Source organism: Mustela putorius, unplaced genomic scaffold (genome assembly GCF_011764305.1).
Source record: "Mustela putorius furo isolate JIRA1106 unplaced genomic scaffold, ASM1176430v1.1 tig00000580_pilon_pilon_pilon, whole genome shotgun sequence".
In the NCBI taxonomy this organism is placed as follows: Eukaryota; Metazoa; Chordata; class Mammalia; order Carnivora; family Mustelidae; genus Mustela; species Mustela putorius.
This window is the reverse complement of record NW_025421423.1, coordinates 6,750,346-6,822,434: the sequence shown is the minus strand read 5'-3', so window position 1 is coordinate 6,822,434 and position 72,089 is coordinate 6,750,346. Positions and strand designations below refer to the sequence as shown.

General features: G+C 38.5%; 1 long non-coding RNA gene across 1 annotated transcript; it reads right to left on the bottom strand.

The window, feature by feature from the left end:
- Positions 1 to 40,748: 40,748 nt before the first annotated feature.
- LOC101676169 lies at positions 40,749 to 69,484 on the bottom strand. Its single transcript, XR_006607221.1, has 3 exons — positions 69,364 to 69,484; positions 52,101 to 52,242; positions 40,749 to 41,585 (listed from the first exon to the last, which is right to left on the bottom strand). It is a non-coding gene; the product is annotated as an uncharacterized LOC101676169 (long non-coding RNA).
- Positions 69,485 to 72,089: the final 2,605 nt, after the last annotated feature.

Genomic DNA, 72,089 nt, shown 5'->3' with positions numbered 1-72,089 from the left:
ATTGTAGAATATAAGTTAAAATAGATGCTTCATTGAGCCAGAAATATATTGTGAATGTTATAATAAAACCTTACTCTCATATAAAAAGATGGGATTTTCCTGCCAACTTGTGCCTTTCAGAAGCATGTTGACACAGTCTTTTCCAACATTTCCTTTTTATCCAGATATAAGTTCTGCAGGGAATATCATCTATTGCAAAAGGAACAAAATTAAGTCCTGCTAGTAGTCTTACGGTTGAAGACAGAAAGCAAAATGGCCAGTGGAAGAGGTAATCCCCCCTGACTCACATGCAAAAAATGAGAGACGGAACTTTTGCAAAGGTACTCCTAGGAAGGTAGACAATGGACATTATGCCATAAAAAAGGAAGGTCCATTCCAACCAAACAAGATCAAAGCCATATTATTAACTAACCTTTCTAAAAATTTTCATGGAGTGTAGAGATAAAGACTAGAGAATAAAAGCTATTTTCATTAGAGTAAACTACTGATAAGATAAAATGCTTTATCTAGGTCAATACCTTTTGGGAAAATAAAATTTTCATTTTCCTTTTTAAAATGATTTTGGGTATCTTTACTGAAATAAAGAGATTTCCTACTGTTCTAATTAGGTTCTCATGTACCTCCCCAGAGATTATTCTGACATATAAAGAAGTAGAGTACATGAAAGTTTTACCTATCTTTTTAGAAATAATTGCCATAAATCTGAATTTCTTTTTTTTTTCTTTTTTTTTTTTTACTAACATATAATGTATTATTAGCCCCAGGGGTACAGGTCTGTGAATCATCAGGCTTACACACTTCACAGCACTCACCATAGCCCATACCCTCCACAGTGTCCATAACCCCACCACACACTCCCTATCCCCCTCCCCTTGGCAACCTCAGTTTGTCTTGTGAGATTAAAAGTCTTATGGTTTGTCTCCCTCCCAATCCCATCTTGTTTCATTTTTTCCGTCCCTATTCCCCAAACCCCTCCACTTTACCTCTCAAATTCCTCATACAGGGAGATCATATGATAATTGTCTTTCTCTGATTGACATATTTCACTCAGCATAATACCCTCTAGTTCCAAATGGCAAGATTTCATTTCTTTTGATGTCTGCATACCGGCATAGTATTCCATTGTGTGTGTGTGTGTGTGTGTGTGTGTGTGTATACCACATCTTTATCTATTCATCTGTTGATGGACATTTAGCATTTAGCTTCCTTCCATAGTTTGGCTATTGGGACATTGCTGTTATAAACATTTGGGTGCATGTGCCCCTTTGGATCACCACATTTGTATTTTTAGGGTAAATACCCAGTAGTGTGATTGCTGGGTCGTAGGGTAGCTCTATTCTCAACTTCCTGAGGAATCGCCATGCTGTTTTCCAGAGTGGCTCACCAGCTTGCATTCCCACCAACAGTGTAGAAGAGTTCCCCTTTCTCTGCATCCTCACAAGCATCTGTCATTTCCTGACTTGTTCATTATAGCCATTCTGACTGGTGTGAGGTGGTATCTCATTGTGGTTTTCATTTGTATTTCCCTGATGCTAAGTGATATGGAGCACTTTTTCATGTGTCTGTTGGCCATCTGGATGTTTTCTTTGCAGAAATGTCTGTTCATGTCCTCTGCCCATTTCTTTATTGGATTATTTGTTCTTTGGGTGTTGAGCTTGATAAGTTCTTTATAGATTTGATAGGTTCTTTACAGATTTTGGATACAAGCCCTTTATCTGATATGTCATTTGTAAATAACTTCTCCCATTCTGTCAGTTGTCTTTTGGTTTTGTTGACTGTTCTCTTTGCTGTGCAAAAGCTTTTGATCTTGATGAAGTCCCAATAGTTCATTTGGCCCTTGCTTCCCTTGTCTTTGGCAATGTTTCTAGGAAGAAGTTGCTGCGGCTGGGGTCGAGATTGCTGCCTGTGTTCTCCTCAAGGATTTTGATGTATTTACATTGAGGTCTTTCATTTATTTTGAGTCTATGTTTGTGTCTGGTGTAAGGAAATGGTCCAGTTTCATTCTTCTGCATGTGACTGTCCAATTTTCCCAACACCATTTTTTGAAGAGACTTTTTTCCATTGGACATTCTTTCCTGCTTTGTCAAAAATTAGTTAATCATAAAGTTAAGGGTCTATTTGTGAGCTCTCTATTCTGTTCCATTGATCTATGTGTCTGTTTTTGTGCCAGTATCATACTGTTTTGATGATGACAGCTTTGTAATAGAGCTTTAAGTCTGGAATTGTGATGCTACCAACTCTGACTTTCTTTTTCCTCTGGCTATTCGAGGTCTTTTCTGGTTCCATATAAATTTTAGGATTATTTGTTCCATTTCTTTGAGAAAATTGATGGTATGTTGATAGGGATTGCATTAAATGTGTAGATTGATTTAGGTTATATAGACATTTTCACAATATTTGTTCTTCTAATCCATGACCATAGAACATTTTTCCATTTCTTTGTGTCTTCCTCAATTTCTTTCACGAGTACATTATACATTGTACTTTTATGAGTACAGATTCTTTGCCTCCTGGTTAGATTTACTCCTAGGAGTCTTATGGTTTTGGGTGCAATTGTAAGTGGGATCCACTACTTAATTTCTCTTTCTTTTGTCTTATTGTTGGTGTATAGAGATGCAACTGATTTCTGTGCTTTGATTTTATGTCCTGACACTTTAGTGAATTCCTGTATGAGTTCTAGCAATTTTGGAGTAGAGTCATCTGGGTTTTCCACATAAAGTATCATATCATCTGCAAAGAGTGAGAATTTGACTTCTTCTTGGCTGATTCAGATGCTTTTATTTCTTTTTGTTCTCTGATTGCTGAGGCTAGGACTTTGTGTACTATGTTGAATAGCAGTGGTGATAGAGGACAGCCCTGCCATGTTCCTGGCCTTAAGGGAAAAGCTATCAGTTTATCTCTTTTGAGAATTATATTCACTGTGGGGTTTTCATTGATGGCTTTGATGATATTGAGGTATGTATTCTCTATCCCTACACTTTGAAGATTTTTGATCAAGAAAGGATGCTGAACTTTGTCAAATGCTTTTTCAGCATCTATTGAGGGTATCATAGGGTTCTTGCTCTTTCTTTTATTAATGTATTGTATCACATTGATTGATTTGCAGATGTTGAACCAACCCTACAGCCCAGGAATAGATCCCACTTGGTCATGATGAGAAATCCTTTTAATGTACTGTTGGATCCTATTGGCTAGTGTTTTGGTGAGAATTTTCCCATCAGTGTTCATCAAGAATATTGGTCTGTAATTCTCTTTTTTGGTGGGGTCTTTGTCTGGTTTTGAGATCAAGGTAATGCTGGACGCATGAGTTTGGAAGTTGTCCTTCCGTTTCTATTTTTTGGAACAGTTTCAGGAGAATAGAAACTAATTCTTCTTTAAATGCTCAGTAGAATTCCGCTGGGAAGCCGTCTGGCCCTGGGCTCTTGTTTTTTGAGACATTTTTGATGACTACTTCAATTTCCTTACTGGCTGTGGGTCTTTCAGGTTTTCTATTTCTTCCTGGTTCAATTTTGGTAGTTCATATATCTCTAGGAATGCATCCATTTCTTCCAGATTGTCAAATTTGCTGGCATATAGTTGCTCATAATGTGTGCTTATAATTGTTTGTATTTCTTTGGTGTTGGTTGTGATCCCTCCTCTTTCATTCATGATTTTATTTTTTGGGGTCCTTTCTCCTTTCTTTTTGATAAATCTGGCCAGGAGTTTATCAATCTTATTAATTCTTTCAAAGAACCATCTCCTAGTTTTGGTGATCTGTTCTAGTGTTCTTTTGGTTTCTATTTCATTGATTTCTGCTCTGATCTTTATGATTTCTCTTCTCCTGCTAGGTGTAGGCTTTCTTTGCTGTTCTTTCTACAGCTCCTTTAGGTGTAGGGTTAGGTTGTGTACTTGAGACCATTCTTGTTTCTTGAGAAAGGCTTGTATTGCTATATATTTTACGCTCAGGACTGCCTTTACTGTGTCCCACAGATTTTGAACAGTTGTGTTTTCATTATCATTTGTTTCCATGAATTTTTTCAATTCTTCTTTAATTTCCTGGTTGACCCATTCATTCTTTAGGAGGATGCTCTTTCGCCTCCATGTATTTGGGTTCTTTCCAAATTTCCTCCTGTGATTGAGTTCTAGCTTCAGAGCATTGTGGTCTGAAAATACGCAGGGAATGATCCCAGCCTTTTGGTACTGGTTGAGACCTGATTTGTGACCCAGGATGTGATCTATTATGTAGAATGTTCGATGTGCACTAAAGAAGAATGTGTATTCTGTTGCTTTGGGATGGAATGTTCTGAATATATCTGATGTCCATCTGGTCCAGTATGTCATTTAAGGCCTTTATTTCCTTGTTGATCTTTTGCTTGGATGATCTGTCCATTTCAGTGAGGGGCGTGTAAAGTCCCTTACTATTATTGTATTATTGTCGATGTGTTTCTTTGATTTTGTTATTAACCAATTTTGTTATTAATTGATAGTTGGCTGCTCCCATGTTAGGGGCATAGGTACTTAAAATTGTTAGATCTTCTTGTTGGACAGACACTTTGAGTATGACATAGTGTCTTTCCTCATCTCTTATTATAGTCTTTGGCTTAAAATCTAATTGATCTGATGTAAGGATTGCTACCTCAGCTTTCTTTTGATGTCCGTTAGTATGGTAAATTGTTTTCCACTCTCTCACTTTCAATCTGGAGGTGTCTTTAGGTTTAAAATTAGTTTCTTGGGTGCCTGGGTGGCTCAGTGGGTTAAAGCCTCTTCCTTTGGCTCAGTTCATGATCCCAGGGTCCTGGGATGGAGCCCCACATCGGGCTCTCTGCTCAGCAGGAAGCCTGCTTCTTCCTCTCTCTCTCTGCCTGCCTCTCAGCCTACTTGTGATCTCTGTCTGTCAAATAAATTAATAAAATCTTTTAAATAAATAAATAAAATGAGTTTCTTGTAGACATCATATTGATGGGTTTGGTTTCTTTATCCACTCTGATATCTGTGTATTTTGATTGGGACATTTAGCCCATTTACATTCAAGGTAACTATTGAAAGATATGAATTTAGTGACATCATATTGTCTCTAAGGTGACTGTTACCATATATTGTCTCTGTTCCTTTTTAGTCTACTACTTTTAGGCTCTCTCTTTGCTTAGAGGATTCTTTTCAATATTTCCTATAGTGCTGTCTTGGTGTTTACAAATTCTTTTAGTTTTTGTTTGTCCTAGAAGATTTTTATCTCTCCTTCTATTTTCAATGATAGCCTAGCTGGATATGGTATTCTTGGCTGCATGTTTTTCTCATTTAGTGCTCTGAATATATCATGCCAGTTATTTCTGGTCTGTGAGGTCTCTGTGAATAAGTCTGCTGCCAATCTAATAGTTTTACCATTGTATTTTACAGACTTCTTTTCCTGGACTGCTTTCAGGATTTTCTCTTTGTCACTAAGACTTGTAAGCTTTACTATAAGATTATGGGGTGTGGACCTCTTCTTATTGATTTTGAGGGGGTTCTCTCCTCTGGGATTTTGTTGCTTATTCCTTTTGCCATATGAGGGAAGTTCTCTACAATGATTTACTCCAATATACCTTCTCCGCCTCTCTCTCTTCCTTCTTCTGTAATCCTAATTATTCTAATACTGTTTCATCTTATGGTATCACTTATCTCTCAATATTCTCCCTTTGTGGTCCAGTAGTTGTTTGTCTCTCTTTTGCTCAGCTTCTTTATTCTCTGTCATTTGGTCTTCTCTATCACTAATTCTCTCTTCTGCCTTATTTGTCCTAGTATTAAGAGCCTCCTTTTTTGATTGCACCTCATTAATAGCTTTTTTTTTCATTTCAGCTTGACTAGATTTTAGTTCTTTTATTTCTCCAGACAGGGTTTCTCTAATATCCTCCATGCCTTTTTTGAGCTCAGCTAGCACCTTGTCATTTTATCCAGATAAAAATATATGAATAAGAGAATAAAATACTAAAAGGGTGGGAAGGACCCCAGAAAAAATATGCATTAACCAAATCAGAAGAGACCCCAAATTGGGGGGAGAAGGTAAGGGGTAAAAAGAAGTTCTAATTTAAAAAAATTTTTAATCTAAATAATTAAAATTAACTAATTAATTTAAATAATCAAAATAATTAAATTTTTATTTTGAATTAAAATAATTTAAATAATAATTACATTAAATAATTAAAATAATTTTTGATTTAAAATTTTTAAAATTATATATATATACAATAACAATAATAAGGGTAAACATGATGAGATGATGGAATATGACTGTAAAGATGATAATTTTTAAAAAATTCTAACAAAGGAGTGGATAAGGTAAGTTGGTTGGGAAAAGAAAGTGGAGAGAATTTACTCAGGCTGGAGACTAGAACAAAGCCCTGTGCTAGATTTAGGGTGTACTTTGATCTATTAGAAGTTGTATCCCAAAATTATTTAGAAGAAATAACCCCATATGTATACAAAAAATAAAGTTAGATACAATGAAGGGTAAAATATGACTATAATAAAGGTTTAAAAAGACTTTTTTTAAGAAAGGTATGTTAAGATAAACTAGTTTAAAAAAACGTTAAAAGAGGAAAGAGTAAAAGTTAAAAAAATAGAATAAGGAAAAAAATGAAATTAAAAAAATTAACTTTGCAAGACTGAAGAATCAAGGGGAGAAAGCCATGAATTCCATGCTTTGCTTTCCCCTCCTCTGGAATTCCATTCTTCTCCTTGATCAGTGAGCTTGTTCTTGGCTGGATGTTCTTGATGATCTTCTGGGGAAGGGGCCTATTGTAGTGATTCTCAAGTGTCTTTGCCTGAGGCAAAATTGCACCACCCTTGCCAGGGTCCAGGCTAAGTAATCTATTTGGGTTCGCTCTAGGGAGCTTTTGTTCCCTAAATGCTTTCTGTAGAGCTCTGGAGGACGGGAATGAAAATGACAGCCTCCCAATCTACTGCCCAGAGGATCCAAGAGCTCAGGGACTCACACCTCAGTGTTACATCAGAGAAAAGTGTTCAATCACTACCAGGTCCCTGGTTCTGGCCACACTCTGAGCTATCCCAGCCTGTGACTGAGCATTTCTGTCACTGGCACACAGCCCCATTTGGAGTCTCCAAATCCAGCAGATCCTGCTGCTCTGCTCTTCTGGTGGATGAAGGTTGGTCTCCCCAGATCTGCCACTTGTGGGGTCCCTGCTCAAAGAGCAGTGGTTTGACTGTGCTGCAGATCAGTTTAAGGTAACCCCAAGCTGGGAGTTCACTCCTTGGTTCTGTCTCTGTAGTTGGCTTCCCTGCTCCAATACCTGCAAACTCTGCTATACTCAGACACCCCCGATCCTTCTGTGACCCCGTAGGACCTGAGACCATACTGTCCCCATGAGGCCTCCACTTTTGCTTAGCCTCTGGAGTGATGTCTCTCAGTGGAGCGACTTTTAAAAGTTCTGATTTGGGGGACACCCGTGTGGCTCAGTGGGTTAAAGCCTCTTCCTTTAGATCAGGTCATGATCCTAAGGTTCCTGGGATTGAGCCCCACTTCCTCTCTCTCTCTCTCTCTCTCTCTCTCTGCCTGCCTCTCTGCCTACTTGTGATGTCTGTCAAATAAATAAATAAAATCCTTAAAAAAAAAATAAAATAAAAGTTCCGATTTTGTGTTCCATTGCTCTGCTGCTTGCCAGGAGCTGCCCCTCCCTCCTCGCAGTCTATCTTCCTGTCACTTCGGATTCACTTGTCCACAAGTCCTACCTTTCAGAAAGTGGTCAATTTCCTGTTTCTAGAATTGCTGCTCTTCTTCTCTTCAATCTCCTGTTGGATTTGTAGGTGTTCAGAATGGTTTGATAACTATCTAACTGAACTCCTGCGACCTGATGTCATCTCAGTCTTAAATCTGAATTTCTATCAGGGAACTAAAACTATATATAAATTACTCTGACCTATCTTTCATATATAAGTAATGAGTTATCTACTAGTTAATTTCTTTCTAATTGAATGATCTTTCAAATTCTTCTCACTCTTAAAGTTAGAAGTTCTAAATCTATGTTATTTCAAGTAGAATACAATATAGAATATATTATCACTTTTATCTAGGAAGGCTTGTATTAGCTAATCAAACTGAATGAAACTCTCTGCCAGATTTATACCATATTGACTTTAATATATATATATATATTTATATATATATATATAAGAAAGTCCTCATCTGTATACATATAGTGTCTTCTCAACTTGAAAAATAACTCTGGATGATAATTTTTGTACTAAATGATGAATCAATAGAGATACTTTTTAATTTCCCCATTTACCTTCTTTGGGATATTAACTCTTTAGATGTTTGGTAGAATTCACCTATGAAGCCATCTGCTCCTAGACTTCTGTTTGTTGGGAGTTTTTTTGATTACTGCATGTTTCATTGCTGGTTATCAGTCTGTTTGAATTTTCTATTTCTTCTTTGTTTGGTTTTGGGAGATTATACGTTTCTAGAAATTTATCCCTTCCTTCCAGGTTGTCTAATTTGTTGGCAAATAATCTTTTTTAATATTCTCTTATAATTCTTCACATTTCTATGGTGTTGTTTATTATTTCTCTTTTCTCACTTTTGATTTTATTTGAGTCCTCTTTTTTTTCCCTCAAGGAATCTGGCTAAGGGTTTATCACTTTTGTTGATCTTTTTAGAGGGGCTTGGGTGGCTCAGTCAGTTAAGTATCCAACTCTTGATTTTGGCTCAGGTCATGAGATCAAGCCCCCACCAGGCTCCCCACTCAGCAGGAAGTCTTCTTGAGATTCTCTCTGTCTTCCTCTGGTCCTCCCCCTGCTCTCATATGCTTGCTCTTTCTCTCTCTCTCTCTCTTTCTCTCTCGCCTAAATAAATAAATAAATCTTTAAAAAAGATTGTTGATCTTTTCAGTGAACCAGCTCCTGGATTCATTGATCTATTCTACTGTTTTTTTTGTTTTTTGGTTTTTGGTGTTTTGTTTGTTTGTTTGTTTTTTGTTTTTTTTAGTTTCTATTTCATTTATTTCTGCTCTAATCTTTAAAATTTCCTTCTTTCACTGATTTGGGGTTTTGTTTTGTTTTTATTTTTCAAGCTTCTTTAGGTATAAGGTTAGGTTGTTTATTTGGGATTTTTCTTGCTTCTTGAAGTAGGTCAGTATTGCTGTAAATGTCTCTCTTAGAACAGATTTTGTTGCATCCCAAAGATTTTGGACTAGATGTGTCTTCATTTTGACTTGTCTCCATGTATTTTTTGATTTCCAATTTTATTTCTTGGTTAACCCATTAATTGTTTAATTGGATTAGTTGGATTGTTTAGTTGGATGTTATTTAACCTCCATGTATTTGTGCTCATTCTGGATTTTTTTCTCATGGTTGATTTCTAGTTTCACACTGTTGTGATCAAAAAAGATGCACGGTATGACTTCAGTCTTTTTGCACTTGTTGAAACTTGTTTTGTGACCTAAGATGTGATCTATTCTGAAGAATGTTCTGTGTACTCTTGGAAAGAATGAATATCTGCTGTGTTTTGCATATGCACTGCTGTTGTGACTAAGCTGTGTTTGCACTCAGTCCAGTTGTCTGCAATGGCTATCTACCTGTTGTGGGCAGAGGTTGGTCCCTGCTAGTGGGCCAGTCTGGGACCACCTTGGGCTTGAGTTGAGTCAGACCAATTGTTTCCCAGAGATGCAGTAGCACCAAAGTGCAGGGTACTTTCCCTGTGTTGTCCCTGGAGAAGCATTCATTGGTGAGCAAGGCTTGCAGTCAGACAAGGTGACTAGACCCAGCAGTGTGTGTGGTTGCCTTCCCTTCTCCCTAGAGCAGGAATCACTCAGAGTGTTCTGGCCCCTGCCAAGATGGTTTTACTGCTATGCCTGTGGCATCACTTTGGATATGCTCAGGCCAAGGGTCTATTAGAGGAGGTGAGTCCTCAAGAGAACATAGTGGGGAGCACTGGTCTGCTGTGGGAAGGGAGCTGCAGGCACCCAGGAAAACTCCTTTTCAGGCTGAGATGCAGGGTGCATTTCTGCAGGAGAACACAAGGGCAAGGTGTGTGGTGCCAGCAAGGTCTACATCAGTCCTCTGCTGAAGGAGACCTGCAGCTGGCAAGGAAAACTCCTACTGAAAGGGGCATTTTTAGAGAAGAATGTAGGCTCAGGCATGCAGCTATAGCAATGTTTGCACAGGCCTGTTGTAGGAGGAGACTTGACACCAAGGCCATGATGGAAAGAGCAATCTGAAGAAGTGCAAGGAGGTGAGGCACGCTGTTACCAAGTTAGCTGGTAAGTGTGGGTGCAGCACTGCTTCCCACATGTGGCCATGTGTACATTCTGGGGGTAGATGGTGTCCAGTAGCTCCTTTGTTCCTGGAGAAGTCTCCCAATGACCCCTGCCCCTTGAACACATGCTCTAAGATTAGTCAACAAATCTCCCTTCCACATATCCTAAGTGTTTTTCAAATTGCCATTTTTATGCTGTATCTTCAAGGGGCTCTTTGTTCTGTGTCTTTAAGGGCCAGTTTCCTATCATTGTCTCAGCTCTCCCAGAGCCAAAAATCCTGATTTTTAAAGTTCCTGATGTTAAGCCCCACTGATTGTTGGGCTTCTCTGGTTTGAAAGGCAAGTGTTATGGGCAATCGTCTTACCCAAGCAGGATCCCCTTGCCTAGGGTGCCTGGCTTGATGATCTGTTCCTCTCCTTTCTCTATACTCACTGTGTCCCTCCCTTCCTTGGACTGCCCCTCAGGTCTCTTTGTCTTTCAACCCCATCTCTGCCCTTCCTACCCTCTTTAGTGTGCCTCTCTCTCTACATTTAGCTGTGGAGAGTTTGTTCTGGCAGTCCTCGGGTCATTTTCTGGTTTACTTACACTGATGTACGTGCTGTCTAGTTATATCCTTGAAAAGAGGTGAGTTTAGGATCCTCTTACTCTGCATCTTCCCACTTGCTCACCATCTTAGGGTATTAATCCCAGAGATTATATTCAGTTTCTTTTTTCTTTTTTTTTTTTTTTTCAAATTTAAAGTCTTTTTTTTTTAATATCATTTTTTATTTTTTATAAACATATATTTTTATCCCCAGGGGTACAGGTCTGTGAATCACCAGGTTTACACATTTCACAGCACTCACCAAAGCACATACCCTCCCCAATGTCCATAATACCACCCCCTTCTCCCAAACCCCCTCCCCCCAGCAACCCTCAGTTTGTTTTGTGAGATTAAGAGTCACTTATGGTTTGTCTCCCTCCCAATCCCATCTTCTTTCATTTATTCTTCTCGTACCCACTTAAGCCCCCATGTTGCAACACCACTTCCTCATATCAGGGAGATCATATGATAGTTGTCTTTCTCCGCCTGACTTATTTCGCTAAGCATGATATGCTCTAGTTCCATCCATGTTGTCGCAAATGGCAAGATTTCATTTCTTTTGATGGCTGCATAGTATTCCATTGTGTATATATACCACATCTTCTTGATCCATTCATCTGTTGATGGACATCTAGGTTCTTTCCATAGTTTGGCTATTGTGGACATTGCTGCTATAAACATTCGAGTACACGTGCCCCTTTGGATCACTACGTTTGTATCTTTAGGGTAAATACCCAATAGTGCAATTGCTGGGTCATAGGGCAGTTCTATTTTCAACATTTTGAGGAACCTCCATGCTGTTTTCCAGAGAGGTTGCACCAGCTTGCATTCCCACCAACAGTGTAGGAGGGTTCCCCTTTCTCCGCATCCTCGCCAGCATCTGTCATTTCCTGACTTGTTGATTTTAGCCATTCTGACTGGTGTGAGGTGATATCGCATTGTGGTTTTGATTTGTATTTCCCTGATGCCAAGTGATATGGAGCACTTTTTCATGTGTCTGTTGGCCATCTGGATGTCTTCTTTGCAGAAATGTCTGTTCATGTCCTCTGCCCATTTCTTGATTGGGTTATTTGTTCTTTGGGTGTTGAGTCAGTTTCTTAAATTAAATAAATTTGAGTCACTAACTCCAGTTTCAAAAATACGTGTCCAAAAATATGCCAAAATAATTTTAATATTTATGAAGGAGTGTTTGCCAGGAGGTACAATATGTTTTTTATAATATATACTATTTTCATTAAAATATCCTGTGGGCTCCAACACAATTTCCTTTCCTTTTAAGATCTGTGGGTCCCAGCCGTTGTGCAATACCTTTTCTGGGGTACTTGGATCTGAGAAATCAACATGGAGAAGTCAAATCAGGCAATAAATTCATTTTGCAGGTCTAGGAAACCCATGGGTGACAGTTTAATGTTTACCTAAATTACTGTTATAAGGAGATATCAGAGGCTGAATGTGGTTCTTTGTGGGAAAGGAGATGGCTAAAAATAGTATGTCAGGAAAAATAGCTGATCTTTTGAGTCAGGAAAGTTGAAAGAATCAGGGTGTGGCTAGGAGGTAGTTTCCACAAAAATGGCAAGTAACAAAGGCAGTAATCTTTGGTCAGAAGAAGCAGATGTACTCTGAAGCTAATGCAGTCTCAGGACTCTTCTTTGTACAAATACCATCAAAAGCCCGGACAAGGCCCCAGCATTGTATTCACACACTCCTCTTTATGCCATAAAGACAACCATATCACTGGACAAACAGGTGACAGAACTACTTTCAGGCATCAGACTACCAATAGGATTGTAATCCTTGAGAGAGAAGGAAAGCTCTAAGGGTGAGTTCCCCCTTTTGCCCTGGCTTCCTATCAGAGAGCATTGTCCCTTCCTGAAGCAGGGAGTTGAAGCAAGCATTAAAAAGCAAGCATTAAAAAGCAAGCATGGTCTTGTTGAGCCTTGGCAAATTGACTGAAATTTGCTGAGCAGGATATCAGAAGGGCAGGAGCTAGAAGCAGGAGATATGGCATCCCCCTGGGCTTTTGGAGGGGACTGGGCTGCACATGGGCTGAACAAAATTCTTCAAGTCCTAACAGAAAGGAGTGACTCTGGAGTCAAAAACTGAACTGAGAGGTCGCATGTTTTACAGTGCTGGGAAATGTTGAGTTCTCACCCAGAGTGGACAGACCTTGCTAAGCCTCAAGGTCATTCAGTGGAGACCCAAAAAAGTTGCACATAAGAGCCATGTTATAGGACAAAGAATTACTCAAGAAGAGCAAAGGAAGTGATAATGTCAGAGCCTAATCCATATGAATATTAAATTTAAAAGCTTCAAAGTGAAGAAGCAGTGTATCTCTGTAGGTTGGCAACTCACAGAGGCAGAGATTCCTGGGACATCTGTCATCATTTAGTATCGGGAAAGTCAGGGTTCGCCCACCAGCAGAATAGGGTTTAGGACAGGGCTCTAGCCCTGAGAACAGCCTGAGAGAGAGCATGCGCTAGCATTCAGGACATGAGGAATATGACATCAAAACAGAATCCCAACCATGACAATAGGACCCAGGTAAGAGAACTTAGGTACATATCAGGATCAGACCAACAGCAAGTGGGACACTTTTAGAGAGAGAATTATTTTATACTTACTGTGTCCAAGCTGGGTTAGCTAGATTGGAAGCTAAGAGGTCCCAAACACGAGGCTCTAAATGGTGGGAGAAGATGAGGAGATCCTGTAATCGATGAAGGGAGGAAGCTTGGTGACCATAAGTCTAGGTTTGGAGAAGACAACAATGGCCATACCTGGACAGGAGAGACCTAAGTGGCACAAAGGAAGAAGAAATGCATGGTAAGCCCAGGGGGCCAGAGGCTGTGAGATCCTCTGATCAAAGAGGACAGGCTAGAACTAGGAAGGCAGCTTGCATCCAATGCAAAATTGCCTTGGGGGAACCATCCTGAGTGTTCTTTCTGCTGTTTTGAATGCACAGTCTGCTTCCTAATTAGGATCATGTGTCACTCACAGACCAGGATAACAGTGACCATCAGATGCCTCTAAAATTACCAACAAGTGTGAATGTGAAAGAATAGAGTTGCATTCCCGAGATGACATTGACACTCACCAGACTGACATTGTTAATACAGATCAAAGATCTAATTAACAAAGGGAATATTTTTGCCACACAGAGCCGTCTAAAGCTGACTGCATCTGAACACCTTGGCAGTACTAGGAAATCAATCATTTAGAATCTGCTCTGGATCCTTCAGGCCTGACACAGCCTTGCCAGTGATAATTGCAAGAGACTGACTGGGCTGAACAAAAAAGGAAAGAATAAGCCAACCTCAGTGACTGGGAGTTCTGGAATGCCAGCCTCACTGGTTGTTGTTGGTGGCAGCAGAGGGTTTTCGTGTCAACTTCTGCAAAACCTATGCAGAAATAAAAAGCAGAAAACGGACAAAACTGCTGTAAAGGAATAGGTTTCTTATGGTCAATTATAGAGGAAATGATTGTGTATGTAAAAACACAAGTAGATGACCTTTCTGAGATCATCGTCAAGATGGTTAGCTACAAAAATGCATGCAGAGGTCAATACCCTTCTAATGTTAATGCTTTTGTTTCTACCAACCTCCCTCACTCACTGCCCAGTCTAGAATTTTATACCCAGGTTTTTGTTATTACATTTCAATAACCTATATTATTAATCTGCTCTTTAAAGTTTGTTTTGAAGTTTACATTTGATTATGATTGTAATCATTATAATTACTTGCATTATTTGTTTAATTGATTTAACTACTCAGTGCCAGATCTCCTATAATATAACTTCACCAGTCTCAGTGACTATTCATTATGATTCTTCCTTTTGCCGGTTCAAGAATATCTCTGAGTGACACCATCCAGGAGGGAATTTGTGTGCTACATCTCCTGATTTGTGCATATTACATGACATCTTCTTGCTACCACTGCACAAAAAAGGCAATATCGCTGCATGTGGCATCTTTAGTCATAATGTTGTCATTGTCTCCCTCACCACTTTAAATACTGCTGCTAGCATTGCCATCTAGCAGTGGAGACATCCTAGACCACTTCAATTTTTTCAGCACCAATAATCTGCATTTTCATACTTGGATGGGTTCGTAAGATTTTTTTTTCTTTATCCTTTGAAATTCAGATATTTCAGCAGGACGCACCTAAATTCTGGCTTCATTTCATTAATGCTGCCTGCATCTCAGTGAGACTCTTCATTCTGCAAACTCAGTACTTTCTTCAGTTTAGGAAAGTTTTTTACAGTCACAACTTTGATGACTGAGTTTTTACCATTGGCTCTGATAGCTCTTTCATTTATCTGTTATGTTGGTTCTCCTGAAGCTTTCATGTGTTGTCTTTGCTGTCATCATCTTCATATCTTAATTCTTTCCCTCTGTATCCTGGAGCAGTTTTCTCAAATGTGCGTCTCACATCGCTGATTTCCTTTTCTGCGGTGTCAGTTTTTATCTTTATTATATCCGACGCATCTTGAGCTTCTCATATGGCCATTTTTGTATCACACTAATATTTCATTACCTTGTCTGGCTCTGGTCTTATCTCAGCCTTTTGCCTTATTTCCTCTTTGTTCTTTTTGTTTCATAGTGCTCATGCTTGGGATTATTGAAACTATGGAACAACAGCTTTAAAATGTACCTTCGTGTATTACAGTGTGTTATTGTCATATTGGCACTGGCATCTTAAATGTTCTTTTCCTTCTATGCCACAAAATCTGTTCATAGACCTCATGTCAGTATACAGTATTTTCCTATATACGCATCTTTGAAATCAGACATAATATTTGCCCACAATGGGGGAGAGGGCAGGGATTCTTCATGATCTCCTACTATCCATCTGTATCCTCTTAAAATCTCCATTGCAGGTGTTCATCTGGAAACTTCTGCTGATCAGCACATCTCCTTGGCATTGTTCCCAGCACTTAACAATCCCTCATCGAGTGTCTTTGCTGGAAGAAGCAGGGGGTGGCTATCATTCCTGTACCTGGTTAGCCAAAGGTGTAGGTGGACACATTTTGTTTCACAATCAGTGGGGGGAGGGGAGGGAGGATCCAGAGCTAACATAGAGCAATTTGCCCATGGTTGCCCTTTCTAATGAAAAACATTTTTTACACCTTTTTTTGCCCCAACCAGTGTTCAATTACTAGGAATTTTAGACCCTCAATGAATGTAAAAAGAGAAGCTCACTGGAAAGATCAATATAATAATAAGGTAAACTGGCCCCAGCTATGTCTGACATTTGGTCGACTAAGATCTTATGTCTTTGTGATAAATGTATTCAGTGAGGAGAATGGAAATCTCTCTTGCTTTTCCTGTCTGCCTTCAATGGTGCCCTAGATCTCCATGATGCCAACATAACTGGAAATCATTCCTGGGATCTGGCAGAGAATTGCTACATATTCCTAACTCTGCATGTTTTTATGAATGCCTGCATTTCTAAGGATATAGCAATATTTCATTGGAATTTATGATTATATTTCATCAAGGTTGATCTGTAAGTATTTGTTGTTAATCAAAAACTGTAAGCCACTGACAATGAGACATGCTTGGGGTTCCTGGCTGGCTTAGTTGGTTAAGCGTCCAACTCTTGCTTTCAGCTCAGGTTATGATTTCAGGGTTTGTGAGATCAGGTCCTGTGTTGGACTCCCTGTTCAGGGGAAGTCCGCTTGAGATTCTCTTTCTCTCCCTGTGCCCTTCCCCCCACCACTCATGCGCATGTGCGCTCTATAAATACATAAATAAATAAATAAGGCACGCTCAAGACTCCTTCCTTCCTTTGTTACGTTCTTTCTCCTTCTTGCTCCATCCTGCACATGTGGGAAAGGATCTGACTGACTGATCAGGGGCACCTGGGTGGCTCAGTCAGTTAAGCGACTGCCTTTGGCTCAGCACCAAGTCGTGATCCTAGGGTCCTGGGATTGAGTCCCATATCGGGTTCCTGCTCAGAGGGGAGCCTGCTTCTCTCTTTCCCTCTGCTACTCCCCCGGCTTGTGCTCTCTCACTCTCTCTCTGTGTCAAATAAAAAAATCTTTTTTTTTAAAGAAGGAAGAATCTGACTGATCAGATTCAAAGGGAATGATCAGACCACCATTGCTAGTAGAAATAACTAGATATTAAAAGGTCTGAGGCACAGTTAAATCCCCTTTCTCTCACTGCTGAGAAAGCAAGGTTCCCTAGCGTCTGCCTTTCCTGAACCCATCCTGTCACCTTTCTCTTTCTCCTGTCCTCTCTCCAACTAGTGGGAGGGTAGTAAGATCCAAAATGCTTTGGACTAGGGAGAGGTATTATAAGCAGGAAGCTGAGAAGTCAGGCCCTAGCCCAGTTTTCCACATTAGTAGATTTGGGACACAAACCCAACTGATAGTGAAGTAGCAGTTCCTTATGTCTTTATTGCTTTTTAGAACTATACAAAGAGGAGAAGCAGTGATTTGAAGCAGGATAGAGATGTTCCTTGGCTTTTGGCCTAATTTTATCAAATATATCTTACTCCATTACAAATTCACTGGAGAGGAAGCAAATAGTCATTTGTCAGTTGCTTAACCTGGCTTGTATTTGTACTAATTTAACTCATATTTGAAATATTGAAAGGAAGTTTATAATACAAAATGTGATCAAGAGGGGCGCCTGGGTGGCTCAGTGGGTTAAGCCTCTGTCTTCGGCTCAGGTCATGATCTCAGGGTCCTGGGATCGAGTCCCACATCGGGCTCTCTGCTCAGTGGAGAGCCTGCTTCCCCCTCTCTCTCTGCCTGCCTCTCTGCCTACTCATGATTTCTCTCTCTGTGTGTCACACAAATAAATAAAATCTTTAAAAAAATGTGATCAAGATAACTTCTATAAGGAGCACACTATGGAAGGCAACCAAAAACAAGCAAACAAACAAAAGAAGCTTGTATTAATTAGTTTTTCATTGCTTGAGTCTTCAAAAAAACTAATTTTTTATTGACCAAGTGGTACTAAATCCTTCAAATCCCATCTCTGTCCTCTACTAGTATAGTAACAGTTTTGTCTTAGCTCTTCAAATTTATATATATTTATATAAGCTCTTCAAATATATAAGCTCTTCAAATTTTATATATATGCATTTTTTATCTTTCCTCACAAGATTTTTTGAGAATATTTTAAATTGAAGTATAATCAACATACAATGTTACATTGGTTTCAGGTATAGAATATAGTGATTCAACATTTTTATACATTATAACTCAGAGCTTATCATGATAAGCGTACTCTTAATCCCTTCTATCTATTTCACCAATTTCCCTCCACCCACATCCTTCCCTCTGGCAACCACCAGTTTGTTCTCTATAGGTAAGAATTTGGATTTTTGTTTCTCTCTTTTTTTCTTTATTTATTTCTTCAGTTTCTTAAATTCCACATATGAGTGAAATATGATATTTGTTTTCCTCTGACTCACTTAGTTCACTTAGCATTATATCCTCTAGATCTACCCATGTTGTCACAGATGGCAAGATCTCATTCTTTTTCATGGTTGGACAATATTCATTGTATAGATACACCACACCATCTTTTTCCATTCATCTATTGATGGATACCTGGGTAGCTTCCATATCTTGGCTACTGTAAATAACACTGAAATAAACATGAGAGTGCATATTTCTTTCAAATTACTGTTTTGTGTTCTTTGGATAAATATCCATAGTAGAAGTCCTGGATAATATGCTAATTCTATTTTTAATTTTTTGAGGAACTTCCATACTATTTCCCATGGTAGCAGCACCGGTTTGCATTCCCACCAACAGTGAAAAAGGGTTCCATTATTTCCACATCCTCACCAACACTTGCTATTTCTTGACTTTTTGATTCTAGCCATTCTAACAGGTGTGAGGTAATATCTCATTGTGGTTTTCATTCACATTTCCCTGATTATTAGTGATGTTGAGCATCTTTTCTCATGTCTGTTGGCCATTTCTATGTCTTCTTTGGAAAAATATCTATTCAGGTCCTCTGCCTGGAATCTGCTAATGGGATTCTGCGGGGATTTGGGTGTTGAGTTGTATAAGTTCTTTATGTATTTTGGATACTAACACTTTATGGATATATCATTTACAAATATCTTCTCCCATTCAGTAGGTTGCTTTTTTTTTGGTTTTGTTGACAGTTTCCTTCACTGTGCAGTAGCGTTTTATTTTGTTGTAGTCCCAATAGTTTATTTCTGCTTTTGTTTCCTTTGCCTGAGAAAACATACCTAGAAAATTGTTTCTACAGCCAAAGTCAAAGAAATTACTACCTATTTTTTCTTCTAGGAGTTTTATGGCTTCAGGTCTTACATTTAGGTCTTTAATCTGTTTTTATTTTTGTGTATGGTGTGAGAAAGTGGTCCAGTTTTATTCTTTTGCATGTAGCTGTCCAGTTTTCCCAACATTTTGTTGTAAAAACTCTTTTCCCCATTGTATATTCTTGCCTCCTTTGTCATAGATTCATTGGCCATATAAAAGTGGGCTTATTTCTGGGCTCTCTATTCTGTTCCATTGATTTATGTGTCTATTTTTATGCTGGTAACATACTGTGCTTATTTATTTATTTATTTATTTATTTATTTATTTATTTGACAGACAGAGATCACAAGTAGGCAGAGAGGCAGGCAGAGAGAGAGAGAGAGGAAGAAGCAAGCTCCCCGCTGAGCAGAGAGCCTGATGCGGGACTTGATCCCAGGACCCTGAGATCATGACCTGAGCCGAAGGCAGAGGCTTAACCCACTGAGCCACCCAGGGGCCCCAACATACTGTTTTAATTAATATAGCTTTGTACTATATTTTGACATTTGGGGCTGTGATACCTCCAGCTTTGTTCTTCTTTCTCAACATTTCTTTGCACGTTTGGAATCCTTTGTGGTTATATAAATTTTATTGTTCCAGTTCTGTGAACTCAGATGATCATTTTTAATAGGTATAGCCCTTCCTACTCAAAGTTCCAATTATATCAGTTATATATATGATATACAATTACATATAAGAATAGCATAATCATAATTATATCTAATATTATATGCACAAACACACCACCAGTTATATTAAAAGATATTAACAGAGTTATATGCAGTGCTTATATATATAGTTTCAGGTGTGTCTAATACATACAAACATTAAAAATTCCTAATCAATTTCAGTTTGCTGTCATCAAATTCCTTTACTTACACTAATTCAAAAAATATTTTCTGTCTGACTCTTAGACACTTAGAGTATAAACAAGAATAATAAGACAGAAACAATTCCTATCACATGACCATTGATTTAATTCCTTTTTCTTAATAGGCAAGCAAAGCTTCAGTTACACTTGCTTGTTTGTCTAACCTTACAATAATTTAGAATTCTTCCACATGGACAGAATTTAAAAGGACCACAAAGCTTATCTCAGCTTGATGTCAGGTGGATTATCAGCTCCTATTTCTGCAGCACTGGAGCCCTCTTCTTTGTTACTCAGGGGTTGTGATAGGTTCATATCTGGAAAGCACAGGCCACACCTAAATTACCTTAGATGATCACTATGGCGTTCTTCCTTCCTTGCTAGTTTTTCCTGACTCCCAGAGTCCTTTCTTAGTGCCAGCTGGATTTGTCCAAGTGTCCTTCAGCTTCCCATTCTGCACTTCAATTTATCCCTTATTGTTGCCTTACTATTTCTGCCACAGTAGAATTGAGGCATGCTTTCATTTCATATAGTGGGTCTGCATTTAACTGGCTAGAATTTGTGGGTTAGCAAAGTTGTCAAGCTGTCACAATTATACTTCATCACCCTTAAGGCTCCCATCGGTTAAAATATTGTGTTAGTTATAGGTGTCGAAATGTTCAGTAAGTTTTTGTTCCTTTTGACTTTCTGTAATCATTTCCTACAGTGATTTAGGGTGAAGTTAGCCTAGGGTAGGTATTTGTAGCAATAAAGCACTGTCTTCTGGAAGATTTGCTGGTTCCTTACCTGTTTATTCCTGTTCTCACATTGAGTACTGAAATGTAATCACCCTTTATCAGAACACTTGTTCCCCCATTTATGATGAGCTAGTCTTTTACAGGGTATGACAGAGCCTATGTGAAAATTCCTTGTAGGCAGAGTTTTAGACAACTACAATCTTAAAAGATTTTCCAAACAGAGTTCCAAGAAAACCCGTTGGTTTTGGCTGTAATGTTTGTACTTTTGAACTCTGCAGTGTTTGTACAGTTATAGTAAGTGACATATAGTGATATCTGTCTTTTCCGTGAAGGGTAGAACATGCTAGACTGATTCAAGAATCATATTTTAGGGTTTACATGTATTACATTCTATGCTTTTCCCTTATACCTGAAACCTAGTCACCAGGAACTGCCAATATTCCAGACTAAGAGAAAATGAGTATGTTATTAGAGAGATCAAGGTAAAATCTGTGATCAGATAGATGTCCTGGGAGATATTCGCCAATAACAAATTGTGGATGTGTGCTCTCTTATGCCTACTTCTTTGGGATGTGTGTTGCCTTTTTGCTTCTTCAAAAAGAAGGTAGTCAACTCTAGACTGTCCAATATGCCTGTTTTCACCCAACACCTAACTTTATCACCTCCTTCTCATATATTCTGTGATTAAAGACTTGACCCTATCTCAACCTTATCCTAACAGTTTTAAAAGGTAGCTCCCAAATTTGCAGGACTATGAAACTGGATCTAGTAAAATCCTTTTAATGAATGAGAGAAATAAGATCCATATCTCAGCCAACCATCAATTTTTTCTGAAAAAAATATTACTTTTCAAAGAAAAGGAAATTTAGTCAAACATTGAATATTCACTGTACTTGCACAAATAGAAGATAAAATTACAAAGGCTCAAGTTTCCAATAAAGAGCAAAAGGATCCCCCAGCCCAATGAAGTTTGCAATATGTGGTGTAAGTTCCAAAATTAAGGCTCAATAGTATATGCTACCTAGACATCTGGTAAAATCAAAAGGGCCAGGAATGGTCTAACTGCAAAGTCCCTTCCCAACTCTGTTCCCTGAGATAAGGTTCCCTAGCCAAACAGTTCCTCTTGTCAAAGGGACCAACACAGTTCCTGGTCACCCCTGAGTAGGGAGTTTTAGTTTCCTGCTGACCTGCAGAATGATTCAAACAGGCCAGTCACATCCTCCCAAAGGAACCAAGGAGTATCTCGCCCTCTTACTACTACAAAGCCTATTTCCCCTGTGTGGTTTGTATGGCTTTCAGTGTCCTCCTCCCCAGAACACAGGTATTTGTGATTAGTAAACTACTGTCAAACTCATTTCTCCAGCCTCAAGTGCCATGTGTTTGGCTAGTCCATTACCTTAGAATAGGAATCTTTCCCTCACCAACAAAGTAAATAGAAGGCAATTAAAACATATCAAGAAAGGAGCTTCTTGAAAATGTTTACCATTCTCACGTATGTGACTTTTGTTCTGTTATTTTTTTCCCCCTCAGACTAGAGTTCTTGGGAGGATGTAGTTTCTTATGAAATCCTCACAGTTGGATGTGGCTGAGTGGTGGGCTGGATCAGCACCCATGAACTCAGGGCTCCTCTCAGTTTGTTTCTCTCCAGTTCACCAATATCCAGAGCTGCTGATCTCTGTTTTCTTCCCTAAAATCTTTAAACAAAACACATAGAAAATATTATCATGGTTTTAATCAGCAACCAAGTCCAAGTCAAGGATTTCTGGGAAGGTAGGGCCAGAGGATGCAGATCTCTGAGTACACCGATGAAAGAAATTTGTTCCTGGCAGGTGTTTTCCAAAGTTCCTAAGCCAGAATTAAAGTACCTTCAAATGATAACTTGAATGGGCATCTGTTCCATCTGTTTCTTTATGGGGGATAAATTAAAGGGTGGTGTGGCAGGGTGCAAGTTGTCTCCAGCAGCCAGTCTTTAGCCATCACCTTGATTATGGGATAGAAATATAGCCTCTCAGTTTACAAACTAAATTTTCCAGGTTCCCTTGCTTTTCACAGTGAGTCTTCAAGGAAGTCTTTGTTAAAAACAAAACAAAACAAAACAAAAAAATCCTACCTTTCTTCCCTCCATTTTCCTATATTTCTGCTGGCTGGAATATGGCATGATGACTGGAGCTTGAGCAGCTCTTTTGAGCCATGAGACAGAATGCCAAGTATAACAGAGCACCAAAAGAAAAGAGAAGGTACATAGACTCCTGAAGACTATTAAGCCACCATATCAACCCTGAACTGCTTTCATAGGAAAGAAAAATAAACTTCTCTCTTGTTTAAGCTACCTGTTATATGCAACTGAACTTAGTGCTAACTGATACAGGTGGTAGAGCTAGGACTGCTTTTCAGCCAGTTTATATGAGTATAGCCATGTTAAGTATTAAGTCAAGAAATTCTTTTATTTGGGTTACGGGGACAAACTTCACCTAAAAATGTTGCTCAGCAACAGCAGGGGCAGGAAATTGAACCTGTGAATCTTGCTAGTCCAAACACGGACAACCCCTGGTGGGTTGTTGAGTGAACAAAGCTGATAGAAGTAAGAGTGCAATGTCATGGTCTTAGGCCCACCTGCTGTTTTGGAGGAGCCCAGAACTTACAGGAGCAAGATGGCAGAGCAGATGGCCAGAACAGGAGCACCAGTGACAACATTATCATGAGTGGTTGAAATTCAGGCTCTCTGCACATACAGGTAGAATAGTCAGCTACCCTCAAAATGCTCAAAGTACAAGTACTAGGAATGTATTCACTATTCATTTAATGAAGAAGTCACTGAAATCATGTATACACTTTCCAAAATCAAATCTTGACTCAGACAGCAACATTTAATCAGTAAAAGCCATGACAGATAAAAAGATCATGCTGTTAACTTCTAAACAAATCAACACCTGATTTGTAAATTATTAAATTGGATGAGTGATTTATGTAAACAGTTGTATGGTTTGGTACATATGCATATATATTTAACTTGAAGAATAAAAGGAATTTTAGATATATTTTCACTTATACATTAATTCATATTACCATGACAGTTGTTGCATATTTTGAATACCATCCCTGATCATTCTCAGCTAGAAGCAAGTCTTACTAAATTAGAGTTTTACATGAAGAGATGCTTTTCTTCTTTTCACACTCTAGACATCCAATTCCTGATGCCATTGAAGACCTATCTAGTGATGATTTGTCTATGTGTAAAAATAGCTGAGGGATATATTACATTTGGACTTCATTTAAAAAAAAAAAAAACACTTATGATGAAATGACATCATTAAGTAAGAACAATAAAACACCTGCAATAAAAAAAGAGCTATAAAGATATCACAATAAACATAAACTAGAAAACACTGTGATCTAACATTAACTCACAATCCATCTCTAGTAGGAACTGGTAAAACCATCAGCTAGGTGTTGGTAATGGAAATGTGTCTCTTCTACTTTATCTTCTGTCTTGATTTCACCATAATCATTTTCCAGTTTTCTTTTTCCATGTTTTAAACTCTAACAATTTTAGAGATTGTTCAACTTGTTGTATCCAGAACTTTAATAAAAATTGCAGAGAATTCTATCTCCTCTAAGTTGCTCTTTCCTCATACTTAATTCAAATATAGAGTACCAACTGTATTTGTTAAGATTTTTCTTTCTCTCAGTTATGATATTCAGAATTGTTATCCCCAGTTACTAAAAACAGTGGTTTTCAAAACAAATCTTTTGGCCCAATGCATCAGAATCAATTTGAAACTTTGTTAAATATTCGGATGTCCAGACCATGCTCCCATAAAATATTCTAGGTGAGCCTAAGAAATTGTACTTGAACAAGATCTCCAGCCCTAAAATCAGAATTACAGCCATATTTAAGAAACTGATATTCAGAGAAAGGCTGCCCTTGCTACTTGGTGAGACTGAAGGACTGCCCTGATTGTTTTCCGTCTCCAATCAAGTTCTTTAGGATCTTCCCCTTACTACAACTATTGGGTCTGGAATGGGAAAGGGTTTTAAACCTCAGTCTGAATTTTGTTAAGTAGATGTACTTTCCAGATTCAAACACAGTATGAACTCAATGTGGAAAAGTCTCCCTAAGAGGCAGAAACTTGTATTGTATATTTCTTCCTCAGAAACAACATCCCATACCTCCTGTGGTTGCAATCACCTCGGGGCTCACTGCATATTGCACATTTTCAGGTAACCAAGTTAGATAACTCTGGAAGAGAACAGTGAAGAATTATTAGGAAAACTGTAGAATAACCAAATGAAAACAGAAAGAATCGTGACCAAGCATTGAAGAGGGAAGCAATCAGACAAAGCAAAATGAAACATTTTGAATTCCAGTCAGATGTGAGCAGACAGGAATCTGAAGTCAGAGGAGCCAATGAGTCAGGAATCCAACAGGTCCTACAAACTGAGACTCCTAAAACAGAAGTCTGAAGTCAGCAGAGAACAGGAAACAGTTAAGTCCATGGTTTTAGGCAAGGCTGGAGAGATCAATAGAATCTTAAAGGTCATGGCAGGTTCAGAAACCAACAGCTTCAAGAATTTGAAGCCGTGGCATTCATGAGTAGAAACACTAAAGAAGCTCTGAGCCCAAGGCAGTGAGTGGTTTTCTTTGTTCACGTTGTTCTCTACCTCCTGTTGTAGGCACGTGCCCGAGACCACAGGTGTGTAATCACTGACAGGATGATTAGAGATTGAAAGGTACACTGTGTACCTGACTGAAGTAAGGACAGAAGTGTGACAATTACTGGAAGCTCTTCAACATTAAAAGTGCCCAGCAGGCAATTCATTCCTCTGGGTTTATTAATCCCTCCCTTATACCTCACAATGTACAAAGGCAAGCTCTGGTCCCTGCCTGCTATATGTTTACAAAGTATAAAAGACCTTGGAAAATCTTGAGTCTCTCAAGCAACTTAATTCTTCATTAGCTTTCCAAAAGGCCTGTTCAGGAGGTCGGACTCAGTTCTGTTCTAGAAATTAAAATATTCTAACTAGTGAAAGATTTTTAGCATCCACGTGAATAAGAAAATGGAAGATGTTAGTGGGAAGCATGGAGTGCTCAGCCTTCACCATAATGTGGGATAAAATAATAAATAAACTGTGACCTGAATAAGTCATTTAACATCTTTAAACATCAGTGTCCTCCATTATAAAATCTAAAGGATAACATTTGCCTAGAATACTTCGTGAGATTGTGATGTAGTCAAAATAAGTTAACATATAACAAAGCATTTGAGAAGAAAAATCACTATAATATCATTATTAATTATATTTATTATATCTCTTTGGCCAGTATTTTAATTAGATATATTTACGTGAGTATGTTATTACAAGTAATCACATCTTAATAACACTCAGAGAACAAAAACATTCATAAAATGGACCCAAAAGCCCAACAGTTACATATTTTTTTTAAAAAGATTACAGTAAGAAAATCCCACACCAGAGAAGGAGAAAATATAATCAGAATTTAACACTGTTTCTTATTGTCATATGTATTTCCCTCTTCCTTTTAATTACACAAAAACATCAGACAAAATTATAAGTAGTGTTAATGAGGTGCCAGTGGATATTTACAACCAAATAGTTGGTCAGTTCTGCTTTTGACAAGCAAATTCCCAAGAAATATATGGACATAGAAGCAGTAGAGCATCTCAAGGAAACATACCATCTCTGGCTAGCTTTCTTTTCTGCACTCCAACAGAGGACTCTATTGGACTACTGTAATCATGAGAAGAACCTCTAGTCTTTCTACCCAAATGATTCTGAGAGACTTGGAACAAAGTAGAGTAGAAAGTCTTTGCTTATTTCTATAAGCAATTGTCAAGTGCAAGTTTCTATACTCTTACCTTCTTGCCTCCTTACCCCTCCAATGCAAGTAAAGACCAATAAGTAGCTTATGAACTAATGAAAATTAAAAGAGGAGCTAAAGAACTTATGACAGTGCCTAGAATATAGCTGGCATAGTCTTCATACCCCAACATGCTCTTAGTGCTTTCACGACAGAAATGTAGCTCACATGTGGGAAATGAAAAATTATACTGAAAAATGACAGCCGAAAGTACTTCATTCTTAGCCCTCTAAAAACTACTTGCTGGACATTTTGCCCTGTAAAGTATCTCAGAATAGCTGTTGGTGATATAGTAAACAAATTTATGCCCAATTAATAATACTTTACATCAAATTCTTACTGTTGAAATGATAGGTGTGAGTTCTGTATCCTGATGGGACCCTGACTCATAGAAATATAGATGGTATTTAAGCCATGAGGCAAAATGACATCACCAAATAGTGAATATAGATAAAGAAGGCAAGAGTTCAAAGAAGTGAGCTTTGGAGCGCTCCAGCTAATTTAGAGTTTCAGAGCATAAGAAGAAAACAGCAAGAAAGGACAGAAAAGAATTAGCAACTAGTGAGTTAGAAGAAAAGTTACATGATATGATACTCTAGAAGACAAGTAAAAATGGTCTTTCAAGGAAGAGGGTCATCGGTTACCTTTTACGGGTAGAGGAAAATGCTGATTGGTATGTGTTTTAAAGATATCAGAAATGGTTATCTTGATGTCAGGTAAAGTTGAATTCAAGGGAGAATGCATAAATTATAAAACTAGGGTACTTTGGGGGTGCCTGGCTGGCTCAGTTGAAAGAGCACATGCTCTCAAATTTGGGGTCATATGTTTGAGACCCAAATTGAGTGTAGAGATCAATGAAAACAATAAACTTTAAAAAAATAAGGTGTTTTCCAATTATAAGATCCACAATTTATATTGAAAGAGCAACAGTTACTAACATATGCACCAAATAACATTTATAAAGCAAAAATCACAAAAGATACAAAGATCAATAGATCAGTATTCAAAATAATGGGTTTCCATTTTTTCTCTTAGCTTATGACAGATCAAATGGACAAGTACACACTTATTAAAAACTATCAAAAGTGAAAAATGTGTGTAATTGATATAAATATAAAATTCTATACTTTGAATATAAGTAATAGACCTTCTTTAAGTGTTAATGCAACAGTCACAAAAACTGATTATAGAGACAACCACTAAGCAAACTTTAATAAATTCCAAAATTTAGGAGAAATACAGGCAACATTCCCTGATCATAACAAAACCAAGAACAAAAATTCCTCCAATGGGGGTGTTACACTAGTGTTTCTCATCCATATTTCTAGTATCTCTACTTTTGTCATTCCAGAACACAGTAGGATCATGTTCCCCTACACCCCTGAATTTAGATATGGTGATGTGACTTGAATTAGCCAATAAAAGGTGAGCAGGCATTTTTAAGGTGCTGTTCTCCATTCCTCTCCAACCTATGCTGCAGTGACTGGCAACATTTCAGATGGTTCTGGGTAAGCATTGACTGAGCACAGTCTTCAGGTGGCCAAGCAGTAAAATATAATAAAATAATCTTCAGTTGACCCTAATGAACATGAAGTTAGTGTTAACCTATCCTATATCGACTGATACAAACACTTGACTAAAAAAATACTAATTAAAATTATAGAACATCTATAAAAAAGATAATAAAAACATTATATCAAAGCCTATAAAATGTACTTTTTTAAAAGCTATGATTTAAGTAAACATTAAAATATATAAGAACGGCCTTCCTTCTAGAACACTGACATTAATATGACCCACTTTTAAAACTTGCAGTCTCTCTTCCTCCCTCTTCCAAAATTCACAATTCCAGGAAAAGAAACCCAATTGGCCCAGCTTGAGTGAGTTATATAACAAAAAGTGAGGATTCAACAGCACAGCCATGGCCTCTCAGGCTTTTGATGCCCTCCATTGTGTTTTGAGGCTATTTCCAGATGGGAAAAATTATTTTATTACATTTTACTGCTTGGCCACCTGCTGCCTACAATGACTCAACTCTGTAGATCCTGAACTTTGTTTTATTTTTGTTTTAAGATTTTATTTACATATTTGACACAAGGAGAGAGAGTACAAGCAGGGGGAGCTGCAGGCAGAGGGAGAGGGAGAAGCACTAAGCAAAGAGCCCATGTGAGGCTCAATCCCAGACCTGAGCAGAAGACAGACGTTTAACCAACTGAGCCAGCCAGGTGCCCCAGATCCTGGACTTTGTAAAAAATGACACCAAGATATGGTTTCTAGTTGGAAGATTACTACATGATGTTCTACTATCTCTAACTGAGGAAGTACTTGGCATTAGTGATACATGTCCAGTGCACAGTACTATCACTTGAATAAGGAAGTTAATAATATACATTGAAAACTATATGTTTTCAGGGCACCTGGGTGGCTCAGTGGGTTAAAGCCTCTGCCTTCAGCTCAGGTCATGATCCCAGGGTCCTGGGATCAAGCCCCGTATCGGGCTCTCTGCTCCGAAGGGAGCCTGCTTCCTCCTTTCTCTCTGCCTGCCTCTCTGCCTACTTGTAATCTCTGCCTGTCAAATAAATAAAATATTTTTAAAAAAAAGAAAACTATATGTTTTCTATCAGAATTGTCATGAATTCTGAACCAAGAATCTAGAAATGTATAAAGTTTTATAATGATGCTGATGTGTTGTATATATACCATACAAAGAGAAATAGTGTTTATGGAGAAAAATATGAGGAGAAGTGACATATATTTCTTTGAATTAATCAGTTGAGGTATTTTGGTCCAACTTCTTTTGGCATGGTTGTTTGTATGTCCTGACTTCTAGAGCCACCACAAATGTCTGGTGCAGGTTTCCTTGTCCACTCCATCCAAACAGAGGATTTTCATCCAACTTGACTCTTGCCTTTGAGGGGACAAAAGCCAATTTAATTGAGTAAGACCCACTCTCTAAGCAGCTTCCAGAAGCAGAATTATGTACTCCATGAGGAGTCATGGACATCACTAAAGCCTCTTCAATGGCAAGAACAAGGGAAAAAAAGAACATCCAGATGGCTATCCTGGAAGTCTTTTCTCTCTTCTGGATCTACCCAGGGATGGATTCTGATCAGCTGAATGCTACTGGAGTCTTTTCAAGGCATTAAATGTAATTAGCTGTTAATTGTTATCGTTAAAGGACTCTGCTGAGTGGCTATCAGGGCACCATCTGGACAGCTCATCACATTCACTGGGGAAACCCTGAAATCTCCATCCAAAAATGTCTGTGTCACTTGAAGACATTTACAATACCTGTCAAAAACCTTTGTACCCAGTGGGAAACTTGTTCACAGATGGTTGATATTAAAGGCAGAAATGCTCTTTTGTGGGTCAAAATTTCACTTTATTTGCTCTTTAAAGCAGTCAGTTTTGAGTGAGGATAAAGAGTAGTATGTTTTCCTACATCTTTAACAATGCCACCTATATCATCTGGGCATTTGGTTGCAAACAACAGAAAATGACACAGTCTAAAGTACAAAGAGAATTTATTGGAAAGATATTGCAAGACTGAAGGACCAGGCTTGTAAATTTGACAGGTACCAAGTGAGTTCTGGAGAGCTATGCAGAAAGTAACCAGGGAAGGTCACTCAACTCCAATAGCCATTGAACTGTGTCATCACTTGCTCAAGATTTGGAGTCCTACAAGATAACACCTGTTGGCCAAACCCATGTCTTATTTTACTGGGATAAAGAGAGAAAGGGGACATACCTCCTTCACTTCATACAGTAGAAGTGGTAGCTACTGCCTTCAAGTAAATGTTCTCTTTTGCATACAAGAATGCATACAAGAATATAACTAAGAAGCATGCCTGGAAGCCAAACATCTCCCACATGGCAAATGTTTACGTTACTTTAACCACAAATCAAATGTGGCATATATGACACCTGGAAAAAAACTCTAGTCCAGTTATATTTGGAAAATCATTCCTAACCCAATCATTAACCAAATCTAAATGCACATGTTATTAAGAAGGTATTACGGGGGATGGGGGTGCCTGGGTGGCTCAGTTGGTTAAGTGTTGCCTTTGGCTCAGGTCATGATCCCAGAGTCCTGGGATCAAGACCCATAATGGACCGACCCCCCTACCTAGTATGCTCCCTGCTTTTCCCTCTTCCTCTGCTCCCCCTTCTTTTGCTTTCTCTCTCTCTGTCAAGTAAAAAAGAATAAAATCTTAAAGAAAAAAAAGGAGATATTAGAGGGAAATCCTGGCAATTGTGGAGGAGTCAGTTCACTCCTTCCCTTTGAGATCAATATCATAAATCATCATCAATATCATCAATATCAATATCATTCTGTGCTCCAGGATTAGCGACTGGTCTCAGTAGACATTTTTATGATATATAATGTTATTTTTAAAGTTTCATTAATTTTTTTCACTTATTCAGTCCATATGCATCTTTTAAATTTTTTATGTGTCCCAGTGTATGGTGATGGTGGATGGACATGAAACAGTATTTAGTACTGTCTCTACCCCATCTAATTGGGAAAACAACATATATTTACCCAAATAACTAGTGAATAATATAATATAAAGTATATACTTTGATTAAGTCAATTAAAATTCTGAAGACCCTAATGTTTTCTTAATATTCAGTTCCCAACATGTCTTTCCGGACTTGGAAAATAACTATGGCAGAAAAGCTAATTTTATTTTCTACTTCCCATCTGCTACATAATAATATGCCAAAATGATACCAATTTGCTCCTTTTACCCAGATATTTAGGATCATCCCATCTAGTTCTAGCAACCGACCTGCTCCTCCCTTTCCATCCAGTTCACTCCAGCTCATCCTTCAAGAGTCACTTCTTTTTTTTTTTTAAGAGTTTATTTATTTATTTTGACAGACAGAGATCACAGTAGGAGAGAGGAAGGGAAGAGATCACAGAGAGAGAGGAAGGGAAGCAGGCCCCCTGCTGAGCAGAGAGCCCAATGAGGGACTCCATCCCAGGACCCTGAGATCATGACCCGAGCCGAAGGCAGCAGCTCAACCCACTGAGCCACCCAGGCGCCCCCCAAGAGTCACTTCTGATGCACCTCCCACTGGAAGAATTTCCTGATACACACTCTATGGATTAAGTATCTTTAATCTGTGTCCAGGATACTTTTCATACCCTAATCCCCCAGAAAATTCATCCCCAATCCTTTTCCCCTACTTCACTTCACCCACCTCTCAAAAAGAAGGAAGAATACCAATGAGGGTAAAAGACAAAATGGAATTCTCAGGGATGTACATGTAAACCAGAATATCATGGGATGACATTTACCATTGGGGGTGGGGGTGATGGATGACAGGATAATAAAGAGAATTTGAGGAGAGAAAATGCTGGCCCTTCGAAATTTGGCAGAGTCCAGAAGTTCTAAACAAGTTAAATAATGACCTCTCTGCAGAATGTGTCTCTCTTCTTTAGCATGCTTAGCTGATTGTCGGCTGCCCTGTGGCAAGACCTGTGTCTCAGTGTCTTTATTACATCCCCGGGTGGAATAGATCAGAGAGGTGCGGGCTGAACGCTTCTGTGGTGAAATCAAAGTGGCACTGGGGCTACTGGAAACTTCTTACAAAGTAGATGTATCAGTCGCAGTCACACTTATCAGTGATTTAATATAAAGAATTAATAAATAGGATAAAAGGAGTAAAAAGGCAAAAAAAAAATAGTGAGGTATTACAGAAATGGTAAATGCAAGAAGCAGCTACTGGCCTAGAGAACTAAGAACTTAGAAGCTTAGAAGGAAGGTCCTAAAGAACCGGGCATTCACCTCCAAAGGGGGCCCTGCTAGCTGGCACTGGTACCTCAGGGTTCACAAGAAGATCCCTGCAGAGCTGGGACTCGGACTTATGGGGAGGGACACAGCTGGTGAGTGTTAGTAATCTGGAAAGATTCAGTGAGGCTGGTATAGGAAATACAAAAAAGGAAATGAAACCTGGAAGCCACCTGCTACTACTACAACCAATGGCTGTGTTTAAATGAAGCACCACTGGGGTACCCGGGTGGCTCCGTCAGGGAAGCATCTGCCTTTGGCTCAGGTCATGATCCCAGGGTCCTGGGACAAAGCCCTGCAACAGGCTCCTTGCTCAGCGGGGATCCTGCTTCTCTACCTGCCCCTCCCCACTCTGATGTGCCCTCTCTCTTTCTCAAACAAATAAAATCTTAAAAAAAAAAAAAAAAAAAAAAAAAGCACCATTGCTAGAGGAGCAGTCTCCTCTTCCATGTTCGGGCTTCTCATTCCTCTCTCGTTCCCTATCTTAATAGTGTCTACCAGGATCCAGCTGGCAGAAGGGAACTGTGTAGCTTGCCCAATCCCAACCGCCAAAGCTGGGAGTTAAGCACTTCATAGTCAGTAGGAAAGGCCAGTGGGCAGGGAAGGGATCTCTATAGCTAAAGTTAGGTGTCAATTCTTCTCCTTTGTAAATTTCAGACTTTCTCGAGTTTACGTTTTCAACACTTCTGAGGCCATCCTAGACACAACCATAAACCTCACAATTATACTTTTCATCAGACCTCTGACATGAACCACCTCATCCATCCATCATTCTTTAAGTTATGTTGCTGATTTTTTTTTGAAGTTTCTAGAAAGTAATTTCTTGCTGCTTCTTTCATCACTGTAATTACTGATCCAATTAGAAACAGTTCTTAAAAATGTAAATTTCCCAGGATCAAGGAATTCTTGATCTTGTCTGCAAAGGTAGGGACACATTTCTACTGTGAAAACTTCTGACCTTTAGATAAAGAATTACAACACTGTAGAGGGAGTAATGAATCTGATCCATGGCAGTCACGAGCTGTCGTCACATTTTGTTTTCATCACATTTATCAACTTCCGTTCTTAAAAAAAAAAAAAATTGTAATCTCTGCTTGCCCTTCTCTAAGCACGGTTAACCAATACAGACAAAAATGAAAGGTAAATTCTCCAGGAGCCTCATAAGACTATATTCCAGCTGAGCACAGTTTTATCAGTGAAATAAAGATAAATGGTATTTTTCATACCTAAGCACAACATTGACTTAAAATCAACACTGCATGACTCTCTTTTAAAACTCTCCTGACAGTTCAACCCTGTAGCTTGGCCTTAAGCCTGTCTTGTCTTTATGGGCTATCAGATTTGTTCAGGAATCTCCAGCAAGCGGGAGCCCTCAGTACCTGCAGCTTAGTGATCCACAATGGAGGAAACATTCTTTCCTGGCTTTGAATGTACTAAGCAATTTCTCCCCCTCTGATTTTACAGCTGGTGTCCAGTTGGTCAGGGAAGCATATCTGCAATGAAAGGAAAATAGCCCTGGGGAAGTAACACGCACTGCTTAGAGTAAAACAACCAACAAAGGAGAGGTCCTCTGTAGTTTATTCTTTCTCAATTTTTGGAAAATGTCTTTCACACATCCCCTCAAAAATTAGGCGATATAAAATCATTGTTCAATTCAAGAAATTAACTTTTACAATAACAGCCTTAGCCCTGTATTAGAAACAGTAAACCTGAGTCTTAAAATTCAAAGTTGTTTTTTTTTTTTGCAATCTAGTAGGAATACATATTTTTTTTTCATTCAACATTTTAATTTAACCATGGAGAGAGGAGGGTCTATGCCCCTTTCCCCTGAATTCTTGTGCACTCTGTGATTGCTTTAATGAACTCAAAATACTGCAGAACATAGGAAATGGACAGATAGACTTCCTCACTTTCTGTCTTCTGGAACACTCCCTCTTTTTTAAAAACACATAGCAATGTATAAGTTTAAAGTGTACAACATGCTGATTTGATACATTTCTGTATTGCAATATGATTACCACCAAAGTATTAGCTACCATCTCCATCACATCACATACATATCATTTCTTATTTGTGGTAAGAACATTTAACTGTCAGCAGGCATCCACTGTACAGGGTTCTGTCATCTTGTAGAAGATAGCATCCTTAAGACATGTTGAGGTTTTTAGTCGAGCACACGAGTAACCCCCTTTATTTTCGCCCCCCTCTCTGCACACACATATTTCCTGCTGTATACTCTGAAAGAGGGAAACAACGTTGACGTACATGATAAAGTAGAGAATTCCAAGTTCCACGTCCTACGATTTACTCTGACCCGAGCAGCATCTCGGGAAGGAGAAGTAGTAAGCTTTGCCTCTGATTTCCCTCCCATCTTTCTTTTGCTTCTCCTTCAGCCATAATGTCTTCCTCACTCATTCCTACCTCATCTCTGTATTAGACCTCAACGAATCCAGAATAAAGACTCTGGCCACAGAGAGAGAATAGAGCAGGAAAAGAAGTGTCAAACCCCCAGAAATAATCCTTCATCAGCTGCAAAGCTTTGTTTTTTGTTTGTTTGTTTGTTTGTTTTGCAGTGGCAGGGGTGGGTGAAGGGTGTTGTTTGTATTCATAGCTCCTGGAGCATTTATTCAGCTGCTGCACTGAAAACCACCTATTAAAAGTACAATCCTGGGGCTCCTGGGTGGCTCGGTCATTGAGTGTCTGAGTCTTGATTTCAGCTTAGGTCATGATCTCACAGTTGTGATATTGAACCTCATGTGGGCTCTGCGCTGGACTGGGCATGGAGTCTGTTTAAGATTCTCTCTTCCCTCTTTCTCTGCCCCTCCCCTCCCGCTCACATTCTCTTCTCCCCTCACTCTCTTAAAAAAAAAAAAAAATTACAACCCTACTGATATATTCCACATTCCTCTCCTGATTTTTCTCCATGGAACTTATTGCCAGATGCTATACCACATATTTACTTATGTGTCTTGCTTGTTTTTGTCTCCCCAGTAGAATGTAAGTTTCAAGAAAGCAGGAATATTTGTCTGTTTTATACCCTAATATAGCTCTGTCCCTTAGAATAGAGCCAGGCGTGTGTAAGATTCCCAGTGAATATTTGTTATATTATCGCTGTTAAATGAGCTTATAGGTAACCCTCAGAACATATCATTGTTGATATTAGAAAAATGTGCTCCAAAATCCAAAGGGCCTACTTTTGAATATTAGCCTGTAAAGCAGTCTACTCAGAAATAGAGGGTTTCATTTTTTATTTATCTTTACAGCATCTAATTATTTAAAAAACTCAGCAGTGTAAAAATATTCCATAAATTAGTGTTAAATAATATAAAATGCATAATTTTCTTCTTGGATTTTTCTCAAACTTGACTTTGGTCAAACCAAACTATAAATAACTTGCTAAAGAAGAAAATTTTATCTCTTGCTAATGAAAATTTTCTATTCTTAAATGTGTTCATTTCAGTGAACACAATCTGGTGACCTTCTTCCATATCTAGTTTTTCCTTTTTTAAATAATTACTTATAAGTGTTAAGAATTTCTAAGCCATTTGTACAAATAATAGGTGATCACAATAAATATTTATCACTTTAAACTAAAAAAAAAAACCACATTGACATAATAACTTGAATGCTTGGGTAACTGCTAGAAATAACTAAAATTAAAATAACTAAAATCTTTGTCTTGTCACTCTTCTGTGTCTTCATCTCCAGTAAACCACAGTTTAAGGATTTTCTAACTCATATGTGTATATTACTTCACAGTTTGCAAAACTCTTTCATGGACATGGTCTTACTCGATTCCCACAGTAACAATGAATTATTGTTATCAGTTAGCCACTGCTGTATAACAAACCATCATAAAACCTCAGTGGCATAAATCTCTTATCTTTGCTCATGAGTTGGCAGCATTGGCTGCACCCTTCAGCTGAGTTCAGAGGGGGCTCTTCATGCATCTGCGATTAGTTGCACAGCACCTTGATGGCTTTGACAACCTTACCTGGGTTCTGTCACATGCCCTGGGCTTTAGCTGGTCAAAGTGGGCTGTCTTGACTGCTTCACATTCCTCACCCCCTAGTTTGGGCATGTTTTCATGACAAAAGGTAGAGGAGCAAGAGAAAAAGCCAAGCCTCAAATTGCATTATTGGCCAAAGCAAATCGCATGCTTGACCCCAGAGTAATAATCAGAGGGAAAAAAATATTGCTACAGGAATGCTACAGGAATACAGGAATGCCAGGACTAATTAAGTTCATGAATGAGATCAACCTATAGCAAGGACTATTATTTTCATTATTTTATATACAAGGAAATAAGACTTGAGGAGGTTAGATAATTGCGCAAGGGAAATCAGCCATGTGAATGAGCCAGAAGCTCAGATCGTCCGACTCCAAATGTGTTTTTTCCTCTCATGTGTCTGACCTATTCATTTATACTTAGAGAAGCTGAAACCCTACCCACCCACCCCCACCCACATTCTGGAAAGATAGAACCATTTCAAATTACTCTGATACTTCAGGTATTCCAAAAACAACAGTTAGAATGTCAGTAAGATTACTTACCCTTTGGTTTAGTGGATAAATGCAAATCCTATTAATTCACACTCATCTCTATTGTTTTTAATTATCAAATTGTTATTGAACCTTTGATGTGCATTGTTTGTCCTTCCAGCTAAATTTCCACCTTCTCCTAGACAGACTCCACGTTCTATATGTTCTATGTCTTTGTATTTCTCCTAGTGCCTGAAATAGGGCTGATGCAGATAGTAGCTGTACCATGTGATTGATAAAGTTAAAATAACATGAGGTCAGCTTAATAGAGTTTTCTGTTGAAGAAATTAAGATTAAAAGGAGAAATCAAAATTGATCTGGGATTAAGTGAACAGCAAGAGATGATTTCCAACTGTACTTCCCTAAGAAAAGAAAAAAGGAATATATTTTTTATTTTCAAACCCTTCATTCCAGCTAATATATATGAATATTTTCCTTATATTTATTTGCTCCACTCTCACAGTTGGAAATCAGCTAAGTTGAACTGCCAAGGGCTAATTGGTGAACTAATTCTTTTATTCAGTGTAATAGCCATCACAAATGTTGGGTTCAATGAGGTAATCACTTTTCCATTACAAAAATCGAATCCAGATTTTCTTTACTACACTCAGAGATAACTGGGTTAATGTCATTCTCTATCCTCTATAGCTTTTTAATTCAATACTTTTATCAGACTTGGAAAGGGTAGCTGTTGAAAGGAATATAAGGTTCTATACCTTATATTCTTTCATATATATATATATATATATATATATATACAATTTTTGTGTATGGGTAAGTCAGTTTTCGCCCTTCCCCATGTCTGAGTCACCCTCTGGAAATGGAAGAAAGGAACAAAAAAGTAATGTAATAATTTTCTGTGAAAACTCTGAACATGCCATTCTCTTTTAGCAGTGTTTGAGTTTTAGAAGAAAGCACAGATGATGCATGTTGTTTAGTTCCCATTGACAAGACTCTCTATAGAGAAAGGTAATGGAAAAACTCGGTGCTAAAATATATGGCATCGAGTTCCACATTTCAGTAAAAACTGAAATTCTTTCTTTAATGTTGAGTTTTAGATCTTCGGTTGGGAGCAACTCAAAGCCACGTCAAAGTATATTGGCACCTCAGAATCCTTGAAAAGGGGAACTTATCTTCCTCATAAATAAACCTCTCAAAAGGATCCAGTTCATAGCCAAGGCTAGTTTCACTATTAAAGCAACAATTAAGTGGCTATAAACATGAAGAATGCTTCACATCACCTATAAATAGATCTATACGTTTTGAGGCACATTGAAGTTATGCCTGAGGATAATACTATTTCCTTCTGACTTAGAATGACATCGGCTGAATTGTTACAGATATGGAAACATTGATTGATAGTGACGGGCAAACCAAACTGCTATACAAAATTTGAGATAAGGGTGGATTCAATGGTAGATTTTTCAACAATAGGACCACATAGACACTGGAATTTTGAGTTCAGAGTTAGACTCAATCGATGTCAGTTTCTGAGAATAAAAAAAATAACCCCTATGATGGTTGATTTTATGTGTCAACTTGACTGGGCTAAGAGATGCCCAGATAACTGATAAAACATTGTTCCTGGGTATGTCTCTGAGGGTATTTCTGGAAAGATTAGCATTTGAATCAGTAGACCCAGTAAGTAGATCTGCCCTCACCACTGTGGGCAGGCATCATCCAGTCCGCTGAGGAAAGAAATAAAACAAAAAAGCAGAGGAAAGGTGAATTCCCTTTTCTTGAAGTGGGATGTCCAACTTCTCTTGCTCTTGGACATCAGAGCTCCTGGTTCTTGGCCTTTGGTTGCCAGGAATGAATTATACCACTGGCTTCCCTAGTTCTCCAGCATGCAGATGGCCAATCATGGGACCTCCCGGCTTCCTCTAATTCTGACTTTGTTTTTAAAAAATGACAATCATTATCTAACAGTATTTGAAGTATAAAACATCCGTTTTAATTGGTAATTAATTGGTCATTGGTAATGTGAACAATTACCATAATAAACCTCCTCTTTAATCTTTTTTTATTTATTTTTTATTTATTTTCAGCATAACAGTATTCATTGTTTTTGTACCACACCCAGTGCTCCATGCAATTCGTGCCCTCTCTAATACCCACCACCTGGTTCCCCCAACCTCCCACCCCCCACCACCACTTAAAACCCCTCAGTTTGTTTTTCAGAGTCTATAGTCTCTCATGGTTCACCTCCCCTTCCAATTTCCCCCAACTCCCTTCTCCTAACTCCCCATGTCCACCATGCTATTTGTTATGCTCCACAAATAAGTGAAACCATATGATAATTGACTCTCTCTGCTTGACTTATTTCACTCAGCATAATCTCCTCCAGTCGCATTCAAGTTGCTACAAAAGTCGGGTATTCATCCTTTCTGATGGAGGCATAATACTCCATAGTGTATATGAACCACCTCTTCCTTATCCATTCATCCGCTGAAGGGCATCTTGGTTCTTGGTTCTTTATATGTATCCTATTGGTTCTGTTTCTCTGGAGAACCCTGATTAAGACTGTACTAAGTAGAATCTTTTCCTATGTGCAGATTGACAATAAACAACTTATCCCTCTCTTCAAAAACAGCATTCACATAAAATGCATCATCAGCAGTGGCTTCACTGTGGAATAACATGGGAAACAGCGTGGTCCTAAAATGTTTTCTTTCTAAGACTCTTTATAAGTTGTAATAACAACAACAATTTGTGTATGTGAAGATCAGACAAGGCCTAAAGAAAATAAGATTTCCTATAAGAAATGTTTAATTTATAAAAGTATCTTTTTAAGGGACAGCAGTTCATAATCACCAGATATATTTCATGGTAATAATGATGAGGCTGAAGAAGATGCTAAAAAATCAGGGGATAATGATTACAACCAGCATGATTACAACAGTTAATAAGCTATTTTAAGACTGATGTTCGAAGAAATAGGTGCTGCACCCCTATATGGCACCAATAAGCCTTGGGAAAGTCATGTAAACTCTCTTTATGGTTTTCTCTCCAACACAGTGGACTATATGATCCCTTCTGCCATTGAGACTCATGGACCTTTCTCTCTCTGGATTTTGGGAACCCATACAGTTAACCTCATTCTTACCTTTTCTAATTTTCATTGTGCTTTAATTTATTCTCTATGATAATTTGCAAAAGTTATTTGATACCAGGGAATAGTAGCTCTTACTTGATTCACAATGATGGTGTGGTTGTTAAGTCTCTAGCATTTATTTTAATTTCTTGGAAGAAAGCAATAGAAAAAGGACATTTTATACTTCAAATACTGTTATATAATGATTGTCATTTTTTTTAAAGATTTTGTTTATTTATTTGACAGACAGAGATCACAAGTAGGCAAAGAGGCAAGGCAGAGAGAGAGGAGGAAGCAGGCTCCCTGCTAAGCAAAGAGCCCGATTCGGGGCTCGATCCCAGGACCCCGAGATCATGACCTGAGCTGAAGGCAGAGGCTTTAACCCACTGAGCCACCCAGGCACCCCAATGATTGTCATTTTTTATAAAGTCACAATTCTTATAAAGAAAAAGGGGAACCTTATTAATAATGAAATATTAAAATACCCTTCAAAAGATATTTTATTACTTAAGATTATGTAACAAAAGTTGTACTTTCATAAATTGTTATTGAGTAATATAGATTAGTACAAGCCTAGTAGAATGAACTTTGATAACCTGATCAAGAGGGAGGAAAATGTTCAGTATTTTATTTCAATGTTGGCTGTAGAATTCAAGTAGCTCAGTCCTAAGAAAAAAGCACCTTAGAGCTCAACCTTATATCATTATATCATATTTTTTAAAATGCATTCAGGAGATAGAAAACGGGATCAAGAAGGAAATCACAAAATCAGCACTTAGGCTTGTGGATCTTAAAAGATGTTTCCCAGAATTTCAGACCCAGAAGTTTGGGTTGTTTCAACCAAACTTTCATCAAGAAGGAAATCAAAAAATCAGCACTTAAGCTTGTGGATCTTAAAAGATGTTTCCCAGAATTTCAGACCCAGAAGTTTGGGTTGTTTCAACCAAACTTTTATTTTGAATAGAAATGAAAGTCACTATTCCTGAAGTCAATTTTCAGAAGTAGGAAGAAAAGGAAGAGGCAAGAATAAATCAGTACAGGAAAAGCATGTCTATTACTGCCTAAGTCTAATGAAGTAAGATACCAATTTATCAACAGTAAAACTCATTTGATTGCGTCAAAAAAAAAAAAAATAATGGCTTCCATCCTTACGTTTTTGTTCTCATCATCATTGTTTTTGTTGACGTCCAGGGGAGAGTTTGAAAAATAATAAATCATTGCATCTGGTAGTAGGAAGGCAATGTGCTGTGAGTTGCCCAATGCTTGGAAATAAGGTATCAGGTGTCCGTGCATTCTAGCCCACCAGGTGCTATCTCTGGATGAAGGACTAGGCCTATAGGTACTTTTATATCTTATATCTTCTTCCCATGTGTTGCTTTTTTACTTTCTCTTTTTCTGGACAATCACCAGCTAAGGCATTAAAATCAGCCATGTCTAGTTGCCATCTGGGTGTGTGACAGGAAAGTCAGTTGAGTGGAGAGGATTACTGGGAAGGCGAGGGAGATCATTCCACTTCACAGCCGTATCCTGGGGGAGCACATGCCCAGGATAAACCAGCTGATGATAAACCAACTGCAAAGAAAAAAAGGGAGATACAGTCCAAATCTGAAAAGTGGGATTTAGCTGGAGAAAAGTTGGGAGAAGGGGATGTACAAGGGAGCTCGGGCAGCCTAGAAATGACCGTGGCAATTTCAGAAATTGATTTGAGATGAGTCCAGAAAATCAGTTTGCGAGAAAAGTGAAGTAGTTGTTTTTCTGCCAAGGTTTATGACTCTATTATTTTCATGCATCTATATTAAAATCCATACATTGCCATGTTCCCTCCAGGGATTCCCCCATTGTTTCACACCTTTAGCACACACTGCCGAAAGCTGACTCTGGATTTCATCTCAAATGAAAGTGTTCACAGTTTGAATTTGCAAAGAGTGATACTCATTCCCTCTAAAGCACCAACAACCTATAGAGAGGTGAGAAGCTTCATATTTTTAAATTTCTGGAATCTATACAGCAAATATGGCATATGTACATACATATGCATATATACATGCATACATGTTTACACCATATGCATATGTATACAGATGCATATATATACAAAATATACAGACATACATCCTAGGAAATGTTAAGGAACTGACAGAATCAAGAAGTTTGTTGTATTTTCCTAGGACATTTATCCTATTTCTTTGTAGGATTAGATCCAAAGAACTCCATTTTATAGGGAACTGCAAGCTAGGAAGAAATAATGCAGAAGCTCCATTCCAATTGGTTTTCAGGGGAAAACAATTAATTTAATCATGGAAAAGCAATATTGTCTAGGAATACTATTGCACTGAGATCAGGCGTTGCTGACTTCGTGTGATCATAGTTTCTTGGATGTAGTTGATAAGCATACTCCAAGGTGAAAGAGAGAGGAAATCACAGTTATGAAAATAGAGCTTAAATAGAGCTTGAAATGTTATAAGATGGTATTCTCTGAGTAAGTCCTCCTAGTCTGATTCACTTAGGAGTGGGAACTACTAGATTAATATAACATAAACTAGAAAACCAGCACTAATCTAATCTACTTGTGACATTAAAAACCCACTTCCTGGGGTACCTGGGTGGCTCAGTTGATTAAGCATCTGAATCTTGATTTCCATTCAGGTCACGATCTCAGGTTCATGAGATCAAGCCCTGCATCAGACTCTGTGCTCAGTCAGCACAGAATCTGTATGAGATTCTCTTCTTCTCCCTCTGCCTCTCCCCCTGTTCTCACTCTCGCTCTCAAATAAATAAATACATAAAAATCTTTAAAAATCCACTTCCCTTCTTTTCTTTCTTTTTTTTTTTTTAAACTGGCACCTTGGAAGAATTTCTTGCTACTAGACAAATAACTTAGTGATAAGCGCCAAAAAAGTCTAAATTCTTGAGAACATCCAGTTTCCCTTAATTATATCATTTTTCAATATTCTTATTAAATGTCATTAGTTCTTTAACGGTTGTGTAATTTGTGCCCTGCATAAATGTACTCGGCTGCGGGATGCGATGAAAAAAAAAAAAGAATCCAGCCCTGGATCTCTTTAAGTCACGTGCCCTGGGGAGGGGCTGCCTCTGCCAGGAAGGAGAGAGGACCTTTTCCTGATTCACTTCTACTGGCATCCTTGAGCTAACATCAGATCTGCTCTAGCTTCCTACAATGATAACTGAAACTTCCATTCTGTCTTCTCTTCTCTTTTCTCTGTTCACTTTCAAAATCCTCTTATTAGGGAGCCAGGGTGGCTCAGTTGATTAAGCGTCTGAATTCGGCTCAAGTCATGATTCCAGGATTCTGGGATCAAGCCCCACATCAGGCTCCCTGCTCAGTAGGGACCCTGCTTCTCCCTCTCCCTCTACCATTCCCCCTGCTTTCTCTCTGCATCAAACAAATAAAATCTTTAAAAAAAAAAATCCTCTTTTCTAAGGCAAACTCTTTCGGTTGTCACCTAATTCTCTTCACCTCTGGTGACCCATTTTCTCGAGGTCTGACTTGACCCAGAAGTTTCTTATTTTGGTGTTGACCGTGATCACAATCTATTTAACCTCATGATTTTTGTTCCTGCTTCTGCAACAATGCAGCTTATCAGCCATAGCTCTTGTAGCAATGGAGCACAGTGCTGCGGGCAATGAAGGCTAATGCATGCAGCAGACAGAAGATTGCTTTCTCAGGGCAGGAATCTGAGCCAAGGAGATCAGGTAGGGGTAACTACAGTTCCCACACTGATAGACATGCCCAGAAGTGCCACACTTCCTTCATGGGCCTCAGCAGCCCTGGGAGCACAACACCCACCAAGGACTTCCAGAAATTGTTGCAAGGAAACTTAAAGTCAGAATGGAAAACTCACACAGTGATGTGCAAGTCAACCTAAAACTATAGATACAACCACATTTCAGAATCTGGTTTGGTATAGAGAACATAATTTGTTTTTGTAGCAAGCTTATGTAAAGTATATAGTGGACTATCTCATAAGATTAAGTTCAAAACATTTACTTAGGCAATCATTATACAGTTGTGACCTGTGTTGAAGTGAGCCTGTACAAATATATCTAGTGTTAGAGTATGGAACATCAAAGTTTAAAAAATATAATATGGAGGACTGCCTGGGTGGCTCAGTCAGTTGAACATCTGCCTTTGGCTCAGGTTATCATCCCAGGGTCCTGGGATCAAGCCCCAAATTAGGGTTCCCTGCTCAGTGGGGCGTCTACTTCTCCCTATCCCTCTGCTGCCACCTCCCCATTTATGCTTGCTCTCTCTTTCTGTCAAACAAAATCTTTAAAATATATATAAATACATATGTGTGTGTGTGTGTGTGTATATATATATATATATATATATATATATAATGTGTACTTATATATATATAAAATATGGAATATAGAAAGTAGACATGATAGCCTACAGAAATAAAGGAACTAGTTATAAAACACAGTGATTGCTTACTCAGGGTTGGAGATTTTAGGCCGGTAGATTCAATAGGTATCCATCCTTTAAGGGGTAAAACTATCCTTATAGTCTTAATTTAGTCTCTCCTTAATTTAGGAGAGGCATTCCCTAAAATTAAACAAATCTATTTTCATCAAATGAGACTTCTGATTAAATGTTGTAGCCTCTGTCTATTGCCTACAGGGGAAAAAAATGCTGATCTGCTAACAAGAGTAATTCAATCCTAGCTACAGTTATATTTTTCATTACAAGTGAGTAAATTGATATTCTGGTTTATACATCTCTCTCTGTCTTTATTGAAATGAAGCAATTTCCTAGGGTCTAATTGTCTCAGAGTTGTGATAAGATCAAATTTCCGGCCTTGCAAAGCTGAAGACTAGACCCTGGAAAGTGATAAGTCAACCACTGGACCATATCTCTAATTGGCTCTCCTAAGCTTAGTAGCCACAATCCCCAGTGGACATCACAACATCATGAACCTAGGAAATCAACACACCTTGCTTTCTGAATTTTATATGAATTTCATTTATTTGCTTTCTTAATACTTTCATTTAGTATATTTACTGAGAGATGTTCACCACATTAGCAGTTAAGGGACATACGTAGTTTATACATAGTGAATAATTTAAATTTAATAACTTAATTTAAGAGTCATTTTTAACACATGCATAATTTAAGTTAAATTCCAGTATTTCTAAGGCTGAGGGTGATATTTAATAACATAAAATTGGAAGGAATATGAAGCCAATATCTTTTGCATCAGATGCAAACCATTTTCCAGTTCTCAACCTAGAGGCCATTGTCATTCGATCAAAAGCTAGCACAGCCCATGTGGTCCTGTTAAACCACAAGAGAAGAGACAGAAACTATTTTGGGCCAAAGGTAGCTTCAGCCAGAATGTTTCAAAGCTTATATCACAGGAAAATTAAACTCCTCACTTTCTAATTAAAAGAGCTAAGGGGTTAAATAAAGAATTGATGAGAACTGCACTTAAAATTTTATAGTTGAGAAATTACACTAAAGACTGGGAATTCTCTGCAATCTGTACAGTATTAAAGATCTACTATTCCCCCCCATTCCTGTGCCACAAATAAATGCCTATTGTAATACTGTGATTTTTAATGGAAATATATATTTGGTCTTCATCTCTGTCTCTAGCACAAAACTCCAAAACTGTTGGAATTTCCCAAGTGATTAGAGTGATAAACATGTCTTTTGTTGTATTACTGAAGTGACTTTTGGAAAGCACCTAGGCTGGAGGCGAGCTGCCAAGGGACCCAACCAGGTGGATCAGTCATTAATGGCCAGTGATCAGTCATGCCTATGTAAGACACCTCCATAAATATCCAAAAGGACTGAGTTCAGAGAACGTCTGGGTTGGTGAACACATGAAGATTTGAAAAGAATGGTGCTCTTCCAGAGCTGCACATATTTTCCCCATACCTTGCCCTATGCATCTCTTCCACCTGGGTGTTCCTGAGCGATAGTTTTGTAATAAACTGGTGATCCAATAAGTCAAATATTTCTCTGAGTTCTGTGAGCCTCTCTCTCTATTAAATGAATCAAACCCACGGAAGGGGTCATGGAAACCTTTGATTTATAGCCAGTGGGTCAGACATACAGTGGCTGTGTAACAATCTAGGCTTGCAGCTGGCATCTAAAGTGAATGTGGGAGGAGGGGAGACTTGTGGGACTGAATCCTTAACCTGTGGGGTCTGATGTTATCTCTAGGTAGGTAGTGTCGCAATTGAGCTACATATTCTGTGGTCTGTACCTAGGTTCATTTGGATCCATTGACCTACCTGATTATCCTCAGGCCAATACCATACTTTTTATATCATTATAGCTTTGAATGTCACTTAAAGAATTTCTCTGCAACTATTCTTACCATAAGTAGTCTTCAGGCATCACTTGACTTCAATTCTGGTCCAATGCTTATTGAGAATGTCTTTTTGTTTTTTTCCAATTCCCACATAGATAGGTTTGAGTTTCCATGGGGGTATATTAACGGACTAATTTTACATTTTAGTCCATTTTATTCAAAGAACATGACCTTTCATTTCCTGGTTTGGAGAATTAACTGATGCTTTTATAGCCTAATTTAAGGAAAGGTTTGCACATGTTCTATGGAATTTTAAAAAGAAAACATACTCTCTGTGGTACACAAAGTTTGCTAGTTGTCTATTAAATGAGAAATGCCTTTCTTTAATAATTTTCAAATAACTAGTTTGCTTAAGTTATTCCATTTTCTTCAACAAATAATTATTTGAATTCTGCAGGGGCACTGGGTAAAAAGTGAGCAGAAAGCTACATGGTTCATATCTTCAAATATGAAAGTTGGATATGTTGATGTTTATCTGAATAATTTACATATTCCAATTTGAACTTTGTTTCCACTCCTCTCCACTCATTGAATCTCATCGCTGTTAACTCTTTCTTCACATCTGCCTTCACATAGAGTGTCTCAGTTTTACCCACCCATGACTGATATGATTTCTTCATATTGTTCATCTTGCTTGTTTTGGCCAATAATCCATTTTAGTTTGTTTTGTTTTTAAGTAATGCATGAGTTTTTTTAATACTATATTAAAAAATTCCTTATTTCCTCAATCTCTATTTTTATCTAAACATATTTACCATTTATGACTTCCTTTTTTCTTGGCCATATATTCTTGCATCATACTGGAAACACCAATCATCTGTATCCCACAGTACAAATTTTCAGAAGTATACCTTTTGTCTGAGTCTTCAGGATGTTGTTCCCTTTGTTTTTGTTCTGCTTTATTCATTCATAGATTCATATTTTTCTCTTTAGTCATCTTTACACAAGATAAGGTTGAATTTAATTCTTACCATTAGAGAAAGTTTGCATTTTGCCTTCGGGTTCAATGATCTTATTATTTACTGACAGTTGAGTTCTAGTCTCAAAATCTATAGCTGGAAAACAGACAAGCAATTTTCAACCTAATTTCCTAGAAAATATGTACTTATACTCAGGTTATCTGATTTTTTTTTTTTTTTTTTTTTTTTTATGGTATAAGAGTTCTTAGTGTTTTGGGATATTAACTTCTTATCAGATATATAATATGAAAATATTTTCTCCCATTCTGTGGGTTGCTTTTTCACTCTGTTGATATGTCCTCTGATGCACAAAAGTTTTTAAATTTGATGTAGTCTCATTTGTCTACTTTGGCTTTTTGCTACCAGTGGTGATATTTTTAATAGTATTCCCAGGCACTTAGTCAACAACAAACCTAATAATTTTCAAATGGCCAGAGCTTAATTTGTTTGTTTATGAAGTATGTTATTAGAGATACAAATCCTAGAGGGTCATTGTGAAGGGCTGCTATCTAAGCATTCTGTATGAAGTTTCCAAATTTTCTCAATTCACAACATCCTTAGTGTCTTATGAAAAAATGTCACCCCCTGAGTCTAAAGAAACACCAAACATTACTGTTTATTAAGTAGTTTGGTACTAATAGGCCCTAGAGCAAGTCTCCCAGGAAGATGGCATCTCATATACTGTAGCAATCACAGGAGAGACATCCCATAACATTTGTCCTATTCTATCAGTTAGAAGCAAGTCACAGATTTCACCCACACTCAAGGGGAATGGATCCCACAAGTATATGAACACCAAAAGTTGGAGGTCATGGAGGCTACCTTAAAGTCTGTCCACCACAATAGTTAATCTGAAAATAAGTATATGTTTAATCAGTGTTAATATTTGATATTCAGAGATGTAAGTGTGCTAAAAAAAAAACTTGAAGAAAATTTAATTATCCAAATCATGTCTACTACCTTAATGAGAATTAGTTGTTATTGCATTTATTTTTAAATGTCAATTTTGACAAAAACATAACAGCACCTCACAGGCAATTTCAGAAGACTGGAAGTATTTTTAGTCATAATTTTGTCCTACATCAACACTCCGCAGTGAGGAACGTGACTATCTTCATGGAAGCATCATTTTTTAGTTATTTAATGATATGTCATTTGTATATTACCTGTTGGAAGGTGTTTAGGTGTAAATGGGCAAATCATACCAAATAAGGAATGATCTGATACAGATTGTACAGCTTTATGAAAGGGTACTGTGGTCTGGTTTCTGAAAGTTCCCTTATTTATTTATTCAGCAAATATTTCCTGTTCATTTACCATATGCCCTATACTGTGTTAGTTATTAAAGACACAAAGAAAATAGGTGAGTAGTTACAATAGATTGGTCTTTGTGTTAGTTCCTAAATATTTCCCTAGGAACTTATCCCATTCTGACTTCCTGAAGGTCCAGATTTCTTATGAATTACATTTTTTATTAATTGTTTGGCAAGATCTTCATTACTCTCTAATCAGCTACATTTATTTTCTTTCCTTTTCATATTGATGAGCAATGGGCTCATTATTGCATTCATTTTAGAATCATTAATTTTACACTCTTCATTTCTTGGAATAATAGAATAGAATGACAGAAAGGAACTTCGAATGTCATTTTTTATAAAAATCCATCTGATCCTGGACTCCTGTGTACAACATCTCGGCCAACAGTATGTCCAATTCATTTCTACTTTCCGTGATGGGCAACTGCCTCCCTCCAAAGGCAACCTATTCAGTGTATGTCCACCCAATGTTCATTAAAGTACTGCCCAACAGTTGGGTATTATTGGAGGTGCTGGTTACACAATGTGGGAGTCAAACACTCACGGCCCTCACCCCTCAGGTGAAGACAGACAATAAGCAAGAGAGGAATTAATGAATGCGTACTGATAATGGGTTCAACAGGGAGGGAGCACGATGCTGTGATAGAGAAGAGCAGAGGATCGTCAGAGAGGGACTTTCTTGGAAATAAAAGTTAAGTCAAGATTTTAGGGATGATGAAAATACAGCTGTGTTGGTAGTGAGATGGCCCGAAACATCTGGGGTGTGCTTAAGGAACTGAAACAGAGCCGCCAGCGTAGCTCTGGCCTGGCAGACAATGAGGAAGAGTGGCATGCGAGAAGGCTAAAATGGAAATCAGTCTCCCTTTCATTCCTACTCATTAGTCCCAGTTTTCCTCCCTCTGGACCATTCAGAACAGATGGACTTGATCTGCCTCTAAGAGCATCTACTTGAAGCATCTCTCTTGGACATCCATGGCTTCCCTTCTCTCAGCGGAGCCTCTCCATCCCTTCACTCCTTCCTAGGACTGATGGGCCTCACTTCCTGAGAGAGTCTGGTCTGAGTTTCAAAGAATGTTCTTAGCAGTAAAAACACAATTATTACAAATTACCCTTTGGCCAAGAAGGAAATACCTCACTATTGCCACTCAAAAAAGTGTTGAGTCTTTTCACATATCCTCTTTAGACCTGGGAATTTGCCAGCTCTCTCGCTACTAAATCTCCCCTAGTTGTTCTAACTTCTGTAAAGAGCACCACCTTAACCCTGGCATCCCAAAACTCTCCTGATTTTGTGCTCTCTCACACCCTTCTAAGCACCACGTTAAATCACCTCTGGTCTGTGACTCTCTGCTGCCCTCTTTTGGCTGTAATCAGGTGAGCCGATGACAAGCCCTCTGTTGTCACATCTCCCCGTACACTGAAGGCAGAAAAGCTCCATCCTAAAACAGAGCACCTCCCCTGAATTAAGTACATACCATTACCCAGACAGAAGGTACAAAACCCCCAGGATAGACCAGCCCTACCCATACATTGTATCTGTGCGTGTAGGTAAATATTTCACTCGCCCAGCTAAGCTTCTGGAAATACAGTAGATCAGAAATTTCTTGCCCTTTAAAGAGTATAGCCTAATATGGATCTAGCTGTATAAAATGGCAATACTGTACTTTAGCTAGCAGTACGATCAGGAAATTATATAATGTATAGGAGCATTTAAAAGGAGGAATATAGGGGCTCCTGGGTGGCTCAGTGGGTTAAGCCTCTGTTCAGCTCAGGTCATGATCTCAGAGTCCTGGGATCAAGCCCCACATCGGGCTCTCTTCCGCAGGGAAAGCCTACTTTCCCCTCCCCCTCTGCCTACCTCTCTGCCTACTTGTGATCTCTCTCTGTCAAATAAATAAGTAAAATCTTTTAAAAAATAAAAAAATAAAGGGAGGAATATAACCAAGACTTGGGGACAAAAGAGGCTTCAGGTCTCAAATTGTGATCTGAAAATGGGAGTAAAGACTGTTTCATACAGAACAAAGTTCAGCACATAGAGCCCAATACGCTTGGCCACTCTGCAGAAAATTAGGTCACTCACATAACACTTGTCATCAATTCAGACCTTGGATCATTTATTCTGCTTCAAGATCTATTCATCCATCAAAAACTGAGGCCATCTTTTGGCCAAAGATGACTTCTAAGAAACCTAACAGCCCACCCACCTCAAATCTCTGCTGTCTTTCTGAGCACCCAAGGAAAACCTTCTTATTTGCTATCTTTAACCATATCATCAGCCCATAATACTCTGTTCTGCTTTCCCCTAACACAGCCACCATTGCCCCTCTCTGTCCCAAACTTTTCCACTGTGCCCTCTAGAATCCTCAGCTGAGTTATAAAATCCCTCTATATCCGCAGGCTTTTCACTGTTTCCTTCATCCCTCTCGTGTCATAAGTTAAACTTGTTTCAGCCATTTCAGGCTGCTTGAGTACTACAGACTGGATGGCTTGTAAACAACAGAAATCTATTTCTCACCATTTTGGAGGCTAAATCCAAGATCGAAGGGTTCACAGTTCTTGGGTAAGGACCGGCTTTCTAATTCATAGATGGTGTCTTGCTGTGTGTTAGAAGTAAGGGAGCCCTCTGGTGTGTCCTTTATACTGGGCCTGATTGCGCTCATGAGGCTGGAGCCTCAATCACAGCCCCAAGGCCCTACCTCCTAACATAGTCACACTGGGGATTAGGTTTCAGCATTTAAATTCCAGGGAAAACACAAACATCCAGTCTGTAGCACTCCTCTCAAAACCTTGTTTTTGCTGCAACCTTCTCAAAGGAAGGTTTCTCATTCTCTCCCATCCCAAATTCTGTTCTTATCACTGTGAAAGATGTGACATCCTGTTACCCAGTCACACTCTCACCTCCTAGTCACCATCTGTCACGTCATCTACTGTCACCTGATCATTAAAGACCTCAGCAGTAACTGTCTTCATCCCCCTCTGCTCTTGCCCTGGGGAGCTTCAGGATCCACACATATGATGGAAGCTACCGTGGGTTCATCACTTGAATGTGGATTTCCTCTTCCTCTCTGGCATCTCCATCTTGGTGTCGTGTACAGGATCTTATTCTCTGAATATCCCTGTAGTCATAAGCCACAGTGTCCTCTCTCTTTTCTCCTCATTCCACAGCTTCTCCCTGGTAAATCTTATTTACAATTACAGTGCTAATTTACACCTACATGCTAATAAATGCCAGATCTTTGCCTCCATTCTAGCATCTCTCTTGAGCCTCAGTTCAACAGGTAATGTTTGCGGTGGCCCACAGGCAGCAAAACTCAGTCTGTCCACAGATGAATTCATCCTCTCTTTCCCAAACAAGGTGCTTGTCCTCAGAGTGCCACATAAGTAGGTAAGCCAGAAATATGGGTTTCCTCTCTTTTTGTTCCCTCTCCAGATCCTCTGCCCACCCCACCTCAAGGTCATTTTGGTACTTACTTTCCATTGCCATTTGTCTAATTCCAGGTCTCCATCATCACTCAAATACATTGTCCCGGAGCTCACCCTGCCATTCTGCCAGTCCTCTCTTCATACTGCATCTGTAGTGATTCTCCACATGTGCCAATCTGATACCATTCCCCTGATTTAAAAATAAATAAAACACTTCAATGGAACCCTTCTGCCCTCAGGATGAAGTTCAGATTTCCCAATGTAGACTAACCTTCCTGTCTGATCTGGCCCCTTGTCACCATGCCAGCCTTGTCTTTTATTCCTGTAGTACTGTGCACCCCCAGGTGCCCCAACTATGCTGAACCACCGAACGTAAAAAGCTTCTCAGAACAGTGACAACTCTACTTGCATCTAAGACTAGAAGACTTCCTTATTAATTATCTGAGGGTGGAGGACAGAGGTTCTAATGAAACCCATCACCATGAACCCCCAGATATGTAAATAAAGATAGCTAGTTACACAAAAATTTAGTTTCTACAGAGAATTCTGCTAAGTCCTGAGGGGGTCACTAGAAAAAGATGGGGGGGGGACACCATTAACAAGAAAATTTTAGCTCCACCAGGCTCCTTAAATTATGACAACACTTACGCATGATTGGCCCAGAATTTAGGCTGCAGTGAACCATCTCTAATGACTCAATTACCCTCAGAACATATCATTGTTGATATTAGAAAAATGTGCTCCAAAATCCAAAGGGCCTACTTTTGAATATTAGCCTGTAAAGCAGTCTACTCAGAAATAGAGGGTTTCATTTTTTATTTATCTTTACAGCATCTAATTATTTAAAAAACTCAGCAGTGTAAAAATATTCCATAAATTAGTGTTAAATAATATAAAATGCATAATTTTCTTCTTGGATTTTTCTCAAACTTGACTTTGGTCAAACCAAACTATAAATAACTTGCTAAAGAAGAAAATTTTATCTCTTGCTAATGAAAATTTTCTATTCTTAAATGTGTTCATTTCAGTGAACACAATCTGGTGACCTTCTTCCATATCTAGTTTTTCCTTTTTTAAATAATTACTTATAAGTGTTAAGAATTTCTAAGCCATTTGTACAAATAATAGGTGATCACAATAAATATTTATCACTTTAAACTAAAAAAAAACCACATTGACATAATAACTTGAATGCTTGGGTAACTGCTAGAAATAACTAAAATTAAAATAACTAAAATCTTTGTCTTGTCACTCTTCTGTGTCTTCATCTCCAGTAAACCACAGTTTAAGGATTTTCTAACTCATATGTGTATATTACTTCACAGTTTGCAAAACTCTTTCATGGACATGGTCTTACTCGATTCCCACAGTAACAATGAATTATTGTTATCAGTTAGCCACTGCTGTATAACAAACCATCATAAAACCTCAGTGGCATAAATCTCTTATCTTTGCTCATGAGTTGGCAGCATTGGCTGCACCCTTCAGCTGAGTTCAGAGGGGGCTCTTCATGCATCTGCGATTAGTTGCACAGCACCTTGATGGCTTTGACAACCTTACCTGGGTTCTGTCACATGCCCTGGGCTTTAGCTGGTCAAAGTGGGCTGTCTTGACTGCTTCACATTCCTCACCCCCTAGTTTGGGCATGTTTTCATGACAAAAGGTAGAGGAGCAAGAGAAAAAGCCAAGCCTCAAATTGCATTATTGGCCAAAGCAAATCGCATGCTTGACCCCAGAGTAATAATCAGAGGGAAAAAATATTGCTACAGGAATGCTACAGGAATACAGGAATGCCAGGACTAATTAAGTTCATGAATGAGATCAACCTATAGCAAGGACTATTATTTTCATTATTTTATATACAAGGAAATAAGACTTGAGGAGGTTAGATAATTGCGCAAGGGAAATCAGCCATGTGAATGAGCCAGAAGCTCAGATCGTCCGACTCCAAATGTGTTTTTTTCCTCTCATGTGTCTGACCTATTCATTTATACTTAGAGAAGCTGAAACCCTACCCACCCACCCCCCCCCCCACATTCTGGAAAGATAGAACCATTTCAAATTACTCTGATACTTCAGGTATTCCAAAAACAACAGTTAGAATGTCAGTAAGATTACTTACCCTTTGGTTTAGTGGATAAATGCAAATCCTATTAATTCACACTCATCTCTATTGTTTTTAATTATCAAATTGTTATTGAACCTTTGATGTGCATTGTTTGTCCTTCCAGCTAAATTTCCACCTTCTCCTAGACAGACTCCACGTTCTATATGTTCTATGTCTTTGTATTTCTCCTAGTGCCTGAAATAGGGCTGATGCAGATAGTAGCTGTACCATGTGATTGATAAAGTTAAAATAACATGAGGTCAGCTTAATAGAGTTTTCTGTTGAAGAAATTAAGATTAAAAGGAGAAATCAAAATTGATCTGGGATTAAGTGAACAGCAAGAGATGATTTCCAACCAACTGTACTTCCCTAAGAAAAGAAAAAAAAAGGAATATATTTTTTATTTTCAAACCCTTCATTCCAGCTAATATATATGAATATTTTCCTTATATTTATTTGCTCCACTCTCACAGTTGGAAATCAGCTAAGTTGAACTGCCAAGGGCTAATTGGTGAACTAATTCTTTTATTCAGTGTAATAGCCATCACAAATGTTGGGTTCAATGAGGTAATCACTTTTCCATTACAAAAATCGAATCCAGATTTTCTTTACTACACTCAGAGATAACTGGGTTAATGTCATTCTCTATCCTCTATAGCTTTTTAATTCAATACTTTTATCAGACTTGGAAAGGGTAGCTGTTGAAAGGAATATAAGGTTCTATACCTTATATTCTTTCATATATATATATATATATATATATATACAATTTTTGTGTATGGGTAAGTCAGTTTTCGCCCTTCCCCATGTCTGAGTCACCCTCTGGAAATGGAAGAAAGGAACAAAAAAGTAATGTAATAATTTTCTGTGAAAACTCTGAACATGCCATTCTCTTTTAGCAGTGTTTGAGTTTTAGAAGAAAGCACAGATGATGCATGTTGTTTAGTTCCCATTGACAAGACTCTCTATAGAGAAAGGTAATGGAAAAACTCGGTGCTAAAATATATGGCATCGAGTTCCACATTTCAGTAAAAACTGAAATTCTTTCTTTAATGTTGAGTTTTAGATCTTCGGTTGGGAGCAACTCAAAGCCACGTCAAAGTATATTGGCACCTCAGAATCCTTGAAAAGGGGAACTTATCTTCCTCATAAATAAACCTCTCAAAAGGATCCAGTTCATAGCCAAGGCTAGTTTCACTATTAAAGCAACAATTAAGTGGCTATAAACATGAAGAATGCTTCACATCACCTATAAATAGATCTATACGTTTTGAGGCACATTGAAGTTATGCCTGAGGATAATACTATTTCCTTCTGACTTAGAATGACATCGGCTGAATTGTTACAGATATGGAAACATTGATTGATAGTGACGGGCAAACCAAACTGCTATACAAAATTTGAGATAAGGGTGGATTCAATGGTAGATTTTTCAACAATAGGACCACATAGACACTGGAATTTTGAGTTCAGAGTTAGACTCAATCGATGTCAGTTTCTGAGAATAAAAAAAATAACCCCTATGATGGTTGATTTTATGTGTCAACTTGACTGGGCTAAGAGATGCCCAGATAACTGATAAAACATTGTTCCTGGGTATGTCTCTGAGGGTATTTCTGGAAAGATTAGCATTTGAATCAGTAGACCCAGTAAGTAGATCTGCCCTCACCACTGTGGGCAGGCATCATCCAGTCCGCTGAGGAAAGAAATAAAACAAAAAAGCAGAGGAAAGGTGAATTCCCTTTTCTTGAAGTGGGATGTCCAACTTCTCTTGCTCTTGGACATCAGAGCTCCTGGTTCTTGGCCTTTGGTTGCCAGGAATGAATTATACCACTGGCTTCCCTAGTTCTCCAGCATGCAGATGGCCAATCATGGGACCTCCCGGCTTCCTCTAATTCTGACTTTGTTTTTAAAAAATGACAATCATTATCTAACAGTATTTGAAGTATAAAACATCCGTTTTAATTGGTAATTAATTGGTCATTGGTAATGTGAACAATTACCATAATAAACCTCCTCTTTAATCTTTTTTTATTTATTTTTTATTTATTTTCAGCATAACAGTATTCATTGTTTTTGTACCACACCCAGTGCTCCATGCAATTCGTGCCCTCTCTCTAATACCCACCACCTGGTTCCCCCAACCTCCCACCCCCCACCACCACCACTTAAAACCCCTCAGTTTGTTTTTCAGAGTCTATAGTCTCTCATGGTTCACCTCCCCTTCCAATTTCCCCCAACTCCCTTCTCCTAACTCCCCATGTCCACCATGCTATTTGTTATGCTCCACAAATAAGTGAAACCATATGATAATTGACTCTCTCTGCTTGACTTATTTCACTCAGCATAATCTCCTCCAGTCGCATTCAAGTTGCTACAAAAGTCGGGTATTCATCCTTTCTGATGGAGGCATAATACTCCATAGTGTATATGAACCACCTCTTCCTTATCCATTCATCCGCTGAAGGGCATCTTGGTTCTTGGTTCTTTATATGTATCCTATTGGTTCTGTTTCTCTGGAGAACCCTGATTAAGACTGTACTAAGTAGAATCTTTTCCTATGTGCAGATTGACAATAAACAACTTATCCCTCTCTTCAAAAACAGCATTCACATAAAATGCATCATCAGCAGTGGCTTCACTGTGGAATAACATGGGAAACAGCGTGGTCCTAAAATGTTTTCTTTCTAAGACTCTTTATAAGTTGTAATAACAACAACAATTTGTGTATGTGAAGATCAGACAAGGCCTAAAGAAAATAAGATTTCCTATAAGAAATGTTTAATTTATAAAAGTATCTTTTTAAGGGACAGCAGTTCATAATCACCAGATATATTTCATGGTAATAATGATGAGGCTGAAGAAGATGCTAAAAAATCAGGGGATAATGATTACAACCAGCATGATTACAACAGTTAATAAGCTATTTTAAGACTGATGTTCGAAGAAATAGGTGCTGCACCCCTATATGGCACCAATAAGCCTTGGGAAAGTCATGTAAACTCTCTTTATGGTTTTCTCTCCCAACACAGTGGACTATATGATCCCTTCTGCCATTGAGACTCATGGACCTTTCTCTCTCTGGATTTTGGGAACCCATACAGTTAACCTCATTCTTACCTTTTCTAATTTTCATTGTGCTTTAATTTATTCTCTATGATAATTTGCAAAAGTTATTTGATACCAGGGAATAGTAGCTCTTACTTGATTCACAATGATGGTGTGGTTGTTAAGTCTCTAGCATTTATTTTAATTTCTTGGAAGAAAGCAATAGAAAAAGGACATTTTATACTTCAAATACTGTTATATAATGATTGTCATTTTTTTTAAAGATTTTGTTTATTTATTTGACAGACAGAGATCACAAGTAGGCAAAGAGGCAAGGCAGAGAGAGAGGAGGAAGCAGGCTCCCTGCTAAGCAAAGAGCCCGATTCGGGGCTCGATCCCAGGACCCCCGAGATCATGACCTGAGCTGAAGGCAGAGGCTTTAACCCACTGAGCCACCCAGGCACCCCAATGATTGTCATTTTTTATAAAGTCACAATTCTTATAAAGAAAAAGGGGAACCTTATTAATAATGAAATATTAAAATACCCTTCAAAAGATATTTTATTACTTAAGATTATGTAACAAAAGTTGTACTTTCATAAATTGTTATTGAGTAATATAGATTAGTACAAGCCTAGTAGAATGAACTTTGATAACCTGATCAAGAGGGAGGAAAATGTTCAGTATTTTATTTCAATGTTGGCTGTAGAATTCAAGTAGCTCAGTCCTAAGAAAAAAGCACCTTAGAGCTCAACCTTATATCATTATATCATATTTTTAAAATGCATTCAGGAGATAGAAAACGGGATCAAGAAGGAAATCACAAAATCAGCACTTAGGCTTGTGGATCTTAAAAGATGTTTCCCAGAATTTCAGACCCAGAAGTTTGGGTTGTTTCAACCAAACTTTCATCAAGAAGGAAATCAAAAAATCAGCACTTAAGCTTGTGGATCTTAAAAGATGTTTCCCAGAATTTCAGACCCAGAAGTTTGGGTTGTTTCAACCAAACTTTTATTTTGAATAGAAATGAAAGTCACTATTCCTGAAGTCAATTTTCAGAAGTAGGAAGAAAAGGAAGAGGCAAGAATAAATCAGTACAGGAAAAGCATGTCTATTACTGCCTAAGTCTAATGAAGTAAGATACCAATTTATCAACAGTAAAACTCATTTGATTGCGTCAAAAAAAAAAAAATAATGGCTTCCATCCTTACGTTTTTGTTCTCATCATCATTGTTTTTGTTGACGTCCAGGGGAGAGTTTGAAAAATAATAAATCATTGCATCTGGTAGTAGGAAGGCAATGTGCTGTGAGTTGCCCAATGCTTGGAAATAAGGTATCAGGTGTCCGTGCATTCTAGCCCACCAGGTGCTATCTCTGGATGAAGGACTAGGCCTATAGGTACTTTTATATCTTATATCTTCTTCCCATGTGTTGCTTTTTTACTTTCTCTTTTTCTGGACAATCACCAGCTAAGGCATTAAAATCAGCCATGTCTAGTTGCCATCTGGGTGTGTGACAGGAAAGTCAGTTGAGTGGAGAGGATTACTGGGAAGGCGAGGGAGATCATTCCACTTCACAGCCGTATCCTGGGGGAGCACATGCCCAGGATAAAAACCAGCTGATGATAAACCAACTGCAAAGAAAAAAAGGGAGATACAGTCCAAATCTGAAAAGTGGGATTTAGCTGGAGAAAAGTTGGGAGAAGGGGATGTACAAGGGAGCTCGGGCAGCCTAGAAATGACCGTGGCAATTTCAGAAATTGATTTGAGATGAGTCCAGAAAATCAGTTTGCGAGAAAAGTGAAGTAGTTGTTTTTCTGCCAAGGTTTATGACTCTATTATTTTCATGCATCTATATTAAAATCCATACATTGCCATGTTCCCTCCAGGGATTCCCCCATTGTTTCACACCTTTAGCACACACTGCCGAAAGCTGACTCTGGATTTCATCTCAAATGAAAGTGTTCACAGTTTGAATTTGCAAAGAGTGATACTCATTCCCTCTAAAGCACCAACAACCTATAGAGAGGTGAGAAGCTTCATATTTTTAAATTTCTGGAATCTATACAGCAAATATGGCATATGTACATACATATGCATATATACATGCATACATGTTTACACCATATGCATATGTATACAGATGCATATATATACAAAATATACAGACATACATCCTAGGAAATGTTAAGGAACTGACAGAATCAAGAAGTTTGTTGTATTTTCCTAGGACATTTATCCTATTTCTTTGTAGGATTAGATCCAAAGAACTCCATTTTATAGGGAACTGCAAGCTAGGAAGAAATAATGCAGAAGCTCCATTCCAATTGGTTTTCAGGGGAAAACAATTAATTTAATCATGGAAAAGCAATATTGTCTAGGAATACTATTGCACTGAGATCAGGCGTTGCTGACTTCGTGTGATCATAGTTTCTTGGATGTAGTTGATAAGCATACTCCAAGGTGAAAGAGAGAGGAAATCACAGTTATGAAAATAGAGCTTAAATAGAGCTTGAAATGTTATAAGATGGTATTCTCTGAGTAAGTCCTCCTAGTCTGATTCACTTAGGAGTGGGAACTACTAGATTAATATAACATAAACTAGAAAACCAGCACTAATCTAATCTACTTGTGACATTAAAAACCCACTTCCTGGGGTACCTGGGTGGCTCAGTTGATTAAGCATCTGAATCTTGATTTCCATTCAGGTCACGATCTCAGGTTCATGAGATCAAGCCCTGCATCAGACTCTGTGCTCAGTCAGCACAGAATCTGTATGAGATTCTCTTCTTCTCCCTCTGCCTCTCCCCCTGTTCTCACTCTCGCTCTCAAATAAATAAATACATAAAAATCTTTAAAAATCCACTTCCCTTCTTTTCTTTCTTTTTTTTTTTTTAAACTGGCACCTTGGAAGAATTTCTTGCTACTAGACAAATAACTTAGTGATAAGCGCCAAAAAAGTCTAAATTCTTGAGAACATCCAGTTTCCCTTAATTATATCATTTTTCAATATTCTTATTAAATGTCATTAGTTCTTTAACGGTTGTGTAATTTGTGCCCTGCATAAATGTACTCGGCTGCGGGGGATGCGATGATGAAAAAAAAAAAAGAATCCAGCCCTGGATCTCTTTAAGTCACGTGCCCTGGGGAGGGGCTGCCTCTGCCAGGAAGGAGAGAGGACCTTTTCCTGATTCACTTCTACTGGCATCCTTGAGCTAACATCAGATCTGCTCTAGCTTCCTACAATGATAACTGAAACTTCCATTCTGTCTTCTCTTCTCTTTTCTCTGTTCACTTTCAAAATCCTCTTATTAGGGAGCCAGGGTGGCTCAGTTGATTAAGCGTCTGAATTCGGCTCAAGTCATGATTCCAGGATTCTGGGATCAAGCCCCACATCAGGCTCCCTGCTCAGTAGGGACCCTGCTTCTCCCTCTCCCTCTACCATTCCCCCTGCTTTCTCTCTGCATCAAACAAATAAAATCTTTAAAAAAAAAAATCCTCTTTTCTAAGGCAAACTCTTTCGGTTGTCACCTAATTCTCTTCACCTCTGGTGACCCATTTTCTCGAGGTCTGACTTGACCCAGAAGTTTCTTATTTTGGTGTTGACCGTGATCACAATCTATTTAACCTCATGATTTTTTGTTCCTGCTTCTGCAACAATGCAGCTTATCAGCCATAGCTCTTGTAGCAATGGAGCACAGTGCTGCGGGCAATGAAGGCTAATGCATGCAGCAGACAGAAGATTGCTTTCTCAGGGCAGGAATCTGAGCCAAGGAGATCAGGTAGGGGTAACTACAGTTCCCACACTGATAGACATGCCCAGAAGTGCCACACTTCCTTCATGGGCCTCAGCAGCCCTGGGAGCACAACACCCACCAAGGACTTCCAGAAATTGTTGCAAGGAAAAACTAAAGTCAGAATGGAAAACTCACACAGTGATGTGCAAGTCAACCTAAAACTATAGATACAACCACATTTCAGAATCTGGTTTGGTATAGAGAACATAATTTGTTTTTGTAGCAAGCTTATGTAAAGTATATAGTGGACTATCTCATAAGATTAAGTTCAAAACATTTACTTAGGCAATCATTATACAGTTGTGACCTGTGTTGAAGTGAGCCTGTACAAATATATCTAGTGTTAGAGTATGGAACATCAAAGTTTAAAAAATATAATATGGAGGACTGCCTGGGTGGCTCAGTCAGTTGAACATCTGCCTTTGGCTCAGGTTATCATCCCAGGGTCCTGGGATCAAGCCCCAAATTAGGGTTCCCTGCTCAGTGGGGCGTCTACTTCTCCCTATCCCTCTGCTGCCACCTCCCCATTTATGCTTGCTCTCTCTTTCTGTCAAACAAAATCTTTAAAATATATATAAATACATATGTGTGTGTGTGTGTGTGTGTATATATATATATATATATATATATATATATAATGTGTACTTATATATATATAAAATATGGAATATAGAAAGTAGACATGATAGCCTACAGAAATAAAGGAACTAGTTATAAAACACAGTGATTGCTTACTCAGGGTTGGAGATTTTAGGCCGGTAGATTCAATAGGTATCCATCCTTTAAGGGGTAAAACTATCCTTATAGTCTTAATTTAGTCTCTCCTTAATTTAGGAGAGGCATTCCCTAAAATTAAACAAATCTATTTTCATCAAATGAGACTTCTGATTAAATGTTGTAGCCTCTGTCTATTGCCTACAGGGGAAAAAAAAATGCTGATCTGCTAACAAGAGTAATTCAATCCTAGCTACAGTTATATTTTTCATTACAAGTGAGTAAAATTGATATTCTGGTTTATACATCTCTCTCTGTCTTTATTGAAATGAAGCAATTTCCTAGGGTCTAATTGTCTCAGAGTTGTGATAAGATCAAATTTCCGGCCTTGCAAAGCTGAAGACTAGACCCTGGAAAGTGATAAGTCAACCACTGGACCATATCTCTAATTGGCTCTCCTAAGCTTAGTAGCCACAATCCCCAGTGGACATCACAACATCATGAACCTAGGAAATCAACACACCTTGCTTTCTGAATTTTATATGAATTTCATTTATTTGCTTTCTTAATACTTTCATTTAGTATATTTACTGAGAGATGTTCACCACATTAGCAGTTAAGGGACATACGTAGTTTATACATAGTGAATAATTTAAATTTAATAACTTAATTTAAGAGTCATTTTTAACACATGCATAATTTAAGTTAAATTCCAGTATTTCTAAGGCTGAGGGTGATATTTAATAACATAAAATTGGAAGGAATATGAAGCCAATATCTTTTGCATCAGATGCAAACCATTTTCCAGTTCTCAACCTAGAGGCCATTGTCATTCGATCAAAAGCTAGCACAGCCCATGTGGTCCTGTTAAACCCACAAGAGAAGAGACAGAAACTATTTTGGGCCAAAGGTAGCTTCAGCCAGAATGTTTCAAAGCTTATATCACAGGAAAATTAAACTCCTCACTTTCTAATTAAAAGAGCTAAGGGGTTAAATAAAGAATTGATGAGAACTGCACTTAAAATTTTATAGTTGAGAAATTACACTAAAGACTGGGAATTCTCTGCAATCTGTACAGTATTAAAGATCTACTATTCCCCCCCATTCCTGTGCCACAAATAAATGCCTATTGTAATACTGTGATTTTTAATGGAAATATATATTTGGTCTTCATCTCTGTCTCTAGCACAAAACTCCAAAACTGTTGGAATTTCCCAAGTGATTAGAGTGATAAACATGTCTTTTGTTGTATTACTGAAGTGACTTTTGGAAAGCACCTAGGCTGGAGGCGAGCTGCCAAGGGACCCAACCAGGTGGATCAGTCATTAATGGCCAGTGATCAGTCATGCCTATGTAAGACACCTCCATAAATATCCAAAAGGACTGAGTTCAGAGAACGTCTGGGTTGGTGAACACATGAAGATTTGAAAAGAATGGTGCTCTTCCAGAGCTGCACATATTTTCCCCATACCTTGCCCTATGCATCTCTTCCACCTGGGTGTTCCTGAGCGATAGTTTTGTAATAAACTGGTGATCCAATAAGTCAAATATTTCTCTGAGTTCTGTGAGCCTCTCTATTAAATGAATCAAACCCACGGAAGGGGTCATGGAAACCTTTGATTTATAGCCAGTGGGTCAGACATACAGTGGCTGTGTAACAATCTAGGCTTGCAGCTGGCATCTAAAGTGAATGTGGGAGGAGGGGAGACTTGTGGGACTGAATCCTTAACCTGTGGGGTCTGATGTTATCTCTAGGTAGGTAGTGTCGCAATTGAGCTACATATTCTGTGGTCTGTACCTAGGTTCATTTGGATCCATTGACCTACCTGATTATCCTCAGGCCAATACCATACTTTTTATATCATTATAGCTTTGAATGTCACTTAAAGAATTTCTCTGCAACTATTCTTACCATAAGTAGTCTTCAGGCATCACTTGACTTCAATTCTGGTCCAATGCTTATTGAGAATGTCTTTTTGTTTTTTTTTTTTTCCCACATAGATAGGTTTGAGTTTCCATGGGGGTATATTAACGGACTAATTTTACATTTTAGTCCATTTTATTCAAAGAACATGACCTTTCATTTCCTGGTTTGGAGAATTAACTGATGCTTTTATAGCCTAATTTAAGGAAAGGTTTGCACATGTTCTATGGAATTTTAAAAAGAAAACATACTCTCTGTGGTACACAAAGTTTGCTAGTTGTCTATTAAATGAGAAATGCCTTTCTTTAATAATTTTCAAATAACTAGTTTGCTTAAGTTATTCCATTTTCTTCAACAAATAATTATTTGAATTCTGCAGGGGCACTGGGTAAAAAGTGAGCAGAAAGCTACATGGTTCATATCTTCAAATATGAAAGTTGGATATGTTGATGTTTATCTGAATAATTTACATATTCCAATTTGAACTTTGTTTCCACTCCTCTCCACTCATTGAATCTCATCGCTGTTAACTCTTTCTTCACATCTGCCTTCACATAGAGTGTCTCAGTTTTACCCACCCATGACTGATATGATTTCTTCATATTGTTCATCTTGCTTGTTTTGGCCAATAATCCATTTTAGTTTGTTTTGTTTTTAAGTAATGCATGAGTTTTAAATACTATATTAAAAAATTCCTTATTTCCTCAATCTCTATTTTTATCTAAACATATTTACCATTTATGACTTCCTTTTTTCTTGGCCATATATTCTTGCATCATACTGGAAACACCAATCATCTGTATCCCACAGTACAAATTTTCAGAAGTATACCTTTTGTCTGAGTCTTCAGGATGTTGTTCCCTTTGTTTTTGTTCTGCTTTATTCATTCATAGATTCATATTTTTCTCTTTAGTCATCTTTACACAAGATAAGGTTGAATTTAATTCTTACCATTAGAGAAAGTTTGCATTTTGCCTTCGGGTTCAATGATCTTATTATTTACTGACAGTTGAGTTCTAGTCTCAAAATCTATAGCTGGAAAACAGACAAGCAATTTTCAACCTAATTTCCTAGAAAATATGTACTTATACTCAGGTTATCTGATTTTTTTTTTTTTTTTTGCTTTTATGGTATAAGAGTTCTTAGTGTTTTGGGATATTAACTTCTTATCAGATATATAATATGAAAATATTTTCTCCCATTCTGTGGGTTGCTTTTTCACTCTGTTGATATGTCCTCTGATGCACAAAAGTTTTTAAATTTGATGTAGTCTCATTTGTCTACTTTGGCTTTTTGCTACCAGTGGTGATATTTTTAATAGTATTCCCAGGCACTTAGTCAACAACAAACCTAATAATTTTCAAATGGCCAGAGCTTAATTTGTTTGTTTATGAAGTATGTTATTAGAGATACAAATCCTAGAGGGTCATTGTGAAGGGCTGCTATCTAAGCATTCTGTATGAAGTTTCCAAATTTTCTCAATTCACAACATCCTTAGTGTCTTATGAAAAAATGTCACCCCCTGAGTCTAAAGAAACACCAAACATTACTGTTTATTAAGTAGTTTGGTACTAATAGGCCCTAGAGCAAGTCTCCCAGGAAGATGGCATCTCATATACTGTAGCAATCACAGGAGAGACATCCCATAACATTTGTCCTATTCTATCAGTTAGAAGCAAGTCACAGATTTCACCCACACTCAAGGGGAATGGATCCCACAAGTATATGAACACCAAAAGTTGGAGGTCATGGAGGCTACCTTAAAGTCTGTCCACCACAATAGTTAATCTGAAAATAAGTATATGTTTAATCAGTGTTAATATTTGATATTCAGAGATGTAAGTGTGCTAAAAAAAAAACTTGAAGAAAATTTAATTATCCAAATCATGTCTACTACCTTAATGAGAATTAGTTGTTATTGCATTTATTTTTAAATGTCAATTTTGACAAAAACATAACAGCACCTCACAGGCAATTTCAGAAGACTGGAAGTATTTTTAGTCATAATTTTGTCCTACATCAACACTCCGCAGTGAGGAACGTGACTATCTTCATGGAAGCATCATTTTTTAGTTATTTAATGATATGTCATTTGTATATTACCTGTTGGAAGGTGTTTAGGTGTAAATGGGCAAATCATACCAAATAAGGAATGATCTGATACAGATTGTACAGCTTTATGAAAGGGTACTGTGGTCTGGTTTCTGAAAGTTCCCTTATTTATTTATTCAGCAAATATTTCCTGTTCATTTACCATATGCCCTATACTGTGTTAGTTATTAAAGACACAAAGAAAATAGGTGAGTAGTTACAATAGATTGGTCTTTGTGTTAGTTCCTAAATATTTCCCTAGGAACTTATCCCATTCTGACTTCCTGAAGGTCCAGATTTCTTATGAATTACATTTTTATTAATTGTTTGGCAAGATCTTCATTACTCTCTAATCAGCTACATTTATTTTCTTTCCTTTTCATATTGATGAGCAATGGGCTCATTATTGCATTCATTTTAGAATCATTAATTTTACACTCTTCATTTCTTGGAATAATAGAATAGAATGACAGAAAGGAACTTCGAATGTCATTTTTTATAAAAATCCATCTGATCCTGGACTCCTGTGTACAACATCTCGGCCAACAGTATGTCCAATTCATTTCTACTTTCCGTGATGGGCAACTGCCTCCCTCCAAAGGCAACCTATTCAGTGTATGTCCACCCAATGTTCATTAAAGTACTGCCCAACAGTTGGGTATTATTGGAGGTGCTGGTTACACAATGTGGGAGTCAAACACTCACGGCCCTCACCCCTCAGGTGAAGACAGACAATAAGCAAGAGAGGAATTAATGAATGCGTACTGATAATGGGTTCAACAGGGAGGGAGCACGATGCTGTGATAGAGAAGAGCAGAGGATCGTCAGAGAGGGACTTTCTTGGAAATAAAAGTTAAGTCAAGATTTTAGGGATGATGAAAATACAGCTGTGTTGGTAGTGAGATGGCCCGAAACATCTGGGGTGTGCTTAAGGAACTGAAACAGAGCCGCCAGCGTAGCTCTGGCCTGGCAGACAATGAGGAAGAGTGGCATGCGAGAAGGCTAAAATGGAAATCAGTCTCCCTTTCATTCCTACTCATTAGTCCCAGTTTTCCTCCCTCTGGACCATTCAGAACAGATGGACTTGATCTGCCTCTAAGAGCATCTACTTGAAGCATCTCTCTTGGACATCCATGGCTTCCCTTCTCTCAGCGGAGCCTCTCCATCCCTTCACTCCTTCCTAGGACTGATGGGCCTCACTTCCTGAGAGAGTCTGGTCTGAGTTTCAAAGAATGTTCTTAGCAGTAAAAACACAATTATTACAAATTACCCTTTGGCCAAGAAGGAAATACCTCACTATTGCCACTCAAAAAAGTGTTGAGTCTTTTCACATATCCTCTTTAGACCTGGGAATTTGCCAGCTCTCTCGCTACTAAATCTCCCCTAGTTGTTCTAACTTCTGTAAAGAGCACCACCTTAACCCTGGCATCCCAAACTCTCCTGATTTTGTGCTCTCTCACACCCTTCTAAGCACCACGTTAAATCACCTCTGGTCTGTGACTCTCTGCTGCCCTCTTTTGGCTGTAATCAGGTGAGCCGATGACAAGCCCTCTGTTGTCACATCTCCCCGTACACTGAAGGCAGAAAAGCTCCATCCTAAAACAGAGCACCTCCCCTGAATTAAGTACATACCATTACCCAGACAGAAGGTACAAAACCCCCAGGATAGACCAGCCCTACCCATACATTGTATCTGTGCGTGTAGGTAAATATTTCACTCGCCCAGCTAAGCTTCTGGAAATACAGTAGATCAGAAATTTCTTGCCCTTTAAAGAGTATAGCCTAATATGGATCTAGCTGTATAAAATGGCAATACTGTACTTTAGCTAGCAGTACGATCAGGAAATTATATAATGTATAGGAGCATTTAAAAGGAGGAATATAGGGGCTCCTGGGTGGCTCAGTGGGTTAAGCCTCTGTTCAGCTCAGGTCATGATCTCAGAGTCCTGGGATCAAGCCCCACATCGGGCTCTCTTCCGCAGGGAAAGCCTACTTTCCCCTCCCCCTCTGCCTACCTCTCTGCCTACTTGTGATCTCTCTCTGTCAAATAAATAAGTAAAATCTTTTAAAAAATAAAAAATAAAGGGAGGAATATAACCAAGACTTGGGGACAAAAGAGGCTTCAGGTCTCAAATTGTGATCTGAAAATGGGAGTAAAGACTGTTTCATACAGAACAAAGTTCAGCACATAGAGCCCAATACGCTTGGCCACTCTGCAGAAAATTAGGTCACTCACATAACACTTGTCATCAATTCAGACCTTGGATCATTTATTCTGCTTCAAGATCTATTCATCCATCAAAAACTGAGGCCATCTTTTGGCCAAAGATGACTTCTAAGAAACCTAACAGCCCACCCACCTCAAATCTCTGCTGTCTTTCTGAGCACCCAAGGAAAACCTTCTTATTTGCTATCTTTAACCATATCATCAGCCCATAATACTCTGTTCTGCTTTCCCCTAACACAGCCACCATTGCCCCTCTCTGTCCCAAACTTTTCCACTGTGCCCTCTAGAATCCTCAGCTGAGTTATAAAATCCCTCTATATCCGCAGGCTTTTCACTGTTTCCTTCATCCCTCTCGTGTCATAAGTTAAACTTGTTTCAGCCATTTCAGGCTGCTTGAGTACTACAGACTGGATGGCTTGTAAACAACAGAAATCTATTTCTCACCATTTTGGAGGCTAAATCCAAGATCGAAGGGTTCACAGTTCTTGGGTAAGGACCGGCTTTCTAATTCATAGATGGTGTCTTGCTGTGTGTTAGAAGTAAGGGAGCCCTCTGGTGTGTCCTTTATACTGGGCCTGATTGCGCTCATGAGGCTGGAGCCTCAATCACAGCCCCAAGGCCCTACCTCCTAACATAGTCACACTGGGGATTAGGTTTCAGCATTTAAATTCCAGGGAAAACACAAACATCCAGTCTGTAGCACTCCTCTCAAAACCTTGTTTTTGCTGCAACCTTCTCAAAGGAAGGTTTCTCATTCTCTCCCATCCCAAATTCTGTTCTTATCACTGTGAAAGATGTGACATCCTGTTACCCAGTCACACTCTCACCTCCTAGTCACCATCTGTCACGTCATCTACTGTCACCTGATCATTAAAGACCTCAGCAGTAACTGTCTTCATCCCCCTCTGCTCTTGCCCTGGGGAGCTTCAGGATCCACACATATGATGGAAGCTACCGTGGGTTCATCACTTGAATGTGGATTTCCTCTTCCTCTCTGGCATCTCCATCTTGGTGTCGTGTACAGGATCTTATTCTCTGAATATCCCTGTAGTCATAAGCCACAGTGTCCTCTCTCTTTTCTCCTCATTCCACAGCTTCTCCCTGGTAAATCTTATTTACAATTACAGTGCTAATTTACACCTACATGCTAATAAATGCCAGATCTTTGCCTCCATTCTAGCATCTCTCTTGAGCCTCAGTTCAACAGGTAATGTTTGCGGTGGCCCACAGGCAGCAAAACTCACTCAGTCTGTCCACAGATGAATTCATCCTCTCTTTCCCAAACAAGGTGCTTGTCCTCAGAGTGCCACATAAGTAGGTAAGCCAGAAATATGGGTTTCCTCTCTTTTTGTTCCCTCTCCAGATCCTCTGCCCACCCCACCTCAAGGTCATTTTGGTACTTACTTTCCATTGCCATTTGTCTAATTCCAGGTCTCCATCATCACTCAAATACATTGTCCCGGAGCTCACCCTGCCATTCTGCCAGTCCTCTCTTCATACTGCATCTGTAGTGATTCTCCACATGTGCCAATCTGATACCATTCCCCTGATTTAAAAATAAATAAAACACTTCAATGGAACCCTTCTGCCCTCAGGATGAAGTTCAGATTTCCCAATGTAGACTAACCTTCCTGTCTGATCTGGCCCCTTGTCACCATGCCAGCCTTGTCTTTTATTCCTGTAGTACTGTGCACCCCCAGGTGCCCCAACTATGCTGAACCACCGAACGTAAAAAGCTTCTCAGAACAGTGACAACTCTACTTGCATCTAAGACTAGAAGACTTCCTTATTAATTATCTGAGGGTGGAGGACAGAGGTTCTAATGAAACCCATCACCATGAACCCCCAGATATGTAAATAAAGATAGCTAGTTACACAAAAATTTAGTTTCTACAGAGAATTCTGCTAAGTCCTGAGGGGGTCACTAGAAAAAGATGGGGGGGGGACACCATTAACAAGAAAATTTTAGCTCCACCAGGCTCCTTAAATTATGACAACACTTACGCATGATTGGCCCAGAATTTAGGCTGCAGTGAACCATCTCTAATGACTCAATTCCAAGGCTAATAGAGCCAAGCAACTCCTTGAAGAGCCTCTATGTCCCCTCATTTTTAAATCTCCAGACGCTGGCACATAATCAATGCCTCACTGTATGCTGGAAATCCCTTGCAGGGATTGTAGCCATGTTACCTGGATTCTCCGGGACGATTATCATCTCAACTATTCTTCTCTGTAAACCATGGAAATGTTATGTAAATTACAGTTTTGTGAAAATAATCGTGGAGAGGATCAAGTTAGTAAACACTGCAATAAAATGATACATGTTTAAAGGCAAAGAACAGAAATCAGAAGCCAAGGAATTACTGTGATACATCATGAAAACAACGCAGGCTAATCCATGTCACACATGTCTAGGTTTATAATGCTAAGTGTGCATACGAATAGATCAGGTAAAAATAAGCCATGTTAAGGCAACATTCTGCAAGGATGTCGCTCTCCTGGTTGGCTCAATCGGAGTATCAGAATTGAAATGAAGATCAAGAGGACTTGCCACCTTCTTGTTTTCTTTCTTTCCTTTCAGTAAATCTTGGGACTTCATGAATTATTTGAGAAAGCAGAAAAATCTGAGTCAATTACATGAAAACAATATACATTTAACATGGATTTAAGTCCATTATAGCAACTTACAACCACACTAACCACTGTTTTGATAGATGCTCACAGTCTCATTTATTTACTTAGTTAATACTGAGCACCCCCTATGTGTCAGATACTGTTCTAGGCACTTGGGATATAAATAAAACAAACAGAGGTCCCTGCTTTTAAGAAATTTATATTCTAGCCATAGAGAGACAGTATCAATAAATGTGTAAATTAGGGCGCCTGGGTGGCTCAGTGGGTTAAGCCACTGCCTTTGGCTCAGGTCATGATCTCAGGGTCCTGAGATCGAGTCCCGCATCGGGCTCTTTGCTCAGCGGGGAGCCTGCTTCCTCCTCTCTCTCTGCCTGCCTCTCTGCCTACTTGTGATCTCTCTGTCAAATAAATAAATAAAATCTTTTTTAAAAAAAAAAATAAATAAATAAATGTGTAAATTAGTATGTTAAGAGATGATAAATTCTATGGAGAAAAAGGTGTAGGGCAAAGGGATTGGGAGTGCCAGTGAAGGCCATTAGGTGGCATCTGTAATAGGAACAGGGTGATCAGGGAGGGCTTTATTTGGAAGTAAGAGCAGCCACTCGAAAAGGGTGAAAGAGAGAACATGTTTTCAGGCAGACGGGCTAGCAGGACTGAATGTCCTATGACGGGAGGACTTTTCAGTGTGATTTCATATTATATCTTGATTATTTCCTTAATCTGCCCCCTTCATTGGACTATAATCTGCAAAAGAGCAAAGACTATATCAATTTTGTTCCATTTCTCTCCAGCATGATGTCTAGGGTTGGCACAGAGTAGGTACTCAAAAAATATTTGGTGAATGATTAAATACATGAAGGTTAACTTGTACATTTTACCTAATGAACTAGAAAAACTCTTAATCTGCTGTGACTAAGACAACATTGTCTGTTCTAGCTTACTCTGGATTTTGCTCCTTCATTCACTTTTGGCTGATTCTGGCCTTACCCCGTTACTGACCCAACTGAATCTGGAATGGGATGATTGCTTCCTTGCATCAGATACCCATTGTTAATTGCAGAAAATCTTCAGCCTCATTCTCTATCTGCTAACTTTAAGTATGAGAATTCTCATAAACTTCCCTATACCTTCTAATAAATTTCTGCAACCAATTACTTTTCTCCACAGGAATTATTTCTGTTTTCTCTTGCATAGCTGAATAGGTCCTTTTCTCTTTATTCTCTGGCTAGCTGCCTATGTTCTGCAGAATCAGTATTCTGCTCTACTGTGTGATGGGCAGGGGGGTATCCCACTTCTTTTTGGCAGGAAAAAGATCTTCAAATTTGGCTCTGAACTGAAAATGGGTAATACATTAAGAGATAAGGTCACAACTATTCTTCCTGTATAACTTGCTATTAAACTTTTTTTTGCATGAATTAACTCAGGAATCTTGCTGTTTAACTATTTGGGGCTCAACACGATAAAATATATAAAGATAGAATAAACTGGTTGAGCTC